The sequence below is a fragment of the Chenopodium album genome, chromosome 3 (genome assembly GCF_948465745.1).
Source record: "Chenopodium album chromosome 3, dcCheAlbu1.1, whole genome shotgun sequence".
NCBI lineage: Eukaryota > Viridiplantae > Streptophyta > Magnoliopsida > Caryophyllales > Amaranthaceae > Chenopodium > Chenopodium album.
Window position 1 is genome coordinate 79,982,053 of NC_137836.1, and position 69,979 is coordinate 80,052,031.

The 69,979-nt window shown below is 34.4% G+C and overlaps 9 protein-coding genes and 1 long non-coding RNA gene across 11 annotated transcripts in view; 4 read left to right on the forward strand and 6 right to left on the reverse strand.

Moving 5' to 3' along the window:
* The window catches only part of LOC145624398 (putative F-box protein At1g49610), a 7,133-nt gene extending 4,241 nt beyond the window's left edge, over positions 1-2,892 (forward strand). Inside the window, exons 4-5 of one of the 2 annotated variants that reach the window (XM_081677427.1) lie at positions 33-179; positions 2,403-2,892. In XM_081677427.1, coding sequence (XP_081533553.1) covers positions 33-179; positions 2,403-2,705 — 450 coding nt within the window. In that variant the 3' untranslated portion in view covers positions 2,706-2,892. The remainder of the gene's footprint in view (positions 1-32; positions 180-2,402) is intronic. The other variant, XM_081677428.1, reaches the window with a different exon arrangement.
* Positions 2,893-5,561: 2,669 nt separating this feature from the next.
* LOC145624400 (serine/threonine-protein kinase GRIK1-like) lies at positions 5,562-14,198 on the forward strand. Its single transcript, XM_081677429.1, has 12 exons — positions 5,562-5,838; positions 6,212-6,533; positions 6,887-6,961; positions 7,042-7,086; positions 8,618-8,692; positions 9,478-9,565; positions 9,723-9,847; positions 10,426-10,521; positions 12,788-12,854; positions 12,959-13,074; positions 13,178-13,256; positions 13,705-14,198. Exons 2-12 carry the CDS (start codon positions 6,216-6,218, stop codon positions 13,851-13,853), a joined length of 1,233 nt encoding a protein of 410 aa, XP_081533555.1. The 5' UTR covers positions 5,562-5,838; positions 6,212-6,215; the 3' UTR covers positions 13,854-14,198.
* Positions 14,199-14,408: 210 nt separating this feature from the next.
* LOC145624401 (uncharacterized) lies at positions 14,409-16,614 on the reverse strand. Its single transcript, XM_081677430.1, has 9 exons — positions 16,331-16,614; positions 16,129-16,218; positions 15,972-16,030; positions 15,683-15,778; positions 15,503-15,580; positions 15,361-15,423; positions 14,981-15,154; positions 14,778-14,873; positions 14,409-14,653 (listed from the first exon to the last, which is right to left on the reverse strand). Exons 1-9 carry the CDS (start codon positions 16,506-16,508, stop codon positions 14,570-14,572), a joined length of 918 nt encoding a protein of 305 aa, XP_081533556.1. The 5' UTR covers positions 16,509-16,614; the 3' UTR covers positions 14,409-14,569.
* A 1,421-nt stretch (positions 16,615-18,035) lies between these two features.
* LOC145624402 (uncharacterized) lies at positions 18,036-25,370 on the forward strand. The gene is made up of 9 exons (XM_081677431.1): positions 18,036-18,298; positions 19,124-19,287; positions 20,469-20,652; positions 20,964-21,022; positions 22,456-23,235; positions 23,721-23,852; positions 24,435-24,752; positions 24,867-24,923; positions 25,032-25,370. The coding sequence occupies exons 2-9, from the start codon at positions 19,159-19,161 to the stop codon at positions 25,191-25,193; spliced, it is 1,821 nt and encodes a 606-aa protein (XP_081533557.1). The 5' UTR covers positions 18,036-18,298; positions 19,124-19,158; the 3' UTR covers positions 25,194-25,370.
* A 1,006-nt stretch (positions 25,371-26,376) lies between these two features.
* Positions 26,377-33,578, forward strand: LOC145624403 (developmentally-regulated G-protein 2). Its single transcript, XM_081677432.1, has 12 exons — positions 26,377-26,538; positions 27,172-27,260; positions 27,947-28,014; positions 28,975-29,051; positions 29,370-29,550; positions 29,714-29,770; positions 30,002-30,076; positions 30,645-30,764; positions 31,955-32,125; positions 32,623-32,736; positions 32,886-33,056; positions 33,248-33,578. The coding sequence occupies exons 2-12, from the start codon at positions 27,191-27,193 to the stop codon at positions 33,341-33,343; spliced, it is 1,200 nt and encodes a 399-aa protein (XP_081533558.1). The 5' UTR covers positions 26,377-26,538; positions 27,172-27,190; the 3' UTR covers positions 33,344-33,578.
* A 596-nt stretch (positions 33,579-34,174) lies between these two features.
* On the reverse strand, positions 34,175-36,819 carry LOC145618811 (high affinity nitrate transporter 2.4-like). Its single transcript, XM_081673494.1, has 3 exons — positions 36,016-36,819; positions 35,561-35,676; positions 34,175-34,860 (listed from the first exon to the last, which is right to left on the reverse strand). The coding sequence occupies exons 1-3, from the start codon at positions 36,817-36,819 to the stop codon at positions 34,218-34,220; spliced, it is 1,563 nt and encodes a 520-aa protein (XP_081529620.1). The 3' UTR covers positions 34,175-34,217.
* A 12,583-nt stretch (positions 36,820-49,402) lies between these two features.
* Positions 49,403-50,145, reverse strand: LOC145618827 (uncharacterized). The gene is made up of 4 exons (XR_014108066.1): positions 50,111-50,145; positions 49,931-50,011; positions 49,735-49,817; positions 49,403-49,638 (listed from the first exon to the last, which is right to left on the reverse strand). It is a non-coding gene; the product is annotated as an uncharacterized LOC145618827 (long non-coding RNA).
* A 168-nt stretch (positions 50,146-50,313) lies between these two features.
* LOC145625479 (omega-amidase, chloroplastic-like) lies at positions 50,314-51,906 on the reverse strand. Its single transcript, XM_081678506.1, has 6 exons — positions 51,792-51,906; positions 51,539-51,655; positions 51,027-51,248; positions 50,824-50,914; positions 50,500-50,574; positions 50,314-50,408 (listed from the first exon to the last, which is right to left on the reverse strand). Exons 1-6 carry the CDS (start codon positions 51,858-51,860, stop codon positions 50,314-50,316), a joined length of 669 nt encoding a protein of 222 aa, XP_081534632.1. The 5' UTR covers positions 51,861-51,906.
* Positions 51,907-53,554: 1,648 nt separating this feature from the next.
* Positions 53,555-56,336, reverse strand: LOC145618838 (high affinity nitrate transporter 2.4-like). The gene is made up of 3 exons (XM_081673495.1): positions 55,518-56,336; positions 55,208-55,323; positions 53,555-54,382 (listed from the first exon to the last, which is right to left on the reverse strand). Exons 1-3 carry the CDS (start codon positions 56,319-56,321, stop codon positions 53,737-53,739), a joined length of 1,566 nt encoding a protein of 521 aa, XP_081529621.1. The 5' UTR covers positions 56,322-56,336; the 3' UTR covers positions 53,555-53,736.
* Positions 56,337-60,062: 3,726 nt separating this feature from the next.
* Positions 60,063-62,707, reverse strand: LOC145618854 (high-affinity nitrate transporter 2.1-like). Its single transcript, XM_081673496.1, has 3 exons — positions 61,904-62,707; positions 61,686-61,801; positions 60,063-60,726 (listed from the first exon to the last, which is right to left on the reverse strand). Exons 1-3 carry the CDS (start codon positions 62,702-62,704, stop codon positions 60,063-60,065), a joined length of 1,581 nt encoding a protein of 526 aa, XP_081529622.1. The 5' UTR covers positions 62,705-62,707.
* Positions 62,708-69,979: the final 7,272 nt, after the last annotated feature.

Genomic DNA, 69,979 nt, shown 5'->3' on the forward strand with positions numbered 1-69,979 from the left:
TTTCACTTTCTCAATGTTGTTTCTATTTGCAGAGTGATGAAGTGGTACCTGAACTACCTATCTTAGAAAATCTAAGAGTTTTGGAGTTGTATTTGTGCATAAACAGTGTAGAGTATATTTATAACTTCTGTGCAGCTTTTCTAAAGAAATGTCCGCTGCTTACAAGACTTTCACTTTCGGTGAGTTTCTTTAAATTGAACTATTTATAATTTGTTAAGATATTTATGCTACTTTAAATGGCATTTACTCTGACGCCTATACTCCATGTTGCCCCCGTTGCCTTTCACCGACATGTCACAATACAAATATCTCTTTTTTCAATGTATATGTAAAGGAAAATCCTGAATACTGAAAGTTGGACAATGAATTTGAGCCCATGAGTCTATGACCTCAGAATGAACTGTTTAGACATAATCACTTATCCAGCTTATCAATTCAATGGAAGGAAACCAAATTAAAAGTGTCATTAGAATCTCTTGGATCATACTAGGATAAAAGCTTAATGTTCATACTTCGTACATGATGAATTCTCAATCTTATTGTTTGGTAGCACAAAACTGCAACTTTGTTTGATAATGAGTCATGACAAGCGAAAACCAGGTTGTTCCTTGCAGTTTTGTCTCGCTTTGTTGCTAGCTTTATGCTTTCTCTGGTTTAAATTTAGAGCCTGTCATGGAACTGTTTTGATGGTCATGTCCTTAAAGAAGTTTGATCTAGATATTTGAGTGTTATCAGATGCTCATCAGCCTTTTTTAGCGAAATATCTTGCGTGATTTGTTGAGTTTTAGTGCATGACTTTTCTACTGCTTTCCTGTATCTCAACTATCAGAGTTGACTCTATATTATGAGAGGTAATTGTCCTTTAAACTCAGCAAATACAAAAGTTTTAAAGACTAAGAGATATGAATATGAGAAACAATCATAGCATAACTTTTTTGTTTGGCTTTTCTGAGGCTTTAGTATTCTCTTTAGTAGGAGATAAAAGAGATGCTATGCATTTAAACTTTCCCGGGCTAGCAATTGTGAACAAAAATATCATCCCATTAATTTTAAGGAGTTTTGTTGTACTCTTAGACAGATGTACAAAGAGGCAGAGTTCGCTCAGGGGAGGAGACAGGGACTATAAAGGTTTGAATTGTGGAAGAGAGAGATGATGAGAGTTAGCACTTAGCACTGATAATGATGTTTTTTAAGATATTAGGTGGAGGAATACTGCAGATGTAAGGGGAAGGATCTTTAGTTAATGAGCATGGCTATTGTGTATGTTAATCTAAATTGGCGGAACTTGGAAGTCTCACTATATTGGCTATTACTTAGCAGAGTTCTATATGTGACTATTTGGATGGTTGTACACCCCTCAACAAGTCAGCATGCATGCTTTGTTAAAGACTAGTTGCTCAATCTTTGTATTTATGAAGTTGTCTGAAAATTAGGTTCTTAAATTTTATTTTGAAAACAAACATAAATAGCATTGAAGGGGAAGAAAGGGGTGGGAGTTGTAACCATTTTCCCTTGAAATCTTTCCAATTTTGGAAGGATATGCTTTATAAAAGGAGGTAAAATGGAAATTTCCAATTCCCTTCCCTCCCTTTCCATAATTTTGTATCCAATCTAGGGACTTCTTATTCGTCACTCTTCCTTCCAATTCTCTGTATCCAAATTAAGTGTTACTACCAGTCTATTCTACCACTAACACAAGTTTCCCTTTGAAGCATTCCGTAAAAAAAAAAAAAAAAAAAAAAAAAAAAAAAAAAAAAAAAAAACAACTTCAGTTTGTGGTTAATTTTAGTGCCATGCATCTACTATTATTCTTGTATCTACTATTATTCTTGTGTACACTATGGAAATTTGGGCTAGGTTGTAGGCTTGTAGCTCGGCCTACATAAATATTCTATCATACTGGTGATTTGGCTGACACAGTTTCTTTTTTCATTGTCTTTCTCAATCTCCCACACTATCACTCTTCCCTTCTATGAGGTGAATTGGAACATTAAATTGCAGAACCTATACATTACTTAGCATTTAGTATTATGTTCGTATCACAACAAAACATAAGATATGTTAACTAATGTGCTGCTTCATGCATTTGTGTTCAACTGCTAGGCTGCCTGTTGAACACATCCACAATCGAAATGGTATGTCTCGTATTTATGTAGTTGACCATTCCTCGTTTAGTTGTTCAAACTCACAAAGTCGCAAGTGTTGGGCATTGTGGAAAGAGCTGGAACTTCATATTCATATTTACCTTTGGGACTTTTATTGACTGTTCAATGTTGATGATTTATCTTGATAATTTATCTGTTGGCAGGGTTTCTGGTTAAGTTCTTAATGTAGAAAGTGTTTTTTCTCACATTTTCGGGTAATAGAAAACTAGTGACAATTTTTCATCTCATTTGAACCAGGATTCTCGAATATATGATAATGCTGGTACATACAAGGTTTGCTGGACTAACAGAAGTTCAGAGTGTCTTCACAGCCAACTCAAGGTGATCGAACTATTGAACTTTTGGGGAAGAAGCGAGGGTGAAGCAGAAGTGATTTACTCAATACTTAGCGGTCTTCCCTCGCTGGAGCAGGTGATTTTACGTCCAAACATCTTTTGGGAGTTTGAGAAACCGAAAATAAAAGATTTGTCTAAGAAGTTGAAGATGATACATCCCAAGGTTAAGTTGATCAAATCAAGCTGTCTGAGGCCCTTTTTCTAGTTTTTACTCTTAGGTCCATACTCTAATAAGTCCCGCTGGTTAGTTGACTGTTTCGGTCAATATTGGGTTCACCAAATATATAAAATATTACTTGTATGTAAAATAGATGTATACTATGACATTTATTTAATCAAGTTGGGTTTGCGTTAATGTTGTTAAATGTGGGGAAAAAATTCTCTCTCTAGAATATTTTCTGTGTCTTCTCTCTAAAAATATTTGCTTCGGCTACACTCTGAATTTCTCTCAATCCCCTTTGAGTTTCACAATATGATGCATTCACTTGGATCCCCACCATTTGGTTCTGGGTGATATAGAGCACCATTTGCCGATGAGGGTTTGACATTTGTTACCCGTGACTTGCGAATACCAATGGAATTATTGGAAAGTTGGCATTACAAGAGGAACTGGAGATACCAATGGATTGATTTTATTGTATTTTTCTTCACACCACTTTCAACAGGAAAAGAAGGATTGACTTTTTTATTTTTTTTTCTTTTTCTAAAATTGGTTGTTGTTTCTTTGCATACCTTTTATTGGTAACCAAGGTCCATGGACCATAGTTTGAGTCCAACTGATCATTTTCAGTGGTGGGCCTTTTTTCATTACACATATTATCCGAACTTTGGGCTGGATGATGTGGCCCATTCTTGTTGTTGACAGCATTAGTAGTATGTGGCAAATTTTAAGATGTAGTGCACCTAGAAATAGATGCACCACGCCTATACTTTTGAACAATTAGTAAAAAAATCTGAACAATTGCAAATTTTGAACATGTAGTAAAAACATCTGAACATCGCAAATTTAGAACATTTAGTTAAAAAATCTGAACAATTGCAATGCATCATGCCTATACTTTTGAACGTTTAGTAAAAGAAATTTTAACAATCAAGAGTTTTGAACATTTAGTTAAAAAATTTTAACATCACAAATTTTGATCATTTAGTAATAAATCTGAACAATTGCAATGCACCACGCCTATAATTTTGAACTTTTAGTAAAAAAATATGAACAATAACAAAATTTGAACATTTAGTAAAAAAATCTGAACAATCACAAATTTTGAATTATTACGAGTCAGACAAATTTTGAATTGACTCGTAATAATTCAATAATTTTGTAATATAAACTGAACATTCAATGTATACAAAATAAACATTTCTTGATAAAATATGAACATAAAAATTGCATGCTTATGTTCAATTTTTGTGACATGTTCATATTCTTTTTACTAAATGTTCATTTTTTGTAAAATTTTCAATTTTTTTTACTAAATGTTCAAAAGTATAGTCGTGGTGCACCTATTTCTAGGTGCACCATGGTGGCGCACATAATACTAATTGGTAATATCTAAAAAAGTGGATGGCTTGCCTGTTTCTTTCTCAGTAGTACTCTGGCAGCTGTTAGAAGGAGGTGAAGAACAACTATCTTTGGTATGCCCAACTCTGCCACAATTAAAAAACACAGAGGCAATATTTTCATATACAACCTCTTGCCAAGCGCCACCTATCCAAAGCTTGGTGGCTAATGGATTCTTAAGGTTAAGCTCAATACAAACACGTGCATATCTTCCACGAATTGGTTTCCCAATTAGTTTTGCAATATCAAACAAGGCAGATTTATCATAATATTCAACAGGTAATTTTGGAAAAGAATCCAAGCAGCCATTTGATCGAAATAGTTAGAATCGGGCCTGTAATTTGGTTTCCATTTTGAAATCATGAGGTAATGATCAAGAATGAACCATGGACCACCAAATAAGGCACGCTCATAATCATCTTGCATATAGAACCTGAAGAGAAAGACATTATGTCCAAGATCAATAGTTTCCAGATTACCTTTGATCTTCCACATAATCTTAGCTCTCATATCCATGAAATGAGGTCTAATGGAAACTCCAATACATTTTCTCATTTACGTGTGATGCCATGGTTGTCTAAGCATGTGTAGAGTATCCTTAGAGAATTGAACAGAGAGGGCATTTTTAGGAATCATCTCTTCGGATTCATCCCAATCATTTGAAGAAGTCACAATTTTTTTTGATTCTTCAAACCACTGTGAAGAAGTAGCCACCACTTCACGAAAGCTTAGTGAGGGTGGAATATTTGGATTAAGGGTAGGGTTATTTGATTTTTCTTTTCCATTTTTCCAAATAAAAAATATAATTAATCTCTTTGTTTTTCAATGTTATACTTTAACTGACACATAATTCTAGGTAGATTAATTTTCTTTATTAATATAACAAGATGAAAGACTGTGTTATCTTCACCTTAAGAAATTTAATATTCAATAATAATAAATTTAGTTTAATAAAAAAAATTACTATCAAGTAAAAATTGATTCAACAGAGTTTCAGTAATAATATTTTTTAATGCGTAAAAATCAATAATTTTTAAGAACAGATATATTAGAGATTTGCGTTCCGTTCACTTTACCTTATTTTTGCTGAACTGAAATTATTTTTACTGAACTGCAATTATTTTTGCTGAACTTAAATTATTTTTACTAAACTTAAATTATTTTTACTAAACTAAAATTATTTTTACTGATTTTCAATTATAATTTTTCTTTAAAGTTATTGAATTTTCCAAAACTGAACTTATTTTTACTGAACTGAAATTAATTTTACTTTGCTGAACTGAAATTATTTTTATTTAATATTATTATTTTACGGTAAAGTGAACAGGGGCAACAATATAATTTAAATAATTTCAATTTAGAAAAAATAAGAGGAAGAAAATATGAGTTGTAATATTAAAAAATTCAGTAAAATAGAGAGTTCTATGTCACTTGTTGACATTATTGATGTAAATCGGTAAATACGAGTATTATTGTTCCATTGATTTTAGCCAAGACTCTTCAATTTGACGAAACGTTCACTCACTAATCACTATCACGTTTATTTTTGTCAAAAAGTATAACGTTGAGTCGTTGAGCACTCCAGCCTTTCTTCTCTCATCTGATCTTCCCAAACCCTAAATTGACGAACTACAATTATAGAAATCAGGATTCTTTCCTATATTCTTTGATTTCTTTTGATTTCTTTCCATATCTGATTATTTTTTCCAGTTATAAAACCAAGATTTTGATGCTGTTTTTCCCAATTCAATTGCAAGTAATGCCACTTCTATAGCAGGTACTTTAATTTTCTCTCTCTTTATTTTTCAGTTTTAGCTGATTAAATCTTGTTTTTGTGATTAAATTGGGTGAATTTCTTGTTGTTGTGCTTAAATATTGAATGAAATTGCCTAGAATTGAATTGATTTGATCAAGTTTTTGGATTTGTCAATGGTATGGGATTATGCATTGCTTGTAATTATACTTCTATAGCAGGTACTTTGATTTTCAGCGGTAGGAGATTAAATCTTGTTTTTATGATTTAATTGGGTGAATGTCATGTTGTTATATTGAAAAATTGAATGAAATTAAGTAGAATTGAATTGATTTGATCATGTTTTTGGATTAGTCAGTGGTGTGAGATTATACATTGCTTGTAATTATATTTTCAGACTGATGGAGATGGGCTGCTGTGGGTGCTTTGGGTTCTCGAGAAGGCAAAAATCGATTGCAAGGCCGAAGTTTCGAATTGATGGGTTTACGACTGTTACTTCTCATAAACCTTTGCTAGATGATGCAGAAGATGATGATGATGATGTTGATGTTGATGGTTCTTATAATGGGGAAGATACTAGTATGACACAAGGCTATGATGAAACTGAGGTGACTAGTGGGGCGCAACGAGCTGAAGAGATTATTAATTATAAGATTAGAAATGGGTTGATTTGTAGGCAATTTGAGGTCAAAGAAACTCACAAACTCGTGCGTTCGGAGGTGAGCAATATGAGAATGATACTGCATTTAAGATAGCTTATACTTGTTGTTGTATGGAGTTTAAATTTGCTGCGACTTATATGCTTGATGCATTGAGGTTTATTTGTTGAACATTCATTTCGTTTGCTGTAAATTTATACTTGATGAAGATAATATTGTGAGCATCCGTTGTTTAAAATTTTCTTGCAAAGATGCAATCTCGAAAATGTTGAACCCATGCTGGTGTGTTTTTTGTTAATCTTGTCAAATGCAAGTCAACTTCTGATCGTCTCGATGACTGCCTTATTTTAATTTTTTTATTTATTTATTGTTTTTCACTGTTCAAGATAATAATTCTTCTTTTTTATCACTAGGATGAATTTGGGATCAAGAAGATAAACGAGTATATTCGTGAATTTAAAATTGGGTCTGGAAGTTATGCAAAAGTGGTAAGCATTTTGCAAATACACTCCTGATTGATGATGATATGATTTGATTTCTCTCTGATGTGTAGCTTGTAATATGACAGGTTCTTTACCGAAACAGCATTGATGGAAATCATTATGCAATAAAGGTTGTTCTTTTTTATCACCGTTTTTCCTTGCATGCATATGTTAGAATACACATCATTATCATACTTTGTCGGCATCCGTTAATTATGTTTTATGTGAATTGGGGACAATGAAAAGAATCAAGTTTTTCAAGCAAATTTTTATTGTATAGAAGAATTTAGAACTTCAAAGTTCATCGCTAGAAGTTACTAGTAGAAGAAAACATTCGGAGGATAAGAAAAGGGGGATTTTTGTTTTTTGGGGGTTGTAATTGTTTGTTTCTACACCTCTTTTGGTCCCCTGAGCTACATTGTTGGTAAACTTTGGGATTTGTGATCTACAATTGTGAGTTACAGAATTCAAAACATGCATATAATCAGGGTTTTTTTTTCCTAAGAGGCCAATCTCTTGATTTATCAAAAAAAAAAAAAAAAAAAAAAAAAAACACTGCTGATAGTGTACTACATGTCTACATGTATTCATTTGGCACTTCAGTGTTGCTTTGTTTCTTCTTGATGTAATCAGACTTTTACTTCATTCAAGAAGTAACTAATAGTGATTGGATGTCTACGCGACTACCTGTATGCCTTGCCAATAGTTTGCAATTTTTTTTTCCTCTCTCCATAACACTGTTTGAGTCACGTAAGATGAAATTTCATTATGATATTGCACTTGCTCGTCACTTTCTGTAAGACTTAAATAACTGCAAACTTTGCCAGTGGATTTCTGTAAATACTTTAACCTGGTTTACCTTTTCCTGATGATATTAATAGAAAGTTTGCCATGCACAAGAACACATGCAACTTGCACTCTAGGATTTCTGGATTGGGAACTTTTTAATAGTTTGGTGATTGGGAACTTTGCAATTCAATTTCTGGAAATTATATGACCTGGTTAACCCTTTTGTCGATAAAGTGATTGTATTCTAGAAAAATTGCCTGCACTACTATACATGCAACTGATGCAAGGTATTCTCCAAAGGATCAGAGCATCTTTAGGGAAAGTTGATGGCCATAAAATTCGTTTTCAATAATATCAACTGATATGGAATTTAAATTTAATATCCTCAACAAATTATTATTGGGGAGGGTTAGGGTATACTAGACAGAAACTCACATTTGGGCAAACACTTAGTCTTAAAGCCTGCACAAAGGCTTACTCTAGTTTTTTGGGTAATGAAGTTTCAGAAAGAATCTTGTTTGTGTATGCTGCTTAGTCTTTTATTGGAATAGGACTTGGACATATCTGGCCAAATATTTTCCGAAAAGAAATCTTGATGTGATTTATGACACTCGGTTAGCATGATTTCTTCCCAGGTAATGTAGACCAGCTAATTGTACTATGATTTCTCTTTAATTGTTTTTACCTTATTTGCACGTGAAAATAAATGAAATATATCTTCTTTTGTCAAGTTTTATTAGTGTTTACTCTACTCTATGGTGTTGTTACGACTCTGCATTATGTGTGTACATCGCTTTATGTCATTCCTCTCTAAGCTTGCTAATTCCAAATGTCTCACTTATATTGGGATATATCTGGTATTTTGCTATGTAGGCATTTCACAAGTCCCATTTGTTGAAGCAACGAGTTGCACCTTCTGAGACTGCTATGACAGATGTTCTTCGCGAGGTGTGTACTACGTTCAAATTTTTTTATTGTACTAATATTAATGCTTTTCATCCTATTTAGCATAGTACTGATTTTTCTTAAAGCTTTTAGATTTTTTTAGTAAAATATCCGCTGCTTGACTAATTTTATGTACTCCCTCCGTCCCAGAATATCTAGGACGTTGGGACGGGCAGTCGGGCACATAGTTTAAGAAAACTTTGAGTGAGACCATTTAATACATTTGTTTGATGTAAAAAGATTCCTTTTGATTTTTTTTATGTGGCTGAAAATGATTCCCAAAAATCAGTGGGTCTGGAAGAGTATAGGAAATAGTTTATAAATAGTGGTCCCATACTATATTTAGTAATGTGCCAATTATTTTGAGATGGACGAAAATGGGAATTGTGTCAATTATTCTGGGACGGGGGGAGTAAGCTTTAAATTCACCCTTCAGGTTTTAAGTTTTTTCATAAAATTGCTTGACTTTATAATCTTTAAGCTGGACATCTGGAAGTTTATGTCAAATGTAACCATTATGTTGAGTGCAACAATTTGTTTTAGATTTTGATTCTAAAAAAAACCAAAGCTTGTCAGGCTTATTTTTGGAGGCAATGACAAATTCTATCTAAATTCTTGACTAAGATGATTATATAGTGTATTGGAGAGGGTTTTTTTTGGACTGATTTGGGTTAATTGTCTACATATTGATCTAAGTTTATCCTGGCAGTTTTTACTGTAAAAATTGTTCGCTAGTGCATATCAGCCGTTCATTGCAATGTTTGAATTTTATATTTAATTACTTGCAGGTACTGATAATGAAAATAGTGAGCCATCCCAACATAGTTAATCTTATTGAGGTGATAAATGACCCAGACACAGATCATTTCTATATGGGTATTACTGCACTGCCTTTTTGTTTTACTTCATTTTATCGCACTCCATACCTGAATTTATATCTGCAGGATTCTAAATGGTATCTGGATTTTTTTTCATTCTTTTAGTGATTTTATGTAATGGAATCCATAATCTATCTATAATTTTCTCAATTCAGTTCTCGAGTATGTTGAAGGCAAATGGGATTGCGAGGGTGCTGGACCACCTGGTGGCTTAGGGGAAGCTATAGCGAGAAAGTACTTGCGAGATATTGTTTCTGGGCTGATGTATCTTCATTCACATGTAAGGTCACTTTAGTGCCATTCCAAAATTTGTTGGCCCAGGTTCCATGTTTTCTATTTGCAAAATTACTGTTTCCTACTTTACAATAAGACAGCTTTGCTGTGAATTCACATCTTTTTCAATTTTGCAAATTAATTTGAAGCAATAGAAAATAAAATCAATCCATTAGAAACACAAGTCTATGAACTATGATAGATACCTCGAGAAGCACTGAGAAGTGAGGCATGAGTATAACAGCTGACTAAGATTTGTTTAATTTATTTACAATTGTATTTAAAGTACTTTTCCATAAGGAAATGCAGGAGTAAGGAGACAGATGGAATTGACAGCTAAATTTTATGCATAACTATTTCTGTTATTCCGAACCTTTTTTTTTGGAGAGGTCTTTTGGTTATACTCTTTTTCTTCATCGAGGTGTTTATTTTTGCTAAAAGGAGTATATGAGACAATGATTTTAGTCTTGCGAGACTTATAGTTTCTCTAATTTTGTGTTTGAGGCATTCCGTGTTAAATCTTCTTTTCCATGTGGTGATTGGCATTTACTGAATCTTAGTGATTTTGTTTTCTTTGAGCAACAGAATATAGTACACATGGACATAAAGCCTCAAAATCTTTTGGTTTCGCGTAATGGCACTGTCAAGATTGCAGACTTCAGTGTCAGCCAAGTATTTGAGGTAACGGAATTGTATCTCATAATGTTAAAAATCAATTTCATTTTGCTCTTGAAGACTTATCTATGTGATGAGTTCCATTAAAATTGTGCTTGAGGATACAAATTATTATCTTATTATGATTATGTTTTATGTGCATTTAGCATTTGTAGATATTAGATGCAGTGGGCAGAAGGTATGGGAAGGAAAGTTAACTTGTTCAGTCTTTTCAATGATAATTGTGCCTTAGAAGATTATTCTCATAACTTCTATGCATGTTATTTAAGTTTCTGTAATCAATTCAACATCGCCCTTTCCTTTTTTTTGGAGGTTCCGGGGTGGAGCTGTTCACATTGATTACACTATCTTTAATTAACTTTTACATTTCTTTCCATTTTTTTTAAGTATTACATCCTCCGCTGTGATTATAAATCTAGGACTGAGTCTAGCATAGAAAATTCTTCTATGGATGTTGGATGTGGTTTACACAACATTTTAAAACCAATTAATAAAGCATAAGCTGCCTGTATCCAGTGAAATAAATGGAAGTTTCTTTCACCTCATTGTGGGGGAACAACTTAATGCGAATTGATTCCAATGGGATCATAGATTTAGGAAGGAGTCTTACATAGATAGAAATTCATTGCAATGGAGTACAGACTTCGTCTATATACATACTTTAAGTGAATATTCAAATGCAGAAGTTACCCGCTTCCAGAGCAACGCAAACAAGCTACTTCATATCAAATTCTCTTTATTCCCTTTTTAACCATAGATGCCATTTTTCCAAAATCAGAGTAAAATAAATGCGAAAATTTGCCATTATGTAGCATTTATAGGAGTCCTTATTGGGCAGCTTTGCTTTTTTGGGTTGTAAAGGGTTGAATTATGTCACATTTTAGTGTTATGTAGCTCTTATTTATGTGAAGTAGTTTGCCAGTTGTCTTCAAATTAAGGATTAATGAGGAACAACTTCTTTGCATATTTATGGTTAAGGCAAATGCAGCCTCTTCACAATTGTACGAGTAAGGCCATGTCTTAACCCTCTAGCCCTCACCTTTTGTAAGTGGGAGCCTCAATAGAAGCGTAAGGGTTATTGTTTGATATTTATGCCCCAAAAGTTGTACTCAAAAATTATTATTCTTCATCTCTTCAAGTAGCTATTAATTAGGGGTGTTAGGGTAATGGTGTAATATGTTATGCTTCCAAGTTTGGCATAAGAAAATACAATTCTTCATTTCTTTTAGCATCTACTACCTGCATTTGTTGCATTATGAGGATACGTGGAAGAATGATTTCTTTTACCTGATTGGTTATACATAGGAATATAGGATGAAATCCTTAGGTCTTGCACAGTGGAGGTTCACTGTTTGAAAACAAATACAAGTTAAAAAAAATGGCTCTGCAATGAATTTGTTTAGTTACTTTAGTGGTGTTGCCAATGGCTTTGAATTGAACTGCCTAGTAAACCATAGTATGTTTCGTATATTCTAGAGCAAGTGATGCATGCATAACTTATGCTGTGGCTTTTTGTTAGACTTTTATGAGTTGGAGAAATTGAAATTTATGCTTATTACGATAGTAGAAACTAAAATGTGTCAAGGGTATGTGCTGAATTAAACTGCAATTACCTTTACTAGTATGAGTAAGAAACTATGATAATCACCCAATGCTCTAAACTAGTTCAATATTGCCAGAGTGTGACCATTATGTTGTGGATGTTCTCACCTTTCGCTGGATGAGGATTATTGGATTTAGTTATACCTTCAGTTTTAGCCTTTGGTTTCAGGAGCTTGACTGTTTGAGAGACTCAAGTTGCCGTTTGTGTAGTTGTAAAGTCATAAAGGCATGCAAGAATTAATGACCTCTTTTAACCCATGGAATTTCTATGTTATTACATGGGAATTGTATGCTGCTGAGACCCCCTAATTTTTTTGTTCACCATGCATGAAAGGAGCCCTGTAGTTTCTGCTCAGCTTGTTGGTGTCTATTTTCTGTCAATTGGCTCTTTTTGAAAAGCTATATCTTTTCAAATGAAGCTGTTATAATTTAATGCATAGGAACGGGGCTGGATTAATTGAACTATGACCTATGTGATCTTGCTTGATTTGTCAGCATTTACAATAAGGAACTCAGCCAGGAGATGTGTGCTGAATGCCATAAACTCAAGATAGATTTACATTCTATCAGAGTGCTTTTGATTTTTCATTTTTGTGTTTTAAGTAAACTGTGTATTTCTTTTCTCTCATGCCTGATGTTATTCCCTTTATTTCAATCATCGTATTTGCAGGAAGATAATGATGAGCTTCGCCGTTCTCCTGGGACACCTGTTATAACTGCACCTGAGTGTTGCTTAGGTTAGTTTAGTGCTGCAAATGACCCTCTACAATAGTTTTTTCAATATGGGAGACTGTTGAAATATTCCTTCATGGTCTTCATCCTTGGGGATTATGTGTCACAGGTCTTACTTATCGTGGCAAAGCTGCTGATACATGGGCTGTGGGTATCACCTTGTACTGTATGATAATGGGCAAGTTTCCCTTTATCGGAGAGACACTACAAGATACCTATGACAAGGTGCGTCGGTTTCTCATCCACTATCAGCTACATGCTTTAAAATGAGTATTTAATGTTCAGGGTTTGCTTCTTTTCTATTCTGACAACTGTTTTGATGCCCCAGATTGTTAATGATCCCATTGATCTCCCAGAAAATATTAATCCACAACTCAGGAATTTGTTAGAGGGGCTTCTGTGCAAAGGTGAGCAAACTGTTACAATGCCATTTATTTATCAGCTCACCTTTGTACAATGTTAGTTTACATGTTTTGTGAGAATTTTTGGCATTTTAGCATACCAATTTTTTTTAGAAATAAGTCACTAAGGCTTTGTTGTTGTTGTTGTTGTTGTTGGGGTATAGGGGGGTTGAAAATGTTGCTCTCTTTTTTTATTTGCATCTGCAAGTTACTACAACTCGATTAATATTATTATTCCTGGTGCTTTACTCTTGAGCATTCTGATCTCTTCTTTTTAGTGTTCTAAATTTTCTTAATTGATGCTTGCTTGTTCAGGCTTGAGGGATTTCTTATATTTTACTATTTTCAGTGTTTGACAGTAATGAAATCAATAATTTAAGTTGATGATATATGAATACCTGTATAGATTCTAAATACAATCTATTTTCACTACAAAAAAATCCTTTATTGACAGATCCTGATCAACGGCTGACGTTAAATATGGTCGCTGAGCATCCGTGGGTTATTGGGGAAGAGGGTCCACTTCCTGAGTTTTTGTGCTGGTGCAAGCAAAATAGCACGCAAAAGAATTTGCGCGATAAGGATACAGAAGTACTTGCATGAGGCTTGGAGATGGCAGAAAAGGGGAGGTTAATGTTTTGACTAACCCATTATCGTACTTTGCGGACAGTTTTGTGTTTTCTATAGACTTCTTTGGCCATGTCCGTATTTGTTTTTCATCGATGGTGTTTATGTATGTTGTACAGTAGCAAATGCTAGGAACTGTATTAGTGATGCTAACATCAGGCATAAGAGGAAAAGGAGAAATTAGAAGTTTGGCGGAAAGAGAGAAGGGGGGAGGAGGGAGTTTGAGTCCCTTTTTCTGCAAAGAAAAGGGTTTTTATTTTTTTACATTGATGAGAGACCACAAAAATATTTATGCAATTTAAAGAATGCCTTTTACTTTTTTTTTTTTTTTCTTCCTGTAAATCAACTACCTTAATGTTTTACATATTTTTTTTTAAATATACAAGTACAAGAAGGTTGTTTTTTTTTTTTTTTTTTTTTTTTTTTTTTTTTTTTTTTTTTTGTATTTTTTCGTCCTTCGGCAAGGATCATAGCCTGCCTGGGGTGAATAACAACGCACGATGGTGTGCTTTCGGGAATGGTACAAGCAAATTTGTAATTGATGTATATTCACTAGCAATTTTAACATAAAATAAAACCAGCTATAAGTCAAATAATTTACTTGTAATACAACTTAATTGATCATAAAATAAATTTTCATCCTTTCTCTGAGGTTCTGGTTGATTCTCAAAATGTCATGAATTGGTTAGCCATCATCCTTGACCTTTGCCCTTCTTCTCCATTAGCTCTCTGAGTTGCAGCTTCCAGTCTGAAACCTTCTCCTCTCCGTTGACTACCTATGACAGCAAAAGTGGTGGAGCCGGAAAAGTGTTATTGGATTGTGCTATTCGTGTACATCAATTAACAACTGTATTAAGAGGAATTAAACCAATTGTGTATATCATGATTTGTTTGACTGACCTCAACTATGAACCCATTCTCCGGTACTAAACTCAGTGCCTCGACACATACAAACGCGGCATCTTCCTTGCCGAGACTTCCCTTTGTTGCACTACCCTGTCAACAACTCAACAATTTTCTTTTCCTCTTGAGTGATGGCTGATGGATAGTAATATCTTTTCTGGCATGATAAAACAGTATGCAGTGTAAGATTGTCTGTCTACCTCTTGAAAGCTAAATCCTTGTGTTCCGCCAGGGGTATCTTGCAGAGAGCCAGTTCTGATAATAGTGTAGGGGATTCCTGAAGCCAGAAGGGTTGATTCATCTTGTTCAGCCAACTTTTTTGCATTGCTTGTCATAAGAGCTTGAATGCCATCAGCACCTTTGTACACAGATAACTGCAATCTAGTCAAACAAAAATGACATAAAAAGGGCTTCTTCTCCATGATACTTGGAGCATGTAACTTCAGATAACCGTAGCGTTGTAGCAGCAATCCAGATTACTTAAGAGTTTTGTTCGAGTTCAAGTTCAATTCTATGTGAACTGGTACTTCAGAGTTTCTGACAATATACAGGGCTACATAGGTCAGAATGATATATGTACCTGAGATAAGAGAACAACATGTTGGACTCCTTGCAAGTTCCCAACTTTGGACAGGAAACCTTCCTGTGTAAAATCAGCAGGCTTAGAAGCTGCTTTACTGGAAAAAAAGGCAACCAAGAAGACATAGGTCTAGTTTACGTACAGTTGGGCATATAACCGCACGAACACCCTTCAAGGCCTTCTTCAAAAAGGTGGTATTAGTTGCATCTCCGGCCAATGACTTTCCGTGAAACCACCACAGATTATGTTAAAAGGTAGATACAACCTCAGAAGAATGGTGATGCCAAACTGACAGGCATATTAGAAGGTCTAGATAGTATACCTCGACGTAGGTTCCAAAGGCTTCTAGAGCAGCACGCCTATCTTTAACCAGTGCTTTCACTCGGGTTCGTTTTACAATCAAGGACAAAATCACCATCTATATAGTAAGCTAGAAATCAAGAGGTTCAGTATTCATTCATCCCAAGCTAAGCTAAACTAAACATATACACAGCCAGTCTGCGCGATAAGAACTTAATTTTAACTACATTACAAAGACTATATTGTTAATAGACAGTCGCATATTGGGACTAAAGATTATGAAGTGAAGGTTAGCATTTGTTATATCATACCTGGCCGATTTCGCTATCGCCATCAGTTACTAGAACAGCATCTCTGGCCTCTTCTACCTCTGTTTTCAGGCAAAACATCAAGATAATAGTCAAAATACAAGTTTTAAGGAATAGTTCAAAGCAAGTTAATTAGCAATGTAATACAAGTATAATATACCAGTTTCATCACCCTCATCTTCTGCTATTATTGATCCATCCTTTGGGAGGAGATCAGGTGCTCCATACCATTTTCTTAATTTAGGCCCACCTGCATAAAATGAAGTTTGAACATCATAATAAAATCACACGAGTTTAGTTGTTACGTTACTAGTTCAAATAACACTATCAACGTGACTATAAACTCCGGACATAGCTTGTACCTTCAATATAGTCGAGAATTTGATCGAAGAAGCCGGGTTTCTTGCTGGCATTGCAAAGCCAAAGAGAAGTTTTATGAATAAGATTGTAAGAAACAGAATTTTTAGTTGGATTTCGTGGGGAAAATGAGGGAGTAGAAGAGCTGTAGAGAGAAAAAGTTGAGGGGATAACACGAGCCATGAACTTGGATTTTGGATAAACACCAGTAGTTTTTCTTGATATCTATTTGTTTTGGAAGTCGTTTCTTTTTTCCCCCAAATTTTATGGTGGTTGGGAGAATCCCACCTTTCTATTTTTTTATTTTTTATTTTTCAAATATAGGTTGTTGCATATTGAAAGGTCTTTTAAAATGTCTTGTTAGATTTGTTGTACTCTCTATTGAGATTAAAAAAAAAATAAAAATTCAAAGTTATTGATCATCTTCTTTGGCATGTACTTTGTAGAATTCTAGCATTATATGAATTATTTAAAGTAGGCGATTATAGTATTTTTTAAAATCCTATCACAAATTCACGATATAAGGGGTGATTAGGTGATTGTTATTTATCCATACGGAAAAAAGTTGAACTATGATTAAATAATAACGATGGTTTACTTGTCAATGTTTTAGGAAAAATCCAAGTTAATTTTTGAGATAAAGTTGTTAACCTATCTCCTCTCACAATTTAATGTTTTTCTTTAATTTTTAAAGTAATAATTTTTTTTTGAATAAAGTGACACTGATAGGTAAATGTTTTATTCTCTTATACACGAGGTACTTATGAATGGTTTATCTCCCACAATCAACAAAAAAAAAAAAAAAATACTCTCTCTGTCCCTAAATTACATTCCTCCTTTCTATTTTTGGTATTCCAAAATTACATTCCTCCTTTTTATTTTTGGTAAGTTTTTTTTTAGTAAATCAACTTTCTTTTTCTGTTTTATATTTAATGCTTTCTCACTCATCCTTACCTAATCTCACTCATAATCCTTGTGCCAAATTACAATGAATATGATTGGTTAAAAATTTTCAATTAGGAGCATGTGATTGGTCCTTTTTTTTTGCAAAGGATTGATGACATGTCATGAGTAATAACTAATCTATCTTTGTACTTCCCATTGCATTATCTAATTATTGTTATTTGTCTTATTCTTTCCTTCTTAATTCCCGTATAAATTTCCAAACAGGAATGTAATTTAGGGACGGAGGGAGTAGCGTTTTACACCTAGAAAATGAAGTCATGAGAATATGAGATAAAAAAAAGGTTTAACTAAAATATACACTTCATTTGTTCAATCAAACGACACGGATTAATGCATTAATTATCAATAACTTATCATTATGACACTCTCTAATTCTCCATCACACTTCATCTATTCCTCCAACCATCTATGAGCTAAAATCACTACCTTTCCCATTCAAGAAGCAATAGTAATTACAAAGACTTTGGGCCAAAAGCCCATAAACCCATTACAACTCACAAAGTCACAACTAGATTCAATTCAAATTTACATTTGGCAGCAAATAATTTGGTTCCCAAAAAAGCAAAAAAAAAAAAAAAAAAAAATCCACAATATCTCGGAATTTACACCAAAATAATTAAATCCAGCTAACAAAATAAGTTTGAAATCCGGGAAACTGTAAAGCCAGAAAAAGACTTTGAGCAGTGTAGTCAAAAAGTTCTTTGTTTCTCTCTCTTCTTTCTCTCTCCTCTTTCTTCTTGGCTCGATTAAAATTTTCTTGCTTGCGAAGCTTCAACAAAACAACAAACCCAGTAAATTTCTCATTTCTTTGTTACAAAAATTAAAAAAAGTCCTTTTCTTTCACTTTCATTTTTCTATTTTTGCCGCTAATTCCACCCTTTTTTTCTCTCTCTCTACTTTCTCTCTCTTTGTTTTCTGTACTGTACTGTGAAGCCTTTGATCAATTTTCCCAGAGAAATCGCAAATTATGAAGTGGGTTTGTAAATTTGGCGTTAATTTTCATATGGGTTAGTTTTATTTCTCTCTTTTATTGGTTATTTTTCATCAATTTTGCCCTTTTTTTTGGTATTTATTGTTTATTTGTTGATGTTTTTGGTACATTTAATTAGAGTTTTGTTCCCCTTTTCCCTTTTTTAATGTAGTGTGTTATTCAATTGAAGAATTGGGTTTTCAGTGTATTGGAAAAAAGTTATGAATTTGGAAGAAATTGGGGTTGAGTGTAGTTTTCCGAATTAGCCTTTTTGATTAATTATTGTTTGCTATATATGGGAAAAAATTGAATATTGGGTGGCTTTGATGTATTTATTTCCTGAGAAATTATAAATGAACATTAATCACCATGATCACATTATCTATTGTATTGAATTTAATTTGCTTCCTTTTGTGTTTTATTGGCTTATTTGTTGAATTACAATTTTATCAATATTTTGTTGCAAATCATGTGTGTTGTGGAATTCTGTGTGATTTCTAAAATTTTGATGCTCAGATCATTTTATTGACGGTTGAACTAATAAATCGTTGGGTTGACAAGAATTAGGCCTTTATTTTGGGTGTTTACGTTTATTATTTATTGAATTCCATAGTTTTGTGTGTTTTTATTGATATCAGTGCTTTATTTCTTCATGCACTAAATCAAAATTGACTCATTGATCTAGCATTTATGCAATTGCAATTTTATGAGCTTATAATTCATACAGAGCTCGTTCAAATTATTCACGGTTTCTCAGTTTCCGTGTTGTTCACTGTTGAATTCAGTTTTTTTATATAGGAAACAAATGCTGATTTTAAATGTCAAATTTGGTTTTTTGTGTTTGCTGTTGTGTGGGTTTCAGCAAGGCTATCTTGAGTTGGCTGTGGTGAGGTTTCCATGAAAATGGTTGTTGGGATTAAGGGAAATGAGGAAGGTGTTGTCGAGGATGGTGCAGCTGTCAAACTTAGTTCTGGTTTAGCTCCATTGAAGCAAGAAGCTGATCCTATTGTGTATAAGCTTGTTCGGGTAAATGTCTTAACACAAATCTGATTTTTAGTCATATATGTTGTTTATTGCTGCCTTTCCAATTGTTATTTGTTCAATGGACTGAATGTAAAGACTGAACGCAAATCATAACAGTTTTTAATTCAGTAATATAGTGTAATATTTGTGAGATGGCATTTCTGGCTGACAATTGTGTCACCAAGTGCTTGTGGTAGCATTGATTCTCTAGGGTTGCCTGTCATTTTAGCTTGGCCAGTCATGCTTTAATTCCTGGACTCTGTATCAGCTGATCAACCTTTTGATTTAATTCCCGGACTCTGTATCAGCTGATCAACTTTTTGAAGAATCCTGCAGATTCTTGCTGATGATTAGGCTATTATCTAAAGATTGATTTCATGCGGAGGTGGAGGTTGCTGTTTATCTTTTGGGAGCTTCTAACGGGTAGCTATTAGTTAGATTAGATGTTATTTTATCTTTTGTGATGCTCAAGTGTAATTATATGGTTAGGTGTATGTTTTTGAGGATTTAATACTATCCTCAGGTTTTAAAAAATCTGCAGAATGAGCGGGTTATAGGTCTTACAGCTGAGCTGAAACTCTGATTTGAAATTGCAGCTTCTTTCCTCTTTAAAACTCTTATGAGTAATTAAGTCTGTCACATCCAGGATACAATATAAATTCTCGACCTTGTTCTAGCTGTTAAAAGTTTCTCTCTTGGATAGATTTATGCTAAAAAACTTTGTATATTTTTCATCCTCCTCCTTTTGTTTGTAGGGTGAACTTCACTGTTCAATTCATTTCTGAATGCAACTGCGTGTTTTTAAAGGTTATGCAGAATTTTTTTCCCAATCAGTATGAGATAGAAAAAATTTCTTTGTTTCTAAAATGATCAGCGATATTCACATGCAATGAATTTATTAGCCTCTGTCTTTCCTGACTCGGTTATTGAAGTTCAAAGGTCATTATGATGTTTTGGCTCTTACGTTAATGTTCAATTGTTGGGATGTATGTAGATTGATGCTTATCCAATTTTATACAATCCACTTGAATACTGCAAGTGATAACACTGTTTGACTGAATTGATACTCTATATCAACTTGCTTGTGTGCTGGTGTCTTCATTGGTTGGCTCCTCTCTAACCTATTTTTCTTAAGCAACAATCCTTTCTGTAGTTGACCGGTTTATTTCATCTCTGCTGTATAGGTTGATTTTGATGGAAGGTTTGTTCCTGCTACTGATGATGAGCTTATGGAGGTTGAGGATTTGTTGGAGTTGGAAAATAGTGATATGCTTTCTATACCTGATGCTGTAGAGACAGTAGCACATATTGCAGATAAAGATGAGTTAGATGAATCATTTGAGAAGCCGGACTTAGAGAAGCATGAAGGTTAGATTTTACCCGCTTAATAATTTTGCTGTGTCACAATCTTAGCTAATTGTTTTAAGCTTGGCAATATAATCGTTTTGGTTATTGTGCCATTATTTTGGCATTTCTGCTGCAACTAAAATGCAGAATTGTCGTTAATAACTACCTCATTGAGTTATTGTCTGAAATATATATCTTCAAGAATAATGATTTTTATTATGCCTATCTACTATCCCAATACAATAACGATAATCATATTATAATAAAGTTGGTTCAATTTGGAAGTATATTATATTATTTATGCTTCTGATACCAAAATCATGATTTGTTAGGTTTGTCAGAAATCAAGCTCACCAAAATTGATGAAGAGAACTTAAGAGCTCCGGCTGAGGTATTCTTTTATTTGTTGAGTTACAATATGCCTTATTTGCAACACTTAAAAAATGCAAGGCATTGAATTTTTTATTTTAGCATGAGCTTTGGTATTATGCTAATCCGAAGTATTACGAAAATGATATGGTTTGGAACCAAAAGGCAGAAATCACTTTTTTTTTTTTTGAGGGAAAAAAGGCAGAAATTACATGGTAGAACACTATCATCAACTTTTACCCAATTTCTTAAATTGTACCAAACAAGTTGTTAGGTGACTTATTCTAGGCTGCCTTGCCTTTGATGTTTCATTGGCTGTGGCATTTCATGAAGAGATTTTGTATTGCTGGCTGATGTATTTTTTCCATTTCATTAGATTGATGAAATGATGAATTGATGTAGTTAGTGCTGTCTAGATGTTGGTTTTACAATACATAATGAAAGAATTTTAGAAAAGGTTTGTTTTTTTTTTTTTTGTTTTTGTTGTCTTTAGGGGACTCGTAGACTTCTTTTTTTAAAATTAATTTATTTTAAAAAAATAATACTATGCTGAGCTTTGACAATTCTATCGACAAAACACTTGTTTAAGAGTAAAGGAATACTCCCTATCACAGAAAGAACCACTGAGAGTTAAGTTAGAAATGGTACTGGACTCCTCTACAATGTCTACAAGAGTTGACTATTAAAAACAGACTTTTATTACTGAAGATGGAAGAAAATATGGGTGCGTTTGGTATAAACACTGGATACACACAAAACAATTGGGCATATAATAAACTTGGACCAAGGCTTTGTTGCTGTTTTATGTAATGGGAAAAATAAATTTTAAATCACACAAATACTAATTACAGTGGGCATTTTGAGGAGATTTTTATTTTATTAATTTGGTCAATTGGCCCGAATGAAATTCGTCAGTTCTTTTTTCTCCTTTATGAAATTCCTAATCACTGGGCTTAATTACAATCTCTCACCATCATACTGTTGACATGCATTATTAATTTATTGGTTGCCCGTCCAAAGTATGGAGTATAAAGTATACGTGGATATGTTTTTTCTTTAGTATTATTTTTATCCCCTTCTCCTTTGTGTTTCCTGTATTACTTTGTGCCATTTGAAATGGATTAAAGGAGTTTTTAATCTTTTTTGGTCTTTTGTAAGTGAAAACTAATCAGAAGTGATAAATATGTTACCTATCTGGAGTATTCATTCTGCACCTGTGGATCTCTAAATTTTTGTACTATTAGAAAGGGAACAAATGAAAGTTTTGTAGTTTTCTTCAATTTTAATAAAAAATTATTGAAATCGAACTGGGATATGAATTAGTGTGCTTCTGTGGTGGGTTTTGTTTTGTTACTAACTAGTTAGCATATAGCTCATCTGCTTGCTGTGTTTGCACAGTTCTAATCTATGAGAAATTATTTTTTTACATATCCTTCTATCTGGAACTTCTTGCAGGACTCTCTACCTAAATCTGCATCAAGTTCTAAAGACAGACTTGTAGAGGGATCTGTGAACAACGGAGAGGAGTCAAGCTCTAGCCCTCATGATGGACTAAACAAAAATGGCTCTTCTGGTTCCAAACCTGACTTTTCTTTGATAAAGGGTGAGATTGATTTGGACAAATTAACTACTAAAGAACTTCATGAAACATTCAGAGCTACATTTGGGCGCAGAACTTCTGTCAAAGACAAGATGTGGCTTAAACGAAGAATTGCAATGGGATTGACTAATTCTTGTGATGTAACTGTGACAAGTTTTATAATCAATGATGGGAAGCTTCTGAAGAAAGAAGAACTTGGTAAAAACATGGATTGTGGAAATTCAGTAGCTGGAGAGGTCTGCAGTGCTGGGAATGATGAGCCAGTGAACTTAGTTGCTCCAAATGTAAGGGAGGATACCTTAGATGTTGAATTGGGGAATTCTTTTACTGAATCTGGTTGTAGAAGTGATGACCATCTTGATCACAGAGCTGCAAAACGAGCCAGGAAGCCTACAAAGCGATATATAGAAGAATCATCTGATACAGAAAAAGACTTTGGTGGAAAGTCAATCTCTCCATCCAAGCATTTTGGACAGGATAAAGCTTCTTGCAAGGAAGCAGTCAAACCTGCATGGGGTGTTCATTCAGGTGATTTTATCACTAGACCTGATTCCATTGGAGGATCTGGTGTTCAGGTCCCATACGTCTCTCGGATTCGGAGATGCCGTCCCAGAAAAAGTATAATGGCCCTTACGGTACGAAATAGTTTCAAAGTAGAACATTGAGCTTGCATTTTTCATTTAGGTTTGGATTACATATGTCAAATTAGAACTGCTTACTATTCTGATGTAGGACCATATTACTACAGCAGAGTGATTGGGGAATTCTTTTTATCGCCAGTGTATTGATATCCTGTCTTAGATTACTTGGTACTGCTGTGTTTTCTCTTACAGGTTGTCCACAATACCAGTCTCTGACTCTACTTCTGATGTATTACATTACTGGTATTAGTAATGTTTGCATGGATGCATGTTTATCTTTGTGTGTGTGTTTTTTTTGGTAAAATTAATTTCTTGGACTAGAAAATTGAGCTCACATAGGATGATAGGAGTGCACATTTCTTGTATAACAGTGTTTTTGGTATTAAAATTTGATAGTGAATACAGGTTTGAACTGCTTGTCTTACATCTCTCTCTTTTTATCATCTGTGTCTCATAATCTATACGGTGCTGTCTTGCAGAAGTTCAATTCAAGTGATGGTGCGTTGAATAGGAAAACTGTTGAGAGTTCTGCTGCAGTGAGTAAGCCGCAGCCTGATTATCATAGTAGGGCTAAACTTGTGGAGACTAAGCCTATTCCATTTGAAGAGCCGGTAAGCAAACATTAATTATGTGAGATATAACATGTCAATATAAAAACTCTACTGTTCTTTTCTTTCTTTCTTGTGATGTATATTTTCTGTGGTGGTAACTGTGTCATGGTTTAATACTATGTTGAATAAATGGAACAAGTAACCTGAAATGTTTCCTTCATTCCCCTAATATTGCAATTTGCAACTACCATTTTAAAAAGTTTTACAAATATTGAAAATCTCCTAATTTTTACATGGTTTCTCTTTATCTCTCAGCACATGGGTCTCTATCTTTATTTCACTCTTATCTCTCTCCTCATCTTAAATTCCGTGCAATACTGTCATGTTGCAATATCATGTGTTACAATCATAGTTAGCGTGGGTGTTTGGGCAGTCTTTCTTTTTGAAAATCATAGAGAATGTTTTCTTCAGACCTTTAATCTAAAATGTTTGATCAATCTACATTTTCAGTGAATTAGGGAGCATAGTTAGTTTGGTGACCCTTGAATGAACTGGATTGATGTTATTCAGGTCTGCATTTGAAACACCTTTATTGCAAAAATATGTGAAATATGGTCATTCCCTGTGGATGCTTCTTTGCAGATTGCCTCAGAAGAAGAGAGAGAGAAACAATGCTTGACTAGTATGTCAGATGCTATTTCTCAAGCTAGGGAGCCAAAAAGTGTGGATTCAGTGGATAGTACTCAACTAGAGAATGCATCCGGCAACAACTCTGACGATCATGTAGCTACTGTTCCCACTGTAAAGGGTGGAGTGAGAAGAAAGCACCATCGCGCTTGGAGTTTAACTGAAGTTACAAAGCTTGTTGATGGTGTTGCTATGTTTGGAGCTGGACGCTGGTCTGAAATTAAAAGGCTTTCTTTTTCATCGTATGCCCATCGCACCTCTGTTGACCTGAAGGTATGGAACTGTATCTATTGCATTTATGGGCTCAAAGTACAAAACTACATATTGTGGGTTTGCAATGAAACTCAACAGTAGATCTTTGCTGAAAGACTAGAGTTAATCTTGCAGGATAAGTGGAGAAACCTTTTGAAGGCTAGCTTTGCTAATTCTCAAGCAGATAAAGGGGTAAGCAATTATATTTTAAACTTAGATATGGTTATCTACCATTGTTAGATAAAGCATAAAGCTTAGTCATCAAAGTAAAATGTTGCTAAAGTGTACTAATTGTTGCAGGTAAATCCTCGTAAGAATGCACCGATACCAATCCCTGCAACAATTCTGGTGAAAGTGCGGGAGCTTGCAGAACTCAATGGTCAGGCCCCCCATGTCTTGAAAGCCGGTAGCAACAAAAATAGTGGGTCAAGTGTAAATGAAAATAAATCAGGATACTTGTGACATCGTTTGTAAATACTTTCACCACCTAGGTTTTATATATAGAGAAAAATAATGGTGCTGAGTGCTCACCCTGCAACTGCCTTGCAGTTTCTGTATTAGATACCTGAATGTCAGTAAAATGACAACTTTTGCGATGTATGCTAGTTCAAGGTCTTCATCCTTGAGTTATCTACTGTACTTTCAGCTCCATGTTTTTGAGTAGAAGGGAAAGAAAATGTAGCTTATTTTGAGAGATGGTTCAATAGTTTGGTATATTTTGTCCAGATGCTTGTATATTATTGAATATTGATGATCACAATAGCTGTTCAGAATCAAACACTTGTGAAGAGGAATACCGGCACATGTTAAAACCCGTGGACGGATCACATAGCTGCCTCTCAGCTTTCGAGGGGCTAGCTCATGGTGTGGTCTGTGGGCTGAATGTTGTCGTTACAGTATACCTGCCAATTTAGTATGAGTTCAATCTTCAGTTAAGCTTCTTATGCAGTTAATGCTTTAATGATGTGCATTCTATGTCAGACCTTTATGTATTACTCTCGGGAAGTCGGGAGCATTATGCAATTGGTGCTTTGTTTTAATTGAGCATGCTACTGATTGATATAGACTATGTGCTGTTTAAATATCATTTGTCATATATACTGTGGCCAATAATTTTAATTACTATGTATAAATAAAAATATCAACTAAGTTACCAATAATAGGTATAATGATAAAAAAAAAAAGGTACAAAATCGAATGAAAGGGAGAGAAAGTTGATCAGAATGGCAAGGAATGACTATCTTAAATAATTTGGAACTAGAAAGACATGGTAAATTCAAAGAAGCTTACATAATTCTTTTTTTTTTTTAGTAGAGTGAAATAAAGTTAAAGAAAAAAAACTCATTATAAAATGGTCAAGTTTTCTTTTATTGAAGCTTTGACTCTCTAAAATTACATTTCCATATTGACAAGCAAATATAGAAATTTCTAAAATTGTAAGCCGACTCAGTGTAGGTTTAGGTATCATTCTACATTAAAGTTATTTCCAAACACGACAAAACTATTGAATTTGTTTCCAAACACTGAAACGTATAAGTTATAACGATTTTTTTTTTTTAAAAAAAAATTGAGTAATTCCATTAGAAAATCGATATAATAAGAAAAATAAATAAATAAAAACAAACAATTTTCTCTTCCCCTCCCTTTTTTTTTGCCTTTCACTGAAATTTTACCGATGTTACTTTGAGTTGTGAGGAAAAAAGGTGAGGAAATAATTCTGGTAAACCCTAGAACTACCTTTGTTTCCTCACATCTTCATCTGACACTCTCATCACTTCTGCAATTCGATTCAATTCACGCTTATTAGGTTCCTCTCTCTCTCTTCATCCATTGTCTTGTTCGTTTTACGATTTCATGAAAAAATCTTCAATTTTTTTTTTTTTTTTAATTTAATTTGAGCATCATCGATTATTGCAAATTATGTAGCTCATGGAATATTTTGGAAGTTTGGTCTGCCCTAAAAATTTGAGAATTTTATTATTCGTTTGATGATTTATGATTAGTGTTATTCACTTCTTAATCAGTGTTAGAACAAAGATTTCTTCTTATCGGTTACCCACAATTTGGATTTTTGTAATTGTTTACTTTTATTATCTGTGCACTTGTATAGATGGTGATTTTGATGCTTACTATAATTTTTATGGGTTAAATTATATAAAGTCTTAATATTTCATATCTCTTATGAAAGATTTTGGGAGCTTATGTTATATTTTGCACCGTGTGTATTGATTTTCAATGGATATGTCAATTTTCTTAATTTGGATGAATTGATCACTCATAAAGTCATGATTTTAATGGTGCTTTTGTGCTTTTACATTTGAAAAAGAATATGGTTATGCTGATTGCTTAACCTCCGTGGTTTTAGGTGGAATTCGATTGTTGTGATGCCGGTTTAATTAATTAATTTATTTATTCATTTATTAATTCCTGTTCTTATCAGTGATTGAAGTTCAGGAACCATGGGGATCATTGAAAGGATTAAGGAAATCGAAGCCGAGATGGCTCGGACACAGAAGAATAAGGCTACAGGTGTGTGTTATAACTTATAAGCTTTTGAGAGGGATTATAGATTGAAGACTTGAAGTAGATGACATGCATTACATTTAATGGTTTTATTTTCCACTTCCAAGTAGATTGGGTATTTAGTCACGAGTCCGTTCATGGAAAACAGATGAAGTAATTGCCTAAGTGTTAAGGGGACGTTTGGTTTGAAAAGTGGAAACGGAGTGGAAAGGAAACAAATAAGAGGGAGGAAAGGAATCATTTAACTATTTCCTTTTCGTTTGTTTGGTTTAACCATAGAAAGGGTATTTGTTAAGAGGAGGGTAAGGGTATTTGTTACCTCAAGTTTTTGAGAGGTAACAAATAAGGGGTAATCATTACCCTTAGGTAATGGTAATTGTTACCATGCCTTCAAACCAAACACACGTCAACGTTATTGGTTTAATCGAATCCGTTTCCAATCCAAAAAATACACTAACCAAACACCTCCTAAGTGTAAATGAATTTTATGTTGCCTTTCATTGTGCAATGTTGCTTGGCAAATTCCATTATTCTGTCCTGAATACTTTGGCATAGTTTCCTGATAAGGCTCTAGGGAAGTTGGAGTTGATTTCTTGAAGAGGACTATTGAATAAATTAACTAATTTGTTCAGATATGTCAATTATTTGTGGTGTTCGTTGTACTAAGAGCATTTTTTATGTGTTTTTTTCAGAGTATCATCTGGGTCAATTGAAAGCAAAGATAGCAAAGCTCAGGACACAGCTATTAGAGCCTCCTAAAGTATGTAATTTCTTGAGAAGTTCTTCCTTTTCTGATACTTGACTGATTGTAGATATCTTGTAAAATTTGTCTTTTCATTACCAATCTTATTTAATTTTGCGAGCATATTTGAACTTTTAAGGAGATTGGTGTCATTTATATTTAATTTGTTTAATTTATTCCATGAGGATGAATTCATCACCAAATCCTACAAAGCTCCTTGAATATAAGAGCAACTCACATGGCTAATAATAAGGACCTGCTCGCAACTAAAATAAATCGTGTAGCTTCAAGCTTACCATTGGGGACCAAAATATTATTGTAGCTTGCAAGCTGCTGTAGCTCATCCTACAAGCTTGATTGAAGACTACAAGGTTGATTGAAGAAAGAGAAAAACAAGCTCCACTTAAAATTGAACATGTGTTTAATATGTTTTATTTTATTGGAAAGCTACAATGTGTAGCTAGCCATTGGAATACTTAGCCGCTATAAAGTATATAGCTTAACTTATTGATGTGCCAAAGCAGGCTACAATATGTTCTAAGTTACTATTGGAGATGCTTTTTGGGTGGCAGAATTTATTGTCATGTATTACTTAAAACTTTGCTTCTACCTCAATCAAATTTATGTCTCTATTCATATTAAAGGGAAAGATGTAATTGTCGTGCCTCTCTGCATGGCTATTATAAACATTTGCTGATCAAATTTGTTTGTATATTGGTAGAATTGAAAATTTTGTTTGTATATTGGTACAATTGACAAATTTGCTTGTATATTGGTAGAATTTCAATTTTAGGTGAGGTGTACTCTGGAATGGGACTGTTTGTCTAAGATTGTTTCACTGCTTGTTGTCTTTCCTGGAATGTTACTGTTGCAGTTTATAGATTTCTGTACGAGTCATCCCTTGTCTTCATTGGTTTTGTAGTGTCCTGATTGCCTGCTATCGAATTGGTCTTAATTGTTATTTGAACTCTCTATCAGGGTTCTAGTGGAGGAGGAGATGGTTTTGAAGTCACGAAGTTTGGGCATGGACGTGTTGCACTTATTGGATTTCCAAGGTTTTCTATCTTCCCTAAATTTTGCTGTTGGTTTTAATTGTTATTTCCTATCTGTTGGCTGTTAATTTTCTTACGGCTTGTAGTTTTTCTTAAACAATATGCAACTTCTCTTAAACAATTTGGTAGATTTCATCATTCATTTGATGAGAATGCCAATGTGGAAAATGTAATGGCTTGTCATGGACTCATGGTGCTGTATATGAAAGTTGTGGTTAATAACAATTTGACGAGCAAATTTGTCGTTAGTGGTAAAGTATATATTCTTTTATAAAGTTACACTTTATGCTGGTATATGCTCATTATATGCTCTTGCTGCAGTGTGGGTAAGTCAACCCTCCTAACCACACTTACTGGAACTCATTCAGAAGCTGCCTCATATGAGTTTACCACACTTACCTGTATCCCTGGAATTATACACTATAATGACACAAAGATTCAACTTCTTGATCTTCCTGGAATTATTGAGGGAGCTTCTGAGGGAAAGGGGCGTGGAAGGCAGGTAAATTATGCCACTGCTTAAGAATGTGATTTGTGATTTTTGATTATTAGTTGGTTCTGCTGATAATTATCATAAATGAGGTGTTCCTATTCTGAAATTCTAATTTGGACCTGTGTTTATGCTTATCTTTAGAGTTTCTGATTACATTATGTATCTCTATCAGGTTATTGCTGTGGCCAAATCATCAGATCTTGTACTAATGGTTTTAGATGCCTCGAAAGTAAGTAATATTTATCTTGATATGCAAACAATTCCTTGTCTATTTCATTTACATCAATGCAAATTTTATTGGGAGGTTGCTAGCTAGAGAAACTATTCAATTAGGCGTGTTATTTATCTAGTATTCTAGCAAATTGTGTAATTGTCTTTCAGTGGTTTTATTTGCAAGTTAGGTCAACTTCCTTTGGTTTTGCTGATTCATTTGTTGTTGACTGTTTGGGAAATGCTTTAGAGTGAGGGACATCGGCAAATATTGACTAGAGAACTGGAAGCTGTGGGATTACGTCTCAACAAAAGACCACCACATGTAAGGTTTTATTTGATAAAGCAAATCTAAGTGATGTTTTTGTGGTTTTTATATATGGATTTCTATGCATATTATTGAAAACTTTTACTTTGTGATAATCACTTTCATTATCGCTGTCACCTTTTTTAGGATTTTCTGTTGCCTAGCTATCTTTAATTTGCTATTTTGCTCCCATCCTTTACTAGCTACCCTTCCAGCTCACCTACTGATGATGTTATTTGTGAAAGTAAAAATCTTTGTTGAGTGTTTGCAGTCTTCCTGAAACTTCCATTATATACACTTGCTCAGATTCTTTTAAACTTTCTTGTCTACTTTTTGATTTAATATGTTTTGTAGGCACTTGGTTTATGGTGTAGAATTTTGTAGAAAAAGGAAAAAATTCTTGCAATCTCCATTCTTACCTCTCCCTTATGAATCCAGTCTTCACTTTCTTTCCAATGTTATCTTTGGATATAATGTTTCCCACTTATTTGAAAATTTTGTTTAATGGATGCCTCACACTTGTAAATTAATGCTTCTTCATATTGGTTTGTATTGCTTTTGGTACTCACTATGTGCTATTTAATAGATCTACTTTAAGAAGAAGAAGACCGGGGGCATTTCTTTCAACAGTACAATGCCGTTGACACATGTGGATGAGAAGCTTTGCTATCAAATTCTTCACGAGTATAAGATTCACAATGCAGAGGTATTAGCTTCAACTCTGTAATAAGCTCCGAAAGGTGATATGTATATTTTCGTTTGTTCTTGTGCTGCATTTAAGTCTAAATTAATGAAAAGAAATTGGTCCTTTTGTCTGTCTTCTTGGTTTGAATCGTGATCTCCCTTCTGCACTACAGTATTACAGTATTATACTGTTTGTAAGAAATGAAGACGTACCAGTTGAGATTTTGCAATGCATTGTCTTTAATAAAAAAATTATTTTAAAATCTTTTATTTTTATGATTACATTGTTTAAAATTCCTTTGCTTGGGTATTTGTTAATATATATTTGTAATTGCTTGTGACCAGCTTTTAATTTTCTTTATTTATCTACCAATTTTGGCTGAAATGGACATTTCATATAAGGTCCCCTCTTTAGTGTATTTTGTATCTTTTCATGAAGAGTAAAAAAGGATCAGGGAAGGATGGGAAGGGGGCCCAAGGATAAATTGGATTCCCCCCCCCCCCCCCCCCCTTTCTTTCTCTCTCTCTGAGAGGACTGAGATCTTGTCCAGTTCGGCCACCTTTAGGTTGGAATTCGTGGCCCAATGTTGTTGAAGCCTTAATGATGTTTGGAGGGGTACATCAATGTTTAGTTCCAGTACCACCATATAACTATGTGACAATGGGGCAAATTCATTAGTCTTTGGTGAATGATTAAATCCCATTTCCAGTCTTTTTGAAAGCCACCCTAGTTGATTGGCTAGGCTAGTTTCTAAAGTATTTATTGGTTAATTTAAGTTTTTGTCATTATATAATAAAATTCTCAGAAACTCTCTGTATGTTTGTTGAGTAATTTGGTCAACATCTTGTCCCTCAAATGTTTCTGGATAAGGACTACTATGGTTCTTGAATTTAGATATCCTATAATTATACAATTGGCTTGATCGCACCCTTGACTTCATTTCATTAAGGTGATGGCATTGACTCGTATATTCATACTATAAAACGAGTATGTTGCAAACTTGCAATCCATAACTTAACCTAAACTATAATAACTGATTACCTATTTTCTTATAGAAGATTCATTTGGACCATAGGAGTTTATGCATCATATTTAATCTTAGCAAAATTTATGGCTTTGATGCTAAAACCTGCTTGAATTTAACTATATACGGAGTAAAATGGAGTGTTTTTAGCTTCCTATTAATGGTGTTTTGTTTCCTCTGGCTGCAGGTATTATTCCGTGAGGATGCCACTGTTGACGATCTGATTGATGTGATTGAAGGGAATCGTAAATACATTAAATGTGTGTACGTGTACAACAAGATAGATGTTGTTGGTATTGATGATGTTGACAGGCTAGCAAGATTGCCGAACTCTATTGTCATTAGTGCCAACCTGAAGGTACCTTTTTGGCATTGGCTAATTTATTTATAGCTATGATTAGTTTGCTACTAATCTAGTCATTGTATTATAAAAAAAGTTGGTGAAATATTAGACTGTAAAGCAGCAGATTAGGACCAAAACACTCTTACGAAGTATTTCATAGCTGGAATGTTGATGCACCGACAGTCTTTATATGTTAATGTTCTAAAGACATTATATTGCTCTATATGTCCTTTCCATGTCTGCATTTCAATAAAGAAATAGAAGAATAATGTCCATCTTGTCTTTAAATTAAAGAACACTAGAAAACAATTGCATACTGTTGTGCTCCTTTTTAGTTTTGCTCGAAAACATTCTTATTTGACTATACTGTTTCTATTTTTCCACAAAAAAACTTGACTATAGTGCTTTTGGTTTTTGTTTACATGTTGGATCTAAAGTACCATGATTCTTCTGCAAATAGTGTGTATATCTTCTAATAAAATTGTCCTGGTATTCAATTTATGTTTGAACAGCTTAATCTAGACAGATTACTGGCAAGAATGTGGGAGGAGATGGGACTAGTTAGAGCTTATACAAAGCCTCAAGGACAGCAGCCAGATTTTTCTGAGCCTGTGGTACTTTCTGCGGTATGTCATTTTGAATCATATTATGTGCTGTTCTCTCGCTCTCTCCAGGAGTCCAGAGTATTCAGTAATAGATTCTTGTTAGAGCTATTTATGTATCAGATTTGCTTCCAACTCTCCTTCCATGTTTATATCTTTGTTGTTCTGTCTAGGATCGAGGTGGTTGCACAGTCGAAGATTTTTGTAATCATATACACAGAACGCTAGTGAAGGATTTAAAGTATGCACTTGTCTGGGGTACGAGTGCAAGGCATTATCCTCAGCACTGTGGACTCTCACATGCCCTTCAAGATGAGGATGTGGTCCAAATTGTTAAAAAGAAGGTGGGTTTCGCTGTTTCTTAAATCATTACTGCTATTTCGTGAACGCTTCATTTACCTCATACTATATGAATTTTTGAATCATTGGAAGTTAAAAACTTTTGCTTAATGCAACATTCAGTACTTGTGTTGTATGTCCTTTGTTTCTTCCTGCAAGATAGTCTGATCAATGATGCATAAATTGTGTTCTGCAGGAGAAAGACGAAGGAGGGAGAGGGCGGTTCAAATCACACTCAAATGCCCCTGCCAGAATAGCGGACAGAGAAAAGAAGGCACCACTGAAACAGTAGGACTCGTGGGGTGGATGATGTTGTGTTTTGAGTCCATCAGGTTGTAAGGTCTTTTTCGTGGTCGAAAAGAGGTATTTAAAAGATCCTCTTCTAAGTCTTCAGTCAAATACAACTGGGTTATACCCATTTTTGTCCGCATCAGTTAGTATTTGATTATGTCTTACAGTTTCATTTGTTGTAACTTTATGACTTACATTTATAGTTATTTGAAAAGAATTTTCTGTAGCTTTCATTTTGCATGCGTTTTACTCGGAAGTAATTTCCTCCGTTCCTAAATACTCGCTATAGCATTGTTTGTGGCTTTTACTCTCCTTTCCAGATTATAAGCTATAGTTAGTCGGCTTTTGGTGATGTAAATTGACATTTTATACTATGTTAATAATAATACGCTACTCTGAAATTACTATGAATAGCTTATGTTACATTTACATAGCAATATAGCAGCACACTCCCTAATGTGGTCATTTGAACATGTAAAACCAAGTATCTATCTCATTTAAGGTAGAGAAGAGTAAGCATAATTTATCAATATGCTAGTGTAAAGACGTTTATATCATAAAATTAACACAAGATGAAGTATATTTCTTATAACAAATAAGATTATATATCATAAGAAATGATATACTTGAAGCAACACAAAATGAAGTATACTTCTTATCACAAATACAGTTCACTTGCCACTCGAACGGGAATAGTAGTTTGATGATTTAAGCTCCATCACCTCACGCACCAAAAGTACCAGTAGGGTTAAGCATGATATTTTGGCTCATACAGAGTTGCATTCTTACAAAATGCTACATATATGATTTGAAAAATTGACAGCTGAAAAATATATTAGTACAAGCTTGATTATATACTGAGAGCAATGGAAAAATTAAGCATCGGTAGGAGGAGCAGAGGAGCAGAAGCCGTTCCCACGCTCTGCCCGTGCACTTTCAGCAAACTTGATATTCCTTTCGTGCATTCCCTTACTCTGCTCGTTTTTGTTGTACTCAGCAACATAATACTCCTCCTCGGTAGCAGTCTTGGATGCAGGGAAAAACATACTACCCCATTGTGGGAAATGCACAAAGGCCACTGGGACGGTACAAGCAATGGCCATAACACCCATATAGAGAAGACCGTCTTCTTTGCTAAAGCGGTTTCCAGAAAAGAAAATAAACTGGGTCAATGCCGCTCCCACGTTGCCTCCTGCTCCAGTGAGCCCAGAGATGATCCCTAGGGATCGTCGAGAGATGAAGGGCACTATCCCAAAGGTGGCTCCGCAAGCAGCTTGAGCCCCTAAGGAGAATAGGATTAAGGATACAATGGCTGTGGTGAGGTCTTTGGCCAACCCAAGCCAGACGCAGAACAGTCCACCAGCTGTTTGGAGGATCCATAGGGTCCAAAGCCGCCCCCTCATACCAAAGTAACGGGCGCTATAGTCCGAGGCTAACCCCCCCAATGGACGGGAGAAGAAGTTTGCTAACCCAAAGCTGGCTGCTATGATTCCTGCTGTGTGCAAGTTGAGGCTAAACCTATTGAAGTGATCACAAACGTAAGTAAATTTCTTGACTTAGCTATGATATCAGATTAGATACTATACGGAATAAAATGGAGTATATACTATTTATATTATAGTGTCAAGAGTATATAAAACTTCAAGTTATCAACTTTTAATAATTTTCACTAATATCTTAAGGGTATGTAGCGATATTATAATAAGTCAAACCGTATAGCTTAAGAAAAAAAAAAAAAAATACTTGGTCAAATAGAGTAATTGATAGGATCTAAAAACGTGCCCAGGCCCCAGGGTCGTGGAATCAATTCAGATTCTATGTAGTATTAAACATAAGAAAATAGGTGACATATTAAGAGATTCCTTAATCATTACTATATCAACTTATTTAAGGAGACTAAATTAATTAACCAGCTTGATTAAGGAACCTCATGTTATTAACAGCTTGCAACCATTATTGATTATGATATATGGATCTTCTCATGACATATTTTTAGTTTTTTACCCACCTCAATTTTACCCAAATAACCTAAAAAGGGAAAGTTATAATTGTGTAGCTTATAAGATCATAAATACACAATTTTTGCACTTCAAAGACATGTTGTGTATGTTGGATTTGGTTTCAGAATTTCTAAAACAAAAAAAGTAAAAATAAAGCGGACAATAAAGAAAGAAATCATTAAAAAAAAATTATATTAAAAAAAATATCATAAGAATACCTATCAAAAAAGTATTCTGCAATAACGTTATCAGTAGTCAACTCCACACCTAAGGAGTAGCCATAGAGGAGTACAAAGATCCATGTCCGGTAGTTGGAGACAGCATACCAAAGCACCTAAATTAGAGAGATTAGGCAAGGAAAAAAAATATCAATCGGTATTAATGCTCTTATAAACCCACGTAAATATACAAAATAACGTCTAATTAAAAACATTGAAGTGTACACAAAATCACACAAAAGCACGTTTGTTACATAAATGAGATTGATAAAACATTCTATACATTTAATAATATCTTATAAAGACGATAAATGACAAACCATGAGCTGAATAGTATGTACTATACATATGTCTAATATGTAAATAGACATTTTTTTCGTGTTAAAACTTTAGAGACGATCAATGTAACAAGATAATACTGCACTCAAAGAAAATAAAGGGACTAATAAGATTACCTTAGGGAGCTTGTCCTTAGCAACCTCACCCTTCTTTTGTAGGGCACCAAGGTTACCATCAGGCAAATCTTGACCAAGTGTAAGAACCAAAATCCCCATAACAATATGAAGCAACCCTGGAATGAAGAAGGCAATCCTCCAAGCTACAAAAGACGTGGCTCCGATACGACAAATGATCTCATACACCACAGGCATAAGAAGTTGGGTTGCACCACCTCCGGCATTACCCCATCCTGCAGCTGTCCCATTCACAAGCCCTATAATTCGTCCGTTAAACATGGTACTCATCCAATATTGGCACGACACGAAAGTGGCTAGACAAAACCCTATCATGAACCTCACTGCTACGTACCCTGATGCATCTTCTATCAAAGACATGCAAAACACGGCAGGGGCTATCAACATGACTAGGAATGCACAAGCGTACCTCGGTCCCATGAGGTCGCAAAGCGTGCCCATCACAAGCCTAGAGAAGACACTTCCTGAGACGGAAGCTACTCCGGCGTTACCAATGTCTACTTGGGTGAGATTGAGGTTGTCCCTTATGATTGGGACCAAGGGTGCAGCCGCGAAAGTGGATATGAAACACGTACAAAAGGATATCCAACTTAGGTGGAATGTAGTCATGTGGGGTTTGGCTAGGGATAAGATTTTGAATTTTGTGGCCTTATGCTCTGCATCGACTGGCAGAGCAAACTTGGCCGTGTGGTCCACTGGGACCTCGGATGGGGAGACGGAGAAGGCGTGTGATTGCTCCTTCCCCGTCACCCCGTGCATTGAGCTACCTGGCTCACCACTCGCCATGAAATTAATTTTTTTTTAAAAGAGTTTTTTTTTTTTTTTTTGGTTGTAAGTATTTAGCTAAGGTGGTATACCTAGCTAATAGTATTTGCTTACTTGGTTTGGTTTTTTTTTTTTTTTATGAGGATAACTCATTAAGTGACACTACTATATATAATACTTAACATTGACATTATAATGAAGCTAAGGATCGAAAATTAGAAAAGGCAATTAGACTTAATCAAATTAATTTAAGTTTAAACATAGTTTGTTAGCCTTATTGGAATTTAAAAAGTGTATCATTATATTTAAGGGTTGTTTACAATGTCAATGGAGAATCAAGAATATCGATGGAATCAAGACGGAATCCATTAGTATATACGAGTAGTGGCCAAGTAGGATACTTGTTAAGCAAGTTAAATACTTGGTACGAAACAAAGTTTGGCACACTTTAAACTACTCTATCATACTAGGTAGTGCTTGAATTTTTCTCACTTTTCCATTGTGTAATTTGTTAAAATTTATTTTACTTTACTTCATTGTGTAAATGATTTATAATTCGAGTATAGGATTATGTACTTCTTCTGGTATAAAATGTTATTTTCATTAAAAAAACTAAACACTATTTACAAGATAATCTTTTATTGTATACTGCATTATTTTCATATTATAAGGTGAACATGATCAAGTAGCTATGTTGGATTAATCTCAATGAGTAATTTCAGAACAGCAGAGAGTGAGGGATAGCTCAAGTGGTTAGAGTTTTCCTCCCGACTCTAGAAGATCTTGGGATCAATTCTCACCTCCGCCCTTGTGGCTCTCTAAACATCAAAAAATAAAAATAATAATAATAATAAAAAAAAAAGTAATTTCAGAACAGCATACATATGTTATTTTTTTTTTTCAGAACAACAAACATGATCAATTACTCCTTATAATTTTTACTAATGTTTAATCCAATGCATTACCAATTTACAATGCACATTAGCAACTAGACGAGAGCGAAATGAGAAGAATTTAAATAATTAGAGAGAGTAGTTTAGTTAAAACAATAAACTTTGTTAATTGTAGGAACATAGTTTATATTTCTATATACTAGTAACATAGTTTTTACTTTTTTATTTTTTTACAATGGTTAAAAAAAAAAAAAAAGTAGAGACTATCATCTTTGATTCTAACTTTGGGACCGATCATTTTTAAATATATAACAAATATGTACGGAGTTACTCATTTCATTTGCTAGATCGTCAAAAAAAAATGATTATTCTTTTTTGTTTAATTTGTACTAGTCAAATTCTCATTTTATGTAGAATTGGTTTAATTTATTTAATCCAAATGAATCATTATTTGTTTTAATAATGCACATTGGATCATCATGCAACCCACTCGTCAAAAAAAATAAAATAAAATTAAAGGGTGATTAATTGAAGGGTTTATTAAGTCAGAACTTAGAAGAGTGTTGATTAAGTAGATAAAAATTATAAATAAATAAATAAAAAATGAATAACGTTACGCCGCACGTAAGAAATAAGAAGAGGGTGGCTTACCTAGGTACCAAAAGTACAAAGGACAATTGATTCCGCTTCGCCGAATCTCTTTACTAGTTGACTTAGCTGAACCTTAAATTTTTTATACTCCTAGTTGATTTAACAATTAATTTCGATTTTAAAACCTAGTTGATTTAACAATTAATTTCGATTTTAAAATAGAATCCAACAAATTAAGGGTAGAAATGAGACGAGACAAGTTGGTCGAAGTTTTACTCTATTCACATTTATGTTATTGAATGAATTATTAGTCTTTTGGTCCGTGTAATACACGGTGTATTCATAGGCATGTAATGTAATTTTTTTTTATTTTATACTAATATGTTTTTAATATATTAGATGGAGAAGAAGGGGTGGAAAATAAATAAATCTTTAAGAGATATTAAGTTGGCGGAAATGAACTAAACAACATTAATATGTTGTTTCAAAAAAAAAAAAAAAACATTAATATGTATTAAATTATGACTAGTTTTAAATTTTTTTTTTTTTTTTTTTTTTTAATTATATGTTAGAAAGGGGATTAAAAGGATAGATTAAATGAAGAGCGAGACATGTGGCATTATTCAACAAAAAGGTGACTTGTGACATAATGATTTGTGTTTTTAAATAATAGTTATAGAGGTATAGATATACGATTATACGAGGCATTCATAAGTCGTTCTAGTTTTTAAATTTCGACTAATAAAAGACATATGTAAATATTAAATCCTTAAATATACATACAAAATTGTAGGTAGTTGTAAGCGTTTAGCACTAGCAATTTACTGTATTGTAAAACTAATACGGTGCCTTTTTTTATATTCTACTTAACATGATTTAGTCAAAACCAATCAAGAAAAAAAAAGGTAATGACCTTAAATAAGCCATAATAAGCATTGATGTAATTAGAGCTGTCAAAAGTTGATCCCACCTGAAATATCGAATCAAACCCGATTATTAACCAACCCATCTGAACCCGAAAAAATGGTGACCCAAACCTGATCTGATCCGACCTGAAACCAACCCTAGACCCGAGTATGTGAGACCCGAACCCGAACATGAACTGACCTGGAGATAACCCGACCCGAATGTAACCCGTTTTAACCCGTAAACCCGAATTTAACCCGACTTGTTTCTAACTAGACTTGAATTCAACCCGACCCGTTCCTAACCCGACCCAAATTTAACCAAACTTGTTATTGACCTGACCCGAATTTTACCAGACTTATTACTAACCCGACCCAAAAATTCTACCCGATCTGTTACTAACCCGACTCGAAATCAACACGACTTGTTATTGACCCAACCTAAATTCAACTCAAATTGTTCCTAACCTGACTTGAAATCACCTTAAATGCAATTTAGACCACCTTATTATTGTTGATCAAAGCATTTTGTCTAGGGAGACCAAGTCAGTCCAGGCAGCAAAAGAAAGGAGCATCAACCTCAAATTTAAGAGTTAAATATAGTATATATTTGTTGTATGATCAAAGGAGATAACTATCTTCCTAAATTATAGACTATAATTTCCTATTATATTGCCATATATATTGTAGTCAAAGGAAATAATTAGGGAAAAGTATTGTGTAGAACGGACTCACATGAGTCCGGTCAATTATCAGAGTAGAGATATTATAGTCAGGAATTGATATATTATAGTTGGGAATAGAGTATTTTTATCAGGAATAGAGTACTTTTCATCAGAAATAGAACACTTTTCATCAGGAATAGAGTACTTTTCATCAGGAATAGAATAATTAATTATCAAATTTATCAGGAATTATTAAATTATAGTCAGGAATAGAGTACGTTTCATCAGGAATTGAGTAGTTTTCATCAAGAATAGAGTATTTTTCATCAGGAATATACTAATTTTTATCAGGTCAAAAACATAAAAATATTATAGTCAGGAATTAGTATATTATAGTCAGGAATTGGACTATTTTTATCAGGAATAAAACTATTTTTATCAGGAATAGACAAATTTTTATCCTGACTAAAATTTTGTAATTCCTGACAAAAAATCTCTAATACCTGACTAAAATATTCTTATACCTGATATAAAAAATACAATTCCTAAACATTACCTGACTAGTAAAAATATTGTTCTGCTTCACATTTTATCCAAACACATCGATCATCATCACCATCGTCCATGGTGAAAATCAAATCGAACGGCAATCACAACTCCTCAATTCCTATCTCAAATAATCAATGACAGTAGCAACCCTAGTTTGTTGCAGCATCACTTCCGAAACCCCCCATATGCCTTTCTCTCTCCTCCATCATCATCATCTTTCAAATTTATTTGCGGGCTTGCCGTGGTTAGTTTTGGCTGTCGGCGGTAGATTTGGAAGGTTTTCATTGATTTTGGTGGTGGTGGGACGGCGACGATGCGTCGGAGGCATGGAAGCGAGAGAGGAGGAATCGTGCAGTGGCTCTGTGGCTAGGTTTGTTGTGCTGGCTATGTTTGGTTGTCGTTTGTAATGGTGGTGGGTGATAACAACAAGCCAACAATGGTGGTGCAGCCGTGCAGGTTGTTGCGTTGTGTTGTTATTGTTGTATATTTGTTGCCGTGTAGACTGGACTCACGTGAGACCGGTCTCACGCAAAACCTTCTCTTGATAAAAATGATGATTATCAAGAATATGACCTGAATTGGAAAAGACCCGATCTGATTGTAACCTGCAAATTATTGACTTGAACATAACTTGACTTGACTCCGAGAATGACCCGACATGAAAATGACCAAACCTGATTATAACCCACAAATTATTGACTTGAACCGAACCCGACTTGAACCCGAAAATGACCCGACCAGATTATAACCCGCAAATTATTGACTTGAACCGAACCCGACTCAAACCCGAAAATGACCCGACCTGATTCTAACCCGCAAATAATTGACTTAAACCGAACCCAAGAATTACCCTAACCCGTTTTAACCCGTAAAAACCCGAATTAAACTCGACATATTGTTCACTCGACCTGATTGTATGACCTAAACCCAACCAAAACCCGATAAGTAGTATGACCCGACGTGACCCGACTCAAGAATGACCCAACCCAAACCCAACCCACATTGGTTATGGAATTAATCTGAATTGACCCGACCCACTCTTACCGATCCAAACCCGACCCGTTTACCCAAATTGACAACGCTACCCGAAATCTCCAAAATTTCTCAAAAAGCGTGGATATTAGCCTTCAATTTTCACTACTAGAAAACAGGTTGATTGCGACGGAAATTTTTCGTCGGAAACACCTTGTTTTCCGTCGGAAAACCCATTTGCGACGGAATTCCGTCGTAACCGGTTGTCGGAAAAGTTGTTGTCGGAAAAACACCCTTTTCCGACGGAATTTCCGTCGTAAATGGGTTTTCCGACGAAATTTCCGACGGATTTCAGTCCGCCGAGAACATTTTCAAGCACGGCAAAGTCCCTCGTAAAATTCCGACGGAATTGAATTCCGTCGTAAATGCCCGACGGAATTTCCGTCGGAAAATGCTTTAAAAAAAACAAAAAAAAAGGCCACCGCCACGCTGTACCACCGCAAGCCGTCACCCCACACCACCTACCCCCACCTCACACAACCAGCAACTCACCAAGTCACCTAACCCACACCCAACCCTACCAACCGTATCACCACCCACACCAGAACCCTACCCACCAGCCACCTACACTAGATCCACCACCCCACTACCCACCTATAACCACCACCGCCACCTAACCATATTTACCACCCCACCACCCACCTAAAATCACCACCGCCACCACCAAAAATCATCACAATCCAGAAATTAACAAAAAAATAAAAAAAATTAAAATCCGAACGCAACCCACAAACACGATCTCCATCCAACAGCCACCACCCACCACCACCATAAATTGTAAAAAAAAATTCCAATAAAACAACAAAATAAAATCAAAATTGAAAAAAACGAAATACATACCTTAATTAGACCACACATAACCTCGAAATTGGGTTTAAGAGGCCAAATTCGACCATAAAAACTCTAGATCTAGAGTTTTCATGGTCGAATTTGACCCAAAAACCTTTGTTTTAAGCATGAAGAGAGAGAGAGTAAGGGCGAAATAGATGAATATTATTGTTGATGTTGATGCCGGCGATGGTGTTGTTGATGTTGGTGTTGTTCGTTGTTCGTTGTTGATGGCGGCTATGGTGGGAGATTTGAGGGGAAAGTAGAGTAGAGGAGAGATAGAGAAGGAGAACGAGTGAGATTCAGAGATCGAAAGAAGGAGAACGAGTGAGATTCAGAGAGAGGAGTGAGAACGAATTGAAAGAGAATCAGAGAGAGGAGTGAGAACGAATTGAAAGAGAAGGGGAGTGAGATTCAGAGAGAGGAGTGAGAACGAAAGAGAAGGGGAGGAGAGAGAAGAGGAAAGATAAGGAGGAGAAGAGGCGGAAAAGAGAGGAGTGTTATTCTAGGGTTGATTTTTTTTAAAAAAAAAAAAAAAATTCCGACGGAAAATTCCGTCGGAAATTTCCGACGGACTAAAAATCCGTCGGAAAAAGTAATTTCCTACGGAAATATCCGTCGGAAAGCCCATATATTACGACGGATTTTTATTCCGTCGGAAATTTCCGACGGATTTTTAGAATTCGTCGGAAATATCCGACGGAATTAAAATCCGTCGAAAAATTCGATATTTCCGACGGAATAATTGGTCCGTCGGAAGTAGTCCGTCATTATTTCCCTGTTTTCTTGTAGTGTTTGGAATTTTTTTGACTTTTTTTTCATCTGAAAATTAAAATTGCCGAAATGTTTACCATGGTCCCTAATACCCTCCTAGAGTCCAATTGGCTAGGTGGAACCATCCAATTAGCCTTTAAATGACCAATTTACCGGTTTACAACTTGCACCGATTTTATAAACTCAAGCCTACTGACAGGGTAAAGTCGTATCCCCTAATCAAAAATAATTACCTAAATCACTAACTACAGTAGATATGGAAGTAGGGTCGAACTCCACAGGGAAACAAGTCTTTTTAATTCTAATTAATTATTATAATCTAAATTATCCAAGTAACCAATATTTTTAGGTATGAATTCTATACTACGAAGAATATGTTTAGGGAGAAAAGAATCAATAATAAGGAAACCTAGGGTCACAGGTTCACCAATAATTAATATTCCGGGATAAAACATAATAATTAATAATTAACATTGCACAAATAACATGATTAACAGGCTCTCGCAATTTATTAATCAACATAGATCTAACAGGCTCTCGCAATTTACTAGATCTAAGTTCCTATTAAAAATAGCCTTTAATATTAAATTAACATCTGCTCGATTCATCAATTCAATATTGCTAAACATTCACAATCAAATTACATCTGCTCGATTCATAATCTAATTGCAAAGAATTAAAACAATTCAATAAGAAATTATCATGCAATACCAATAATCAATAATAACAAATTATCCCTTCATATTAATTATGGATCCCCATAAACCCTAGAATTAAACTACTCAGACATAATCATAACTAAACTAATCAAATAAATTAAAGGAGACATGATGAAAGAAATAAAATAAATAACAAAGATTAAACCAAGAGTTGTAGAGAGAGAAACAAGAGAGAAAATAATACTAAGAGTTTAATTAAGGGAGAGAGAGAAAAGTTAGAGAGAGAAAAAAGAAAAGAAAACTAAAATTAAAACTAATTAATAAAACTAAAACTAAAAAACTAATGAAAACTTAAAACTCCACTCTTACGTAACTACCTAAACCTTTATATAAGAAAGGAAAAGGAATCCTACTAAAACACAACTAAGAAAACTAATCCTAGTTGAAATCCCGAAAAACAAAGTCTAAAACTAACAAAAATAAACTAAAAGTCAGCCCACTAATATGCTTGGCCCAAAATAATTACACCAACAAAAGCAGCAAACAGTGGTAGCTTCGATCGGGCCAGCCTAGTTCACACCCAACATCATCTCTAGTTGGGATTTCATTTGGGCTTTTTTTTTTTTTTTTTATTGGACTTGAACTCTTTAATGCTTTATTTGCCTTATCAGTTGGTCCATACTCCATACACTAGCTTTTAAACCTTGGGACTCCTTTAGTCGAGCCCTTATTCACCGAACCAAATTTGTCTAACTTGACCTTGTGCTAAAAATATACGGTCATGAAATACGATCAAACTTTAATGTCTTTGTAGTGGCTCAATAAGTTCGGGAATTGTCATAAATATGCAAATTCCTGCAAAATAATATCAACTCTACAAAAACACTAGAAAACGTATATTAGTAATAAAAATAGCCCCGTAGAGCTCAAATACGCACAAATATGACCGTTGGACAGGGAATAAAAATATATATAAAATAGACTCATCACCTACCACGAACATTTATGACAACATATAATGATCGTATAAGATTATATGACCCTGAGACGTATCCCCTAAAATCTCAATGCTTTTCGACATCGGGCCCCGAAACATTCGAAATTTCTCAAAAAACGTGGATATTACCCTTCAGTTTTGGAATTTTTTCACTTTTTTCGGCCGGATATAAAAATTTCCAAAATATTTACCATGGTCTGAAATATCCTCCAGGAGTCTAATTGGGTGGGTGGAACCATCCAATTTGCCTTTAAACGGCCAATTTACTGGTTTAAAACTTACACTGATTTCAGTGATTCAAGCCTACCACGAACATTTATGAAAACAAATAATGATCATATATGGTTCCAAACGACATTATATGATCCCGAGATGTATTCCCTAGAATTTCAAAACTTTTCGACACCGAGCCCCGTAGACTGTAAAAATTCTCAAAAAGCGTGGATATATAGCCTTCAATTTTAGAATTTTTTGACTTTTTTTCTCCCAGAAATAAAAATTTCCGAAATGTTTACCATGATCTCTAATACCCTCCGGGAGTCCAATTGGGTAGGTGAAACCATCTAATTTGCCTTTAAACGACCAATTTACCGGTTTACAACTTGGGCCGATTCCATTAACTCAAGCTTACCACAAACATTTATGACAACATATAATGATCATATATGGTTCCAAACGACATTAAATGACCTCGAGATGTATCCCCTAAAATCTAAAGGCTTTTCGACACCGGACTCCGAAACCTCCAAAATTTCTCAAAAAGTGTGGATAATTAGCCTTCAATTTTGGAATTTTTATTAATTCTTCGTCCGGAAATAAAAATTTCTGAAATGTTTACCATGGTCTCTAATACTCTCCGGGAGTCCAATTGGGTGGGTGGAACCATCCTATTTGCCTTTAAACGACCAATTTACTTGTTTACAACTTGCACCGATTAAATTAATTCAAGCCTACTACGAACATTTATGACAACATATAATAATCATATATGGTTCCAAACGACATTATATGACCCCGAGATGTATCCCCTTAAATCTCAAACTTTTCGACACCGGGCCTCGAAACATCCCAAATTTCTCAAAAAGCGTGGATTTCAATTTTGGATTTTTTTGACTATTTTTTTGCCTTAATAAAAATCGCCAAAATGTTTATCTTGGTTCTTAATATCCTCCGGGAGACCAATTGGATGGGTGAAACCATCCAATTTGCCTTTAAACGACCAATTTACCGGTTTACAACTTGCGCCGATTTCATTAATTCAAGTTTACAACAAACATTTATGACTACTTATAATGATCATATATGGTTCCAAACGGCATTATATGACCCTGAGATGTATCCCTGAAAATCTCAAGGATTTTCGACACCGGGCCTCGAAACCTTCAAAATTTCTCAAAAAGCGTGGATATTAGTCTTCAATTTTGATATTTTTTATTATTTTTTTCGCCTATAAATAAAAATTGCCGAAATGTTTTCCATGGTCCCTAATACCCTCCGGGAGTCCAATAAGGTGGGTAGAACCGTCCAATTTGCCTTTAAATGGGAATTTACCAGTTTGCAACTTGCACCGATTTCAATTCATTAACTCAAGCCTATGACGAACATTTATGACAACATATAATGATCATTTATGGTTTAAAACGGTATTATATGACCCCGAAATATATTCCCTAATTAAAATCTCAAAGCTTTTCGACACCGGCCACAAACCTTAAAAATTTCTCAAAAAACGTGAATATTAGCATTCAATTTTAGAAGTTTTTGACTTTTTTTTGCCCGGAAATAAAAATTGCCGAAATATTTACCATGGTTCCTAATACCCTCCGGTATTCATATTAGGTGGGTGGAACCATCCAATTTGCATTTAAACGGCCAATTTATCGGTTTACAACTTGCACTAATTTCATTAACTTAAGCCTACCATGAATATTTATGACAACATATAACGGTCATTTATTAAAATTCCATCATATGACCCTGAGATGTATTCCCTGAAATCTCAAGGCTTTTCGATACTGGGCCCCGAAACCTTCAAAATTTCTAAAAAGCGTGGATATTAACCTTCAATTTTGGAATTTTTATTTGACTTATTTCGTCCGAAAATAATAATTGCCGAAATGTTTACCATGGTCCCTAATACCCTCCAGGAGTCCAATTGGGTAGGTGGAACCATCCAATTTGCATATAAATGGCCTATTTACCGGTTTATAACTTGCACCGATTTCATTAACTCAAGCCTACCACGAACATTTATGACAACAAATAATGATCATATATGGTTCCAAATGACATGAAATGACCCCGAGATGTATCCCCTATAAGTTCAAGACTTTTCGACACGGGCCCCGAATCCTCCAAAATTTTTCAAAAAGCGTGGATATTAGCCTTTAATTTTGAAATTTTTTACTTTTTTTTCACCCGAAAAGAAAAATTGCCGAAATGTTTACCATGGTCCCTAATACCGTCCGGGAGTCCCATTGGGTGGGTGGAACCATCCAATTTACCTTTAAATGACCAATTTACCGGTTTACAACTTGCACCGATTTCATTAACTCAAGCCTACCACGAACATTTATGACAACAAATAATGATCATATATGGTTCCAAAAAGCATTATATGATTCCAAGATGTATCCCCTAAATTTTCAAGACTTTTCAACACCGGGCCCCATAACTTCCAAAATTTCTCAAAAAGCGTGGATATTAGTCTTCAATTTTGGAATTTTTTGACTTTTTTCGCTCAGAAATAAAAATTGCCGAAATGTTTACCATGGTCTCTAATACCCTCCGGGAGTCCAATTGGGTTGGTGGAACCATCCAATTTGCCTTTAAACGTCCAATTTAATTACTGGTTTACAACTTGCACGGATTTCATTAACTCAAGCTTACTACGAACTTTTATGACAACATATAATGATCATATATGGTTTAAAACAGATTATATGACCCCGAGATATATCCCCTAAAATATTAGTACTTTTCTACATCGAGCCCCGAAACCTGCAAAATTTCTCAAAAAGTGTGGATAGCCTTCAATTTTTAAATTTTTTGACTTTTTTTTCGCCTGAGAATTAAAATTGCCAAAATGTTTAACATGATCCCTAATATCCTCCAGGAGTCCAATTGGGTGGGTGGAACCATCCAATTTTCCTTTAAACGACTAATTTTTCGGTTTACAACTTGCACCGATTTCATTATTTCAAGCCTACTACGAACATTTATGCAACAAATAATGATCATATATGGTTCCAATCGGCATTATATGACCCCGAGACGTATCCCATAGAATTTCAAGACTTTTCGACACCATGCCCCAAAACCTCTAAAATTTCTCAAAAAACGTGGATATTAGCCTTCAATTTTGGAAATTTTTAACTTTTTTCGCCTGGAAATAAAAATTGCCGAAATGTTTACCATGGTCTCTAATACCCTCCGGAAGTCCAATTGGGTGTGTTGAACCATTCAATTTGCTTTTAAACGGCCAATTAACCGGTTTACAACTTGCACCGATTCACCGGTTTATAACGGCCAATTTAATTGACTTGCACCAAACCCGACTTGAACCGAAATTGACCCAAACCCGTTTTAACCTGTCAAAACCTGAATTTAACCCGACTTTTTACTAACCTGACCTGAATTCAACTCGACCTGTTCGTAACCCGACCCGAATATAACCCAACCTGTTACAAAACCCGACCCGAAATCAACCTGAATTGTTATTGACCTGACCCAAATTCAACCCGACTTGTTATTGACCCGACCCGAATTGTTTACCATACCTGTTACTTACCCAACCCAAAAATTCAACCCGATTTGTTACTAACGCGACTCGAAATTAACACGACTTGTTATTGACCCGACTTTAATTCAACCCAAATTGTCCCTGACCCGATTTCAAATCACTTCAAATGCAATTTAGACCAACTTATTATTGTTGATTAAAGCATTTTGTCTAGGGAGACCAAGTCAGTCCAGGCTAGCAAAAGAAAAGAGCATCATCCTCAAATTTAAGAGTTAAATATAGTATATATTTGTTGTATGGTCAAAGGAGATAATTATTTATAGACTATAATTCTCTAGTATATTGCCATATACTTCCTCCGTTTTCTTTTACTTGCAACACTTCCCTAAAAAGGAAATGTCACAATATTTGCAACACACTATAAAAGGAAAGTTACTTTAGGGAAAAACTATATTATATCCCTTATTTAAAGCACATTACTCACTAAATTACACTTCTAACAACCACTCATCCCATTTTAAAGTTTATTATATCATGTAAACCCCACCTTTCTTAATTACCGCGTTAAAGGGTGTGTTGCATCTAAAAGAAAATGGAGGAAGTATATTATAGTCAAAGGAAATAATTAGCTTGATAAAAATGATAATTATCAATTTATAGTTAGTTAAACCTGAATATGACCTGATTTGGGAATGACCCGACCTGATTGTAACCTGCAAATTATTGACTTGAACATAATCCGACTTGAATTCGAGAATGACCCGACTTGGAAATGACCTAACCTGATTATAACCCGCATATTATTGACCTGAACACGAGAATGACCCGACCTGAAAATGACCCAACCTGATTATAACCTGCAAATTATTGGCTTGAACCGAACCCAACTCAAACCCGAGAATGACCCGACCTGATTCGAACCCGCAAATTATTGACTTGAACCGAACCCGAGAATTACCCTAACCCGTTTTAACAGAAAAGAAATCACAGCAATTGTTATATAGTAGTACAACTTTTCTGCAGGCTAAAATTTCGCCAGCATCAGGCCATCAGCATACTTCTCATGGTGTAAAATAAGCTTTTACATGTACAAGCTAAGTCATGAGGCACTACAAGACTTGGCATAGTTAGCGAATTTCAACTGTTCTGTATCCAGAAATTTGAATAAATCTTCCATATGTTGGTTCAGCTTAGGGAAGAGCTCTCTGAACAAAGCATGCAAACATTCAGATCAAGATAAGAAAATCTGATAATTTGAGACTTTTTATACTAAAATTAAAAATGGTACAGGTAATAAGTACCTCTGAAGTCGGTTTTCTGCATAATCAACATCAGCAATTACAATATTCTCTTCATGTTCTGCTCTACCTTTTGTTTCACCACTCTGTAATGCACAAAAAAATCAGTATATCACACCAATATGATTCTTAAATTATCAGAATTTAATATCTAAACATAATAAGTATGCATGAAAAGTGTAGGATCTTTAGTAATTACTGGAGCAACAATCATGGAATGACCCCAAATTGTGTAAGATCCAGCTGAATCTCGGCATGGTGAACAAACAGCAACAAACACCTACAAGATATATCCAAAACATTCATTCACACTCTCATCTTTTTACATCGATTACACGAGCTAGAGGCTAAGCAGGGGTTGAAGAGATAGAAATGCTACCTGGTTATCAATTGCCCTGAAAAGGTATACATGTCAAAGAACCCAGGCGATGGATCAGAATCTCAAATCATTAGATAAGTATAAAATACAAACATCTTCCAACACATATGACTAGATTTCACTATTTTAGTATACATTAGTCCCTTTGACCCCAAATTAAAAATATCACAAACATTTGCTAAGGAAGAACTTTGATTGATGTATTAGCGAAGTACTTGCCTGGCTTTTGTTTCTAATTCCCAGAGCATTTTTCCAGTGCTCATGTTGAATGCACCAGGATAGACAATCAAGTCAGCACCTGGCATTTGCATACATAATAGCTCATTTCGGGATGATGTATATTTCAAGCTTAGTAATGCCACATTCAAAACTAGACATAATATAAGAACCTTTTTCCCTGTACAACATAGCAAGCTCTGGAAAGCGTATGTCATGACAAATACCAATCCCAATGCGGCCTACATCTGCAGGCATATATACAATACATGCTGTTCAGCTTAAAATGCACCAGAACCACGAATCTTTAAAAGGAAATTCATGGATACGACCAATCATTAAACACTAATGATAAACGACATAGATCAATCACACCCTAAAGACAAAGTGAAATGTATTACATAATATATCAATAGCAACACATGGAATCCTACAAGAAGAAGCATGTGTTGTTTGAGAGGGTCATCAATTAACATACTGTAACACTGCAATACTACCTGTGTCCACAACTGTAGGTGTGTCGCCAGCAGTGAATGAATCCGACTCCTTAAACGAAGCTCCAGGTTCGTAATAATCAAACAAGTGCAACTGAGAATGCACAATCAAAACCAACAGAATTGCACATTCAACTACAAGCCATTAAGACTAATAAAATAATTTCACCAATCTTAATAATTATGATGATTACAAAAGGGCTTACTTTACTATGCTTAGCTTTAAGCTTTCCATCCGTTCCAAACACACAACATGTGTTATACATTCTACCATTTTTCCTCTCTGGAATCGACCCCCCGACTATTGTGATCTTACGACTACTAGCAACTTTCGACAACATACTAAAAGCTTGTGATGATTCCTCTTTATCAAGCTCTTCAGCACACTTAGTAAAGTGTTCATGTGAGTAGGGGCACACCCACATTTCCTATATTCATGATCAATAAGTATTAACAATAAATGTAACACGATTAATCTTAGGCTGTGTTATATAAATACATTGGTTTTTTAAAAAAATGCTGCAATTCATGAAACAGTAGAACTGCAATTAAATTAAACAAGGTCAACTTATCGATTAAATTTTGGGGTACTGGTGATAGTCAAAGGCGAAAGCATGAAATTAAATTTCGTCTACATCATTAGTTTGTGGCTCTATTAAATACGAGTATAAAGTACAGCACCAACAACAATTAATTAAATGAGAGTGAAGTAAGTTACAGGTAAAACAAGAAGCTTGGCACCCTTATCAGCAGCTTCCTCCAGCATGTTTCGAGCGCGATCCAAGTTGATATCTTTGTCAGTAGTTACCAGTAATTGGCACAAAGCTATCCTAAACTGCAAATTTTATTATTATTTTGAATCAATTTATTCAGATCAATAAACAAATTTCCAAAAAAAAAAAAAAAAAAAAAAAAAAAAAAAAAAAAAAAACACCTCGAATTAATTGAATACCAGAAGTGCAGGATCTGACCTGAGAGATACGAGGTAGTAAACATTCTGATTTAGCCGGACTAGGCTTTGAAGCTGCTGTTGACTCCATGAGTGCGACTACGACTGCGAGTAACTTGATTTTGTACCCAATTTCATTTTTGGGACAATTCACGTGTGAGTTGTTTTATATCGATGAACACACGAGGGAGGATAACTAAACTGTAAGTCTAATGGTTACTCGTTAGGAGTTACAAGTTGATTTTATTATCGAATTTTATTAGTTTGTAATTTTGTATTGTATGTACTTAGGGTCTGTTTCAATTTACTGAATATAGCTGAAGTGAACTGAACTGAACTGAACTGATTGGAGGTGAAATCAATTGAGTTGAACTGAAGTGAACTAAACTGAATTGTTTATGAGAGAAGGAAAATTATAAACTGAACTAAATTGAACTGATTGAAGCTGAACTGAACTGAACTGAACTGAAATTATGCTGCACAATAGGCAATAGGCCATTAGTTAGAATACGAGTACCTTTTTAGGGTGTCAAGCTTTCATACATTCTTAGAAAATTTTGGGTTTATGCAAAATAATAATAATAATAATAATAATAATAATAATAATAATAATAATAATAATAATAATAATAATAATAATAAAGCATCCAAAAAAAATATCTTAGGTAACCGTTGTAGCCTATATGACGTTATTTAATAATTTCAAATGATGGTTTAGTTAAGGAAATTTTTTTAAAAACCATCTTTTATAAGCAATTTTTTGCAATAAATCACCTTATAACTTTTTTTTTTTTTTTTTTTTTTTTTTTTTGCAAAACCATACCTTTATGTCGGAAAATGGGGTGAAACCCTATTTTCCGGCGTTGACTACCCCAACCCCACCCACGAAACCTCCCCTACCAGCCCAATTCACAAAAAATAACCCCCTACTTCGTCTACCCACGAAACCCCCTCCCCTCCTCATCCCCACCAACGAAATCAAACTCCCTTCTTTCCACCACCTCACGAAATCTGGATTTAGGATGGTTCGAGTGTTAAATAAGGGTTGGGGAGTGCGGCTAGGGGTGCCGGCGCTAACAATGGAGGGGAGAAGGGTGGCTAGGGCTATAAGGTGGTCAATGCCATGAAAGGGTGGTTTTGTGGGTGGAGTTGGGGAGGAAGGTGGTTTCATGGGAGGGGCTGGGGAGAGAGGTGGTTTCGTGGGTGGACTTGGGTAGTCAATGCCGGAAAATGAGGTCAAATCTCATTTTCTGGCATAAAGGTATTGATTTGCAAGGAAAAAAAAAAACAACTTTGATTAAGGTGTGTCATTGCAAAAAATAACAAAAAATAAAAATAAATATAAAAATAAAAATAAAAATAAAAATAAAAAATATTATAAGGTAGTTTCTTGTAAAAAATTGCTTTACAAAGGTGGGTTTTTTTGCAAAATTTCCTTTAGTTAACTCAAAAACCCTTTCATTTTCAGTTTTCTTCTCAACAAAACATGAATCCGGTATAAATTGAAATGTGTGTAGACCTTTATAGTAGTCATGTATTCTTAATATTACAAGGCAAATGAAGATTGAATATAAAAAGGTACAAGATCGAGGCACATAACTTAGCCTTTATGGCCAGGAAAGACCTTAAATTTCTCTTTGCTTACTCATTTGTCAAAAATAAAATAGTGCAAAATCGAAGCTAAATTGAATTTAAAGATGGCAAGAACTGTTGTAGATACAAATCGAAGTAATAGTATACATATATGTAAGTTAACAAGTTATTGCAAGCAAAATTCACTTGCTACAAGGTTATTATCTCCATAACTCTTGAGCCAAAAATCCAGAAGTATGATATATATATATGAAAAAAAGAAACCAAACATAAAAAAGAAACAAAGAACTTCCAATAATTTACTATAGGAGTTCATCATAATCTCATATCATCGTTGTTTAAGCCAAAAGCAAATAAAACACGAAAGTAACTTATTAAATATTGTTAGGGTTGGGACTTGGTGTAGCAGACTTCCTTCCACGCTCAGACCGGGCACTTTCAGCAAATTTGACACTCCCTTCATGCATTCCCTTACTCTTCTCATTTTCGTCGTACTCGGAAACATAGTAGGCCTCCTCATTAGCACTCTTAGAAGGCGGAAAGAACATACTGCCCCATTGCGGAAAATGCACCAATGCCACGGGCAAGGTGCACGCAATTGTCATGACTCCCATGTACATAAGACCCTCGTGGGTGCTAAAATTGTCCATAGTGAAAAATATAAATTGTGTCAATCCGGATCCAATGTTGCCCCCTGCACCCGTGAGCCCCGAGATGATCCCTAGGGATCGTCGAGAAATGAAGGGGACGACCCCATAGGTTGCCCCACACGCGGCTTGAGCCCCTAGTGAGAAAAGGACTAGTGCTACGATGGCAGTGGGTAGGGTTGTGGCTAAGCCTAGCCACACGCAGAAGAGACCACCTAAGGTCTGGAAGGTCCAAAGGGTCCAAAGTCGGCCTCTCATACCGAAGTAACGTGCACTATAGTCGGAAGCTAGCCCTCCCAAGGGACGGGAAAATAAGTTAGCCATTCCAAAACTGGCTGCGATGATTCCTGCTGTGTGCAACTTGAGGTTGAATCTGTGAAATTGTACCATTATGTAAGAATGATTATAAAACATTTAGCTTTTTCGGTATTACATACACTAAACAGTTAATAATTATTAACAATTATTTATCAAACACTTTTATACAACCAATTATATTTACAGTCAATCTATTTAATATAACTAGCTAATCAAACTAGTTAATAAAGCATTGTATTAATTAGCTACCCGCTAACTTCTAAACAAGACTTGTAGACAAGCCAACCTTTAAAACTTTGGTTTAATTTAATAAGTACATATGGTCACATACTAGAAACACATAATGTTCAATTATCTACTAAATATTCTCCGAATCATAGCTCTAGGAAAAAGTCATACACAATTTTATCTAGCTAATGTAGACGTGTAGAATCTAAGTTCTATCTTGTAGAATATTGATCAAAAGATTCCAATGTTGAAATAATTTCATACCTTAATTTAATTTAATTTAATTAAAAGAATAGGCCAATCACATTCAAGATGAAGTCAAACTAGACAAGTGGCATGGCTTGATGGGAAATTTTACATGTACTTGATGGAAAAGTAGTCCAACAATATAAATAGATGCACAGTGTATTCGTTTTCGAATAAAAAAATAAATAAATAAAACAAATGATATTGTATATTCATTGTTGGAATCGTTATAATGTATACTTTCGTAATACAATTTTCCTAACTTAGATATAAACTAATGGTCAAAGTTTTGTAACATGCTTGTTTGATCAAAATATAATACACTTATTAAAACATAAAGGGGTAACAATATGTTGTTATGAGTTTAGAAGCCTATACAAATAATAAAGGGAAATAAGAAAGCTACCTGTCAAAAAAGTATTCTGCAATGACGTTATCAGTGGTCAACTCCACACCCAAAGAGTAGCCATAGAGGAGCACAAAGACCCATGTACGGTAGTTGGAGATTGCATACCAAAGTACCTATATATATTACGGAGTAGTTAAGAAATAACATAAACATAATTAGTAAATACTTCATACTTTAAAGAGTATCAATGTTTCAAGTAGGTCTTACAAAAGCGAAAATTACTATGTGGGACAAACTTAGAAGGATGATCGAAGAGAATTGAATTTATGAACTTTGAAAAGAATTTTGAGTAATTTAAGAAAATTACCTTAGAGAATTTATCTTTAGCAACCTCACCCTTCTTTTGTAAGGCACCAAGATTACCATCAGGCAAGTCTTGACCAAGGGTAAGTACCAAAATACCCATAATAATATGTAACATTCCTGGTATAAAGAAGGCAATCCTCCATGCTACAAATGGTGTAGCTCCTGTACGCCGGATGATCTCGAAAATCAAAGGCATAAGAAGTTGGGTTGCACCCCCTCCCACATTCCCCCACCCTGCCGCCGTTCCATTAACCAACCCAATGATCCGTCCATTAAACATGGTACTCATCCAATACTGGCACGACACGAAAGTGGCTAGACAAAAACCTATCATGAACCTCACCGCCACGTATCCAGCTGCATCGTCTATAACCGACATGCAGAAGACCGTAGGGGCGGTCAACATGACTAGGAAGGCACAAGCGTACCTTGGTCCCATAAGGTCACATACGGTTCCCATGACTAGCCTAGAGAACACACTTCCTGAAACGGATGCAACCGAAGCATTACCAATATCCCTTTTAGTAAGGTCAAGGTTGTCCCTAATGATAGGAACCAAGGGGGCAGCCGCGAAAGTGGATATGTAACACGCACAAAATGATATCCAACTAAGGTGAAAAGTGGTCATGTGAGGCTTTGCCAAGGAGAATATCTTAAGCTTAGTGGCCTTGTGCTCTGTATCGACTGGCAAAGAAAACTTGGCCGTTGTGTCTATAGGGACTGTGTTGGGGGAGACCGAGAAGGCGTACGATTGTTCCCTTCCGGTGACTCCATGCATGGAGCTTCCGGGCTCACCGGTAGCCATAGATGATTTTTTTTTTTTTTTTTCAAGGGTTTGTATTTAGGGTAGTCGTTTCTATGTATTAGTTTACGTTGTTGGATACAAGTACTTCTTAGAGTATATATATATATATATATATATATATATATATATATATATATACTCGTATAGTATGTAATGTTGACAATGTAAAAGGTGATAATGAGGCCAATGAAGATCCCAACGGGTATCATACTTAATCATATTTTATTTGATGGAAGTTTGGAGAAAAGGGTGATTATACATTTGTACAGTTGAAGGGTTACTATTTTAAATAAAGAAATAAATATAATTATCAAAGAGTTTACAAAGTCAGAAGTTTTATTAACAATAATGAATAGAATTAATTCTTAATTGCATCAAATGTGGTATATTCCAGCTATGGGGGCCTCTGGTAAGGTCTTATTTGAGGGAATCTGACATATAAATATTTATATAAGATGTTTTTATATACACTCGGGTGCACATAAAGATAGGTGCAGTCAAGGGTAATTTTTATAATTATTTGATATATTTTTTTCTTCTCAAGTTTAAGATTTTAAAATTAGCAAAAAAATATCAAATGAATAGAAAATACCCTTGAGTGCACTGTACATCAGGTGTAAATAATTTCTTTTATAAATAAAAAACTAAAAGTTTTTGGTTGACATAAAAACTTTTAAAGTAGATTAATTAAAAGTCTATCATTTTTCCTTAAAATGGTTGCCAAAAATAATTTATACTCCGTGTTTTGCAAGCATTCTAAGACATAAATTTATTTTTACAATTACTCGATTATTGATCAATCACTAGTTTGTTTATTTCTTAATAAGAAAGAAAGTAATTTTGAAATTTTATTAGGCAAAAAAGCTAATTATTGATTTTCTATTCTAATATAGTACAAGTGGTACAAAGCATCAATCATGATCATAATATAATTAAGGAATGCCCTTGGACTTTTTATATGCTGAGATCATGATATGTACAACTCATGCATAGCTTGAGTAACGTACTTATCATACTAACCATTATAAGGAATACCCCCTATATATGTATTTATAATATATTTTAATTCACATTATTGTAGTTGTCTTATTATTCAGCCATATGAGAGGTCACTTTGATCTAATTTTAATCATAATCCTTATGATTATAGTCATCTTCTCAATAAACTCGTTACTGGCAATGCAACTAGCTACACAATGCGTCAATGCTAGTATATATATCTCTGAGGATGTCAATTTACATTGTAATTCACAGGCAAACCCTAGTTGGCAACCAATGTATCTCGTCCCGCGTCATCAATATAGGTATAGCAATTGTGACATTACACATTTGACATGTATGTATAATTTGGATATATGTGTTATTTATCAAACATATACCCGTTCTTGCCAAAAAAAAAAAAAAAAAAAAAAAAAAAAAAAAAAAAAAAACATATACCTATAGTTTTGACCACGGTTTCCCATTAAACAACAGTACACCATTTAACAATCCACTTGGCCAGTTGGCCGAATTCACATGTAAACTACCATGGTTATGTTGTTACTACCTTTATATTTTCTATTTGGGAAAATTGATCATTATAAGTGGTGTTATTGATCTAATTTATACTCTTATTTACTATTTCAATTATGATGTATATATATGGTTATTAATTTAATAGGTTGATGTTTAAATTATAAAGCTTTTTTTTTTTTGGGTATCAATTATTTCAAATAAATGTATATTACTTCGTATAAACGAACTAATCAATTAGCCACTAGGCTTATATATGATTTATAAAAATTGAGACAGGGAATTTTAATTCGCGCTTATTGAGCAACACATAGGTTCATTGAAGAGTCAGCAGCATGTATATTAATCCTTGCTTATATGTTTATATCATCTGAAGAGACATATTCAATTTCAATAGATTTATATAGTTTCATCAATCCCCTTCAAAAAAAAAAAAAAAAATAGTTTCATCAATTCTTTTAAAAGATGTTTGTTGAAAAATTATTTGAATTACAGCCATAATTCTTTCCTCTATTGGACAACTATAATTATTTTTTGATAGCCTTCTTTATCCTCCAGCAAATGGTTGACCCTAATAACCCAAAACCATTGGATGATAGGGTCGGAAAATAACCGGCATTGTGCCAAAATTATATATTGAATGAAGAATCTTCTATTTTAATAGGAAAAAAAGATACTTGTATATTCTTTAATTAATTAATTAATTGATGGTTGTTCATATGACCTGATTAATAGAGGTAATTAAATTAGTGGTGTACTTTGTATCTTTAATCAAAGTGATATATAATTAGTAAGTTAATGCTCATTAAATCACGATCCTCAAGAGGGAACACCAATAACATAACAAATAATTAACAAAAGAGGAAAAAGTACGTTTAGTTAGAAATTGTAGACCGTGTCAGCTAGACTAGTAAAATTGGGAAACTTCTAGACAGTATGTACTTAAAGTCTTAAACGGAGTAATTAATACGAGTAGATTGTAATGCAGATCTCTTGGTTGTGAAACAATAAGATCCTTGTCTTCAACAAAATTAGCTATTTTACGTTATACTCCCTCTTTCCCTTTATTAGATGTCTATTTCTAGCATTTATTTTTTACATAATAGAGAGAAATAGACATCTAATTAAAGAACGGAGGGAGTAGCTCTTAATTAGCTAGTGTAGTAGCTAACTAGCTAAGAGAGCTCCACAAGGAAGTTTGTGGCAGGTTTACCTAGTGCTAAATGTTCCATTTTAATATGAGAATTGAATTCGTGACTTTGCTTACACACCGGCTCTTGATACTATGACAATAGACCAATTCAGTCAAAAGTTTAAGCCCAAGAATTATTAAATAATAATTATACTCTATCATAGTTTCAATCTTTCGATCCATAGGTCTTGTTGATGATGGGAGCTATGTACTATTTGCTGCCAAAATTTTCTCAGTGCTACTAGCTACATAGCATTCTTTAATTGCAAGCAATTTATTTCCTTTTATTAGAATATAATGAAATGACAATCCGTTCTTATACCTTGATTAAAGGGGGTTTTACTTAATGTCAAATTAAAGCATGTACCTAAAGGGCTAAAGTGAGTACACGGAGTGCCTTATAAGTGTGTACAATATTTGGTTTAAAAGTACTCCTATAACATTTGATTTCAAAAAACTCTGTCAATAAATTTATCAAAGTTCCTGTAAATATTTAGCTAGTGAAGATACCCAAATGTCACAATAGATATAATTATTGTGGACAGGACATCCTTGTTCGATTAAAAGTAAACATAATAGATCCTGTATTAGTCAAATTATATCACTCTATTATTGGATTCACGTAGTAAATCAAAAGATAAAGAGTAGGGAGGCCTATAAATATTTCTAACTCCAAATACAATTATCTTTATTCAATTTCTAATTGATCCAATTAAGTCCAATATAGATATTAGTAGTTGATTATTAGGTGTACTCGAATGTCAAGCATGTTATCATGCATTGTCCAAAAAGCTAGAACTTTGAATAATATGATGATTGAATGTGACATTTTACGGGACTAATTCAAGTTCAACGCACAATTGTAGCTAGCTAGCTCATATATATGTATACATAATTACTGAAATTTAATATATTACAATTACAATTACAAGAGTTACCAATACTTACCAACTTATACGACTTACTAACTCATACAAAGAAGTATAATGGATCTTGAATCCAAAAGCATAAAAAATTAAAACAAGAGTAACAATTTACTAAATATTGTTAGGGTTAGGACTTTGTGTAGGTGGAGTAGCAACAGAAGCCACCTTCCCACCACGCTCAGACCGGGCACTTTCAGCAAACTTGACACTCCCTTCATGCATCCCCTTTCTCTTCTCGTCGTCGTCGTACTCAGCAACATAGTAAGCCTCCTCATTAGCATTCATAGTAGGTGGTAAGAACATACTGCCCCATTGCGGAAAATGCACCAAGGCCACGGGTAAGGTGCACGCAATAGTCATGACTCCCATGTAGGTAAGACCTTCATGTGTGCTAAAATTATCCATAGTGAAAAAAATAAATTGTGTCAATCCGGATCCAATGTTGCCTCCTGCACCCGTGAGGCCGGATATGATCCCTAGGGATCGTCGAGAAATGAAGGGGACGATCCCATAGGTTGCACCACACGCGGCTTGAGCCCCTAGTGAAAAAAGGACTAGTGCTACGATGGCAGTGGGTAGGGTCTTGGCTAAGCCTAGCCAGATGCAGAAGAGACCACCCATGGTTTGGAATGTCCAAAGGGTCCAAAGCCGGCCTCTCATACCGAAGTAACGTGCACTGTAGTCGGAAGCTAGCCCTCCTAAGGGGCGTGAAAATAAGTTAGCCATTCCAAAACTAGCTGCAATGATTCCTGCTGTGTGCAACTTTAGGTTGAATCTGTTCATAATTCATCATTTAGCTAGAATCGTTAGGCTACGGTAAAAATAAATAAATAAATAAATAAAACTAATAACATTAACTAATGTATAATAGCGATTTCAAGTATATATGTATGTTCCAATTTTATCAGAAGTCTCTGAAGTGACAGGTTTACATGTTATGTACACATCTGGAGTATTAAATATTCTTTGATATTTAAATAAATAAATAAAAATTTGTCCAGTAAATACGTATATACGAAGTATTATAATATTATATGGAGGGGTTTTATGATCGGTACACGCATGTCTTGACGATGTCACTTATATTAAGTATCAAGCTTAGCCTAATGAGCTGGAGATCGATAATTTGAGACAAGTAGAAGAATCATCTTGTTTGTCCTATTCCAAAGTTTGCAAATTATATTTAGACGTAAAAGGTATATCCGGTGACTGGAATATATTTATTAGATTCTAATAATCGTAGAAAATATAATAATACATGTTGAATTAGAAAAGGTAATATCGCATCTTAGATGAAGTCAAACAAGACAAATGGCGTGTTTGGGGTATATTATTACATGTTTCCATGTAAGTAGTACATCCATAAATGATGGAATATGTATAATAAAGTGATAAAGTGATATTTTAACAGTATTACTCCGTAAATTCGTATTATTTATTTTATTTCTCTCTTTCTTTTTTCGTTATTTTTTTTATATCGACTTTTAGTTTCACATAATAATAATTTTTATAAGTGTCATCACAAATCTTATAATAATATGCTAAAAGTAGAAATATTAAACATCGGCGATTTACAAGTTTATAACTGTTTAGTTGTTCATATGCAACCTTAAGAAACATATTTTACATTTTTTGGTTAATTCTTAGATACTCCATAGCATATATCAAAATAAGTTTTAAAATGTTAAGTTGTACTCTATATAAAAAAAACATTATATCATGAAAAATATATACCTGTCAAAAAAGTATTCTGCAATGACATTATCGGTGGTCAACTCTACACCCAAAGAGTAGCCATAGACGAGCACAAAGATCCATGTACGGTAGTTGGAGATTGCATACCAAAGTACCTATATATTTTAATTTAGAAATAACATAGACAGTATTAATAAACATATTTCTGAATGATTAAAGTATAGCCTAAAGTTTTAGTAATTAAGAAATTAAATTACCTTAGAAAATTTATCTTTGGATACTTCACCCTTCTTTTGTAAGGCACCAAGGTTACCATCAGGCAAGTCTTGACCAAGGGTTAGCACCAAAATACCCATAATAATATGTAACATTCCTGGCAGAAAGAAGGCAATCCTCCATGCTATAAATGGTGTTGCCCCTGTTCGCCGGATGACCTCAAAAACCAAAGGCATTAGAAGTTGGGTTGCTCCACCTCCTACGTTCCCCCACCCTGCCGCGGTTCCATTTACTAATCCGATAATCCGGCCATTAAACATGGTACTCATCCAATACTGGCACGACACGAAAGTGGCTAGACAAAAACCTATCATGAACCTCACCGCCACGTATCCAGCTGCATCGTCTATAACCGACATGCAGAAGACCGTTGGGGCGGTCAACATGACTAGGAACGCACACGCGTACCTTGGTCCCATGAGGTCACACACGGTTCCCATGACTAGCCTAGAGAACACACTTCCTGAGACGGATGCAACCGAAGCATTACCAATGTCTCTTTTTGTTAGGTCAAGGTTGTCCCTAATAATAGGGACTAAGGGGGCAGCCGCGAAAGTGGATATGTAACACGCACAAAATGATATCCAACTCAGGTGGAAGGTAGTCATGTGGGGTTTTGCCAAGGAGAAAATCTTAAGCTTAGTGGCCTTGTGCTCTGTATCGACTGGCAAAGCAAACTTTGCCGTCGGATCTATAGGGACCGTGGAGGGGGAGACCGAGAAGGCGAACGATTGTTCCCTTCCGGTGACTCCATGCATGGAGCTACCAGGCTCACCGGCCATGTTTTTTGTTTTGTGTTTTAGGGATTTTTAAAAAAACTAAATGTTGTACATACACTAGTACAAGTACAAGAAGAAAAAAGTTGTATTAGGCTTGTTGTTGTATTACGTTGTTGTAAACGTGAATATTTATAGTAAGGTAACGTTGACATTACAAAAGTTGATAATAAAGCCAGTAAAGATCCATACAAGTACATTACGTAATCATATGATATATAATTAAAAAAGGGTGTTGGTGGGTTAATATTCAGAAATAAATTAATTATTAAAAGAGTTTACAAAGTCAAGATTCTTATACTTTATTAACAAAATTAATAATTATACCGTATATAAGTGAATCCACTACGCCGCATCTTGAATATACGAGTATTGGAGGGCTTATCAAATGAACCAAAAGATAAGTGCCTTTTCTGGGGCCCTTCCAGCTAATTACTATATTTAGTTTATTGGTGTTAATTTAATGAGTATTCTGTAAGAAATTACATTCGTTAACCATAAGATATATAATAAATTTTTTTTTTTTTTTAATAACACTACTTGACCTAAAAATGTATTAAGTCTCTGAATTACTAGATCCGTAGAAACTTCTTTTGATTTTTTTAATCACGTGTACATGATCAATATGATCCATGTAGATTAAAGCACAATAAATCTACAAGATCTCTCTCATTTAAAAAATTATGACATATATACAATGTTATTTTTCTACACTCGGCTTTTCAAAATAATTGGCACACATTGACTGTTTTCACCGTTCTTAGGTTTAATTTTGATGGAAGTTTTAACTAACATATTAAAAAAAAATTACTAACACACACACAGATCTAAAATATATATATAAGGGTCAGATTAGTTAGTGTGTTAGCAATTTTTTTTTTTTTTTTTTTTTTTTTTTTACTACAGAAAGAAGAAATTATCATTAATAAATAGTCATATAGCATGTACAATAATAAAGATTTGTAAACCACAGATCTAGAGTAAATAACATAACTTTTACAATCAAAATCATAACTATTTTGCATATCGGGCATAGCTCACACTCCACCGCTTCAAACTTGACGCGAGCAATGATTTTCGATATATTTGCATCTTTCCAAATAGAGACCATTGCAATCTGTGCTAATATTTTAATCGTAGAGTTGATGACGAACCCTAAACCCATATGAATCCAAGTTACTGTGTTAGCAAATTTGTTAAATGTGTTAGGAAACATACTTAAAAAGTGTAGATGTATTTTTTTTTTTTTTTAAATAAGTGTAGATTTGTTAGCCGACACTTTGTACGGCTGTACCATTAGAGATTCTACGGAATACTGGGCAATTCTTCTTTTTTTTATTTTTTTTTTTTAAAATCAACTTGGAGTTGTATAGCTTTAAAACAAAAGGAGAGTTAAAAAAAAGAAATTTAAATATGAGAAAGTAGGTTAAATAAATACTACCCCGATTTTTTTTAATTGCAACTTTGGACTATTATTTGAGAGATATAAAAATATTTCAAAGTTGCAACTAAAAAAAATCGGAGGTAGTATGATTATTATTCGGCAAGAATGCATTGTACTATATTTTGAAATTTGTTGCACAACTAAAGAAGGTTGATTGGTTGAATATCATTTACTCCCTCCGTTTTTTAAATACTTAGCTTGCTCCATTTCTATTTTTTACACTATTTATTTGTCCTACTTTGACTAATGTTTTACGTAAGAAAAAATATAGCCTTGTTGGTACTTGTTGGAATTATCTCAATGAATAGATTATTAATTTTCAATTGTTAGAATTCATACTTACTGATAATTAAATATATTAGTGATCAAATATCAGCATCGGCATGCATGTCCAAGAGAAATGAAGCAAGTATTTAAAAACGGAGGGAGTAGTATTAAAGTAATACTGGTATAAGTCACAAAAAACAAAAATCTTAAAAAACACTCAATTATTATTGCAAAATTTGTATGTTTATTAATCATTAATTAAATTTCATTTCTACATATTAAAGATAGATTGGCAAATTGGATTATACTAGAGCTGTCAATTCTGGTAAACGGGTCGAGTTTTGGTCAATTCGGATTAATTCCATAACCTATGTGGGTTGGGTTTGGGTTGGATCATGCTCGAGTCAAGTCACGTCGGGTCATACTACTTATCGGGTATGGTTCGGGTTTAGGTCGGGTTACATTCGGGTCTAGTTACAATCCAGTCGGGTTTAATTCGGGTTTTCGCGGGTTAAAACGGGTTAGGGTAATTCTCGGGTTCATTCAAGTCAATAATTTACGGGTTAGAATCAGGTCGGGTTTGAGTCGGGTTTAGTTCAAGTCAATAATTTGCGGGTTATAATCAGGTCGGGTCATTCTCGAGTTCAAGTCGGGTTTGGTTCAAGTCAATAATTTGCAGGTTATTATCAGGTTGGGTAATTTCCAAGTCGGGTCATTCTCGTATTCAAGTCGGGTTATGTTCAAGTCAATAATTTGTAGGTTACAATCAGGTCGAGTCATTTTCAAGTCAGGTCATATTCGGGTTCCACTAACTATAAATAGATAATTATCATTTTTATCAAGCTAATTATTTCCTTTGACTATAATATATATGGCAATATAATAGGGAGTATAGTCTATAATTTAGGAAGATAATTATCTCCTTTGACCATACAACAAATATATACTATATTTAACCCTTAAATTTGAGGATAATGCTCCTTTCTTTTGCTGGCCTGGATCGACTTGGTCTCCCTAGACAAAACGCTTTGATCAACAATAATAAACTGGTCTAAATTGCATTTAAGGTGATTTAAAATCGAGTGTGGAATAATTTGGGTTGAATTTAGGTCGGGTCAATAACAAATCGTGTTAATTTCGAGTCGAGTTAGTAACAGATCGGGTTGAATTTTTGGGTCGGGTAAGTAATATGCCTGGTAAAATTCGGGTGGGGTAAATAATAAGTCGAGTTTAATTTGGGTCAGGTCAATAACAAGTCGAGTTGATTTCGGGTCAGGTTTGTAACGGGTTAGGTTAAATTCGGATCGGGTTAGAAGCGGGTCGGGTTGAATTCAGGTCAGATTAGTAACAAGTCGGGTTAAATTCGGGTTTAAAGGCAAATTGAATGGTTCCACCCACCCAATTGGAATCCCAGAGGCTATTAGGGACCATGATAAAAATTTCGGAAATTTTTATTCCGGGTGAAAAAAAGTAAAAAATTTCCAAAATTGAAGGCTAATGTCCACGTTTTTTTAGAAATTTTGGAGGTTTCGGGGCTTGGTGTCGCAAAATCTTGAGATTTTAGGGAATACATTTGGGGGTTATAAGATGCCATTTGGAACCATATATGATCATTATATGTTGTCATAGATGTTCGTGGTAGGCTTGAGTTAATGAAATCAATGCAAGTTGTAAACCGGTATGGTCGTTCAAAAGCAAATTGGATGGTTCCACCCACCCAATTGGACCCCCGGAGGGTATTAGGGACCATGGTAAACATTACGGCAATTTTTTTCCAAACGAAAAAAGTCAAAAAATTCTAAAATTGAATGCTAATATCCACGCTTTTTTTAGAAATTTTGAAGGTTTCGAGGCCCGGTGTCGAAAAGCCTTGACATTTTAGGAGATACATCTCGAAGTCATATAATGCCGTTTGGAACCATATATGATCATTATATGTTGTCATAAATGTTCATGGTAGGCTTAATTTAATAAAATCGAAAAAGTTGTAAACCGGTAAATTGGCCGCATAAAGGCAAATTGGATGGTTACACCCACCCAATTGGACTCCTGGAGGATATTAGGGACCATGATAAACATTTAGGCAATTTTTATTTCCAGGCGAAAAAAAGTCAAAAAATACCAAAATTGAAGGTTTATATCCACTCTTTTTGAGAAATTTTGCAGGTTTTGAGGCCCGGTGTGGAAAAGACTTGATATTTTAGAAAATAAATCTCACGGTAATATAATGCCGTTTGGAACCATATATGATCATTATATGTTGTCATAAATGTTCGTGGTAGGCTTGAGTTATTGAAATCGATGCATGTTGTAAATCGGTAAATTGGCCGTTTGAAAGAGAATTGGATGGTTCCTCCCACCCAATTGGACTCCCGGAGGGTATTAGGGACCATGGTAAACATTTCAGCAATTTTTATTTACGGGCGAAAAAAAGTAAAAAAATTCCAAAACTGAAGACTAATATCCACGATTTTTGAGAAATTTTGGAGGTTTCAGAGCCCAGTGTCAAAAATTCTTGAGATTTTAGGGGATACATCTCGGGGTCATATAATACCGTTTGGAACCATATATGATCATTATATGTTGTCATAAATGTTCGTGGTAGGCTTTAGTTAATGAAATCGAAGAAGTTTTAAACCGGTAAATTGGCCGTTTAAAGGCAAATTGGATGTTTCCACCCACCCAATTGGACTCCTGGAGGATATTAGGGACCATGGTAAACATGTTGGCAATTTTTATTTCCGAGCGAAAAAAGTCAAAAAAAATTCAAAAATTGAAGATTAATATATATCCACGCATTTTGCGAAATTTTGAAGGTTTCGGGGCTCGGTCGTGAAAAATCTTGAAATTTTAGGGAATACATATCGGGGTCATATAATGCCGTTTGGAACCATATATGATCATTATATGTTGTCATAAATGTTCGTGGTAGGCTTGTGTTAATAAAATTGGTGCAAGTTGTAAATCGGTAAATTTACTGTTTAAAGGCAAATTGTATGGTTCCACCAACATAATGGGACTCCCGGAGGGAATTAAGGACGACCATGGTAAATATTTCGGCAATTTTTATTTTCGCGCGAAAAAAAGTCAAAAAAAATCCAAAATTAAAGGCATATCCACGCTTTTTGAGAAATTTTGGAGGTTTCGAGGCCCGTTATCGAAAAGTCTTGTGATTTTAAGGGATATATCTCAAGGGCATATAATTCTGTTTGGAACCATATATGATCATTATATGTTGTCATAAATATTCGTAGTAGGCTTGAATTTCCTTTGACTATAATATATACGGCAATATACTAGGAAACTATAGTCTATAATTTAGGAAGATAATTATCTCATTTGACCATACAATAAATATATACTATATTTAATTCTTAAATTTGAAGATGATGCTCCTTTCTTTTGCTTTTGGCTTGGACCGACTTGGTTTCCCTAGACAAAATGCTTTGATCAACAATAAAAAAAGGTGGTCTAAATTGCATTTAAGGTGATTTGAAATCGGGTCGGGAACAATTTGGGTTGAATTTAGGTCGGGTCAATAACATGTCGTGTTGATTTCGAGTCGGATTAGTAACCAATCGGGTTGAATTTTTTGGTCGGGTTAGTAAAAGGTCTGGTAAAATTCGGGTCGGGTCAATAAAAAGTTGGGTTGAATTTGGGTCAGGTTAATTTCAAGTCGGGTTGATTTTGGGTCGGGTTTGTAACAGGTTGGGTTAAATTCGGGTCGGGTTAGGAACGAGTCGGTTTGAATTCAGGTCAGGTTAGTAACAAGTCGGATTAAATTCGGGTTTTGACAGGTTAAAACGGGTTTGGGTCAATTTCGGTTCAAGTCGGGTTCAGTTCAGGTCAATAATTTACGAGTTACATTCGGGTCGGGTCATCTCCAGGTCAGTTTATGTTCGGGTTCGGTTCTCACATACTCGGGTCAACTCGGGTCTAGGCTTGGTTTCAAGTCGGGTTTGTGTCACCATTTTTTCGGGTTAAGATAGTTCGATTAATAATCGGGTTTGAGTCGGTATTTCGGGTCGGGTTAACTTTTGACAGCTCTAGTCTATATACTAAGGAGTAATTGGTAATACAATGACGTGGCATTAATAACACAAAGTATAAATGGTAATTTTTTTTTTCTATGTAATTCTATAAACTGGCTTTGGACTTTATGTACTGTGTTGAAATGCATGATAGGTACACCTCATAGCATAATCAACGTACTTATCAATAATAATACTCCGTATTATTTCTTTAATAAGATTGTACGGTTCAGCTATTTGAGGGGTCACTTTTGGTCCTATCTGCTACCAAGTCGTCATTTCGAAATGAATATCTCGTCTTTGTCATCTATCTAAGCTAGCAACACCCAACACTACGTAACACCACTTGTTAACTTATTGCACGACCGTGTTGCGTGTTATCATATTTGTTAATCTTTTTTTTTTTTTTTACCCCTACATATTTACTGGCAACTTGTAGCTCATTCATTCATTCATTCAGAAAAAAAAAAACAAAAACAAAAAAAAAACCTTATTATAGAGCAAAAAACGAGTAAAAAAATATTTAAATGGCCGGCATTAGCAGATCAACAGATGTCATAAATATAAAGATAAATAAAGTAACAAAAATACTGTAAGTAGTGATGAAGTAAATCATAAATAATAGTTAATAATCAATAACAAGGTAAAATACATGGAGTATAGTATTTAAATAATTATTAAGAGAGGCTGAAAACACGGAGTATTAAATGTATTTATCAATAACACGAAGTATAATAAAGTATAAATAGGTATAATAACTAAAAAAAAAAAAGTAAAAAAAAAAAAAAAACCTCATCTAAAAGAAAAAATATATACTACGTACTTTTTTTGTTAAAAGGTTAAAATGTGACGCTTGAATAGTTATTCTCATTTATTTTATTTTGTCGCATTCTCAAATTCTAATGTAATTTTAATACGAGTTAATATTTACTTGCATACTCTATAATACGAAGAATACTCTTCTACCTCCTCCCTCACATATAATAAAGTATTTGTATGTAGTAATGTGCAAATAATAATCAAAAAGTATAATGTACAGAGTATAATAATACGACGTACCAATAATGGTGGTACTGCTTGTATTAAAATTAAGTGGTTGGTGCTTATCCTACACAACAGCAACACATAAGTTGATTAGAAAGTCAACGTGAATATACTTTCAATAATTCTGATTTATTTTCTGAAGTGGTATATACTGAATAATATAAAAATTACGTGTCGACATTATTGTCTTATATGCTAAAAGATGATTTATAACTTGTTCAATATTTTCTTTAGTTTATTCAGTTAATTTGCCGTCCATATCAATGGTATCATCTGCCAAATCAACACTTACCACTGGATTATACGGCAAATATTTTTTTAAAAAAATATATTAAAAAAAATTAAAATAAGTATTTGAAAATACTTTCATACTTCGTATCTATATTTGCTTATCAAAGAGATATTTTGATTAATTAATTTATTAGTGGGAAGAATTGATAAGAAGACGTCATAATTGATTTTATAATCAAAGTAATGCTTAGTATGATTGTTAGT

Coding starts and splice junctions, on each gene's coding strand:
- LOC145624400 (XM_081677429.1), top strand. CDS start 6,216: ATGGAGATGGGCTGCTGTGGGTGCTTTGGGTTCTCGAGAAGGCAAAAA. Junction 7,087..8,617: donor GAAATCATTATGCAATAAAG/GTTGTTCTTTTT, acceptor TTTGCTATGTAG/GCATTTCACAAGTCCCATTT. Junction 12,855..12,958: donor TGCACCTGAGTGTTGCTTAG/GTTAGTTTAGTG, acceptor TATGTGTCACAG/GTCTTACTTATCGTGGCAAA.
- LOC145624401 (XM_081677430.1), bottom strand. CDS start 16,508: ATGGCTCGTGTTATCCCCTCAACTTTTTCTCTCTACAGCTCTTCTACT. Junction 16,219..16,330: donor AATTCTCGACTATATTGAAG/GTACAAGCTATG, acceptor CATTTTATGCAG/GTGGGCCTAAATTAAGAAAA. Junction 14,654..14,777: donor AGAATGGGTTCATAGTTGAG/GTCAGTCAAACA, acceptor TTGCTGTCATAG/GTAGTCAACGGAGAGGAGAA.
- LOC145624402 (XM_081677431.1), top strand. CDS start 19,159: ATGAAAATGGTTGTTGGGATTAAGGGAAATGAGGAAGGTGTTGTCGAG. Junction 23,853..24,434: donor CTATTCCATTTGAAGAGCCG/GTAAGCAAACAT, acceptor GCTTCTTTGCAG/ATTGCCTCAGAAGAAGAGAG. Junction 24,753..24,866: donor GCACCTCTGTTGACCTGAAG/GTATGGAACTGT, acceptor TTAATCTTGCAG/GATAAGTGGAGAAACCTTTT.
- LOC145624403 (XM_081677432.1), top strand. CDS start 27,191: ATGGGGATCATTGAAAGGATTAAGGAAATCGAAGCCGAGATGGCTCGG. Junction 28,015..28,974: donor AGCTATTAGAGCCTCCTAAA/GTATGTAATTTC, acceptor ACTCTCTATCAG/GGTTCTAGTGGAGGAGGAGA. Junction 30,765..31,954: donor ATAAGATTCACAATGCAGAG/GTATTAGCTTCA, acceptor CTCTGGCTGCAG/GTATTATTCCGTGAGGATGC.
- LOC145618811 (XM_081673494.1), bottom strand. CDS start 36,819: ATGGCGAGTGGTGAGCCAGGTAGCTCAATGCACGGGGTGACGGGGAAG. Junction 35,677..36,015: donor CTAAGGACAAGCTCCCTAAG/GTAATCTTATTA, acceptor TCTCTAATTTAG/GTGCTTTGGTATGCTGTCTC. Junction 34,861..35,560: donor GCAGAATACTTTTTTGATAG/GTATTCTTATGA, acceptor TCACTTCAATAG/GTTTAGCCTCAACTTGCACA.
- LOC145625479 (XM_081678506.1), bottom strand. CDS start 51,860: ATGGAGTCAACAGCAGCTTCAAAGCCTAGTCCGGCTAAATCAGAATGT. Junction 50,915..51,026: donor TTAAAGCTAAGCATAGTAAA/GTAAGCCCTTTT, acceptor GTGCATTCTCAG/TTGCACTTGTTTGATTATTA. Junction 50,409..50,499: donor TATGTTGTACAGGGAAAAAG/GTTCTTATATTA, acceptor TGCAAATGCCAG/GTGCTGACTTGATTGTCTAT.
- LOC145618838 (XM_081673495.1), bottom strand. CDS start 56,321: ATGGCTACCGGTGAGCCCGGAAGCTCCATGCATGGAGTCACCGGAAGG. Junction 55,324..55,517: donor CTAAAGATAAATTCTCTAAG/GTAATTTTCTTA, acceptor TAATATATATAG/GTACTTTGGTATGCAATCTC. Junction 54,383..55,207: donor GCAGAATACTTTTTTGACAG/GTAGCTTTCTTA, acceptor ACAATTTCACAG/ATTCAACCTCAAGTTGCACA.
- LOC145618854 (XM_081673496.1), bottom strand. CDS start 62,704: ATGGCCGGTGAGCCTGGTAGCTCCATGCATGGAGTCACCGGAAGGGAA. Junction 61,802..61,903: donor CCAAAGATAAATTTTCTAAG/GTAATTTAATTT, acceptor TAAAATATATAG/GTACTTTGGTATGCAATCTC. Junction 60,727..61,685: donor GCAGAATACTTTTTTGACAG/GTATATATTTTT, acceptor AATTATGAACAG/ATTCAACCTAAAGTTGCACA.